Source organism: Triticum dicoccoides, chromosome 4A (genome assembly GCF_002162155.2).
Source record: "Triticum dicoccoides isolate Atlit2015 ecotype Zavitan chromosome 4A, WEW_v2.0, whole genome shotgun sequence".
Lineage (NCBI taxonomy): Eukaryota > Viridiplantae > Streptophyta > Magnoliopsida > Poales > Poaceae > Triticum > Triticum dicoccoides.
Genome location: NC_041386.1, coordinates 199,107,882 through 199,161,811, shown reverse-complemented (window position 1 = coordinate 199,161,811; position 53,930 = coordinate 199,107,882). Strand labels below are relative to the sequence as shown.

The window sequence follows — 53,930 nt, the reverse complement described above, 5'->3', positions numbered from 1 at the left end:
CTCGGCCGCCCCGCGCGTCGCCACTCGGTTGGTCACCTCATCACCATTCGGCCGCCCCGCGCGTCATCATCGGTTGGTCACCTCATCACCATTCGGCTGCCCTGCGCGTCGCCATCGGTTGGTCACCTCATCACCACTCGGCCGCCCCGCGCGTCGCCACTCGGTTGGTCACCTCATCACCACTCGGCATCCCCCAGTGAGTGACTTAGCTGCGAATCTTTTTCGCCTAAGTTCAAGAAATCCTACCGAGTGATGAGTCAGCCTCTCACTCGGGGGCTTAGCTGCGAATCTGTTTCGCCTAAGTTCAAAAAATCCTACCGAGTGGAGAGCAAACCTCCCACTCGGGGGCTTAGCTGCAGTCCAGTACTCGCCTAAGTTTGAAAAAATCCTACCGAGTGGAGAGCAAACCTCCCACTCGGGGGCTTAGCTGCAGTCCAGTACTCGCCAAAGTTTGAAAAAATCCTACTGAGTGGAGAGCAAACCTCCCACTCGGGGGCTTAGCTGTAGTCCAGTACTCGCCTAAGTTTGAAAAAATCCTACTGAGTGGAGAGCAAACCTCCCACTCGGGGGCTTAGCTGCAGTCCAGTACTCGCCTAAGTTTGAAAAAAAATCCTACCGAGTGGAGAGCAAACCTCCCACTCGGGGGCTTAGCTGCAGTCCAGTACTCGCCTAAGTTTCAAAAAAAATCCTACCGAGTGGAGAGCAAACCTCCCACTCGGGGGTTTAGCTGCAGTCCAGTACTCGCCAAAGTGTTTGAAATCCTACCGAGTGCAGAGCAAGCCTCCCACTCGGAGGCTTAGCTGCAGTCCAAGGGCTCGCTTAAGTAGCCAAAATCCGACTGAGACAAGAGCAAACCTCTAACTCAAGGAGCTGCATCACAAGTATAATGTGTGCTCCATCCCTATCCGCAAGGACACCGAGACGAAGGTCGACTGTCACCATCGCCTCGTCACCACTCGGCCACTCGCGCGCCTTCAGACAGCTAAGTCATTTTACATTCTGTTATTTCCGTCTTCCCGAGTGTCCCGTAATTCACACATCACATTCACTCGGAGGCTACGCCACCAAGTGTACCTCTATGCTCGGCTGCTTATTTTCACCCGAGTCCAACTTCCATTCTTTCGCATACATCATTCATGAACACCATGTGTTCTTCATTTCGAGTTAGCATCGGTCCTCCGGGGCTACAACTCAGTCGAAACACTACACTTCCGTTTTATTTGAGCCAGCACTTTGACAAGTTTGAACGGATCCTTCGCTCTTTCAGACTCTTGCTGGTTAACCAGCAAGTCCCTTGCACTCCCAGCGGGTGTCTATGGGTGTTATTCACACAAATCATTTCAACACATCAAATTTCCTCGAGAAATTATTTCGTTGGCTTGTTCCATTTTTTACACAAGTTATGCGATCACTCGACGGCCCTATGCGCCAACTTCATCGCTGCCCGGACTCGGTCACCGTACCGGTTCTAGCACACCACAACACTGACATTGTCACTCTATTGACTTCAAACACATCCGATCAACCCCTCTGTGGAATCCTCTTCATCATATCAATGATATAGACCTCATCAGGCATGAGACGGATAAGTCCCTTTTATGATTAAACTTCATACTTTACTCTTTTGCGAGTTTGCCTCTTTCGAGCATCACTCGGAAGCTTCTCCTCATCTTTACCCGAGTCCGACTCGATGAATTGCAAATCATCCATTCAAAACTATATTCCTCCTATTCCGACATGTCCATTGTCGAAGCCTGTAGTACGCTCGGGGGCTACGCCGCACTCGGGGGCTGCATCTCATTTGGAATAACACTCTCCTGAGTGGTCGAGTACTTCATCACCAGTCAGATCCTTCACTTCAACAAGTGCATTCGATCCGCCACTTTGACAAGTTTTATAATCACCCAGACGCTCTGCGCGCCATCTTCATTCCTACTCAAACTCAGTTGTCATGCCGGTCTTGTTGCGTCACTCTCCTGAGTGGTCGAGTACTTCATCACCAGTCAGATCCTTCACTTCAACAAGTGCATTCGATCCGCCACTTTGACAAGTTTTATAATCACCCAGACACTCTGTGCGCCATCTTCATTCCTACTCAAACTCAGTTGTCACGCCGGTCTTGTTGCGTCGCAACCACACTACATCAACCTCATCACTACATTAGCTTCGAAACCATCTGGCTAACTCCTTCGAAGACAATTTCAGCCACTTGGCTGGATACGCAATCTTTCACTCGGCTGCCCCGCGCGTCGTCACTTGGCCACGCCGCGCGTCGTCACTCGGTCACCCCGCGCATCACCACTTGGCTGGATACGTAATCCTTCACTCGGTCACCTCGCTCATCCTCACTCGGCCATCCCGCACGTCGCTACTCGGTTGTGCACGTCTTCACCACTTGGCCGCTCCGCGCGTCGCCTCTCGGTTGTGCATGCCTTCACCACACGTCCGTCCCCGCGCATCACCACTTGGCTACACACGTAGTCCTTCACTCGGCCACCTCGCGAATCCTCACTCGACTGTCGCGCACGTCTCCATTCGGTTGTGCACGTCTTCACCACTCGACCGCTCCGCGCGTCGCCTCTCGGTTGTGCACATCTTCACCACTCAGCTGCCCCACGCGTTGCCACTCAGTTGCGCACGTCTTCATCATTCGACCACCTCGCACATCATGACTCGGCCGTCCCGCGCATCGCCACTTGGTTGGGCACGTCTTCACCACTCGGACGCTCCACACGTCATCACTCGGTTGTACATATCATCGCCCCTCGGGCGCCTCGCGCGTCACCATCAGTTGGACATGTCTTTACCTCTACACCCTCAGTACGGGAACGACTAAGTTACTCATATGATCAAACCTTATATCACACTCTGTAGCAAGCTTACCTCTTTCTAGCATCACTCGGGGGCTACACACATCCATTGGCCATGTTGCCCTCAGGGGTTACGCACATTCGATCAACCCATTGATCACATCAGGAATATCTTTCTAACCATACATGCTCGTTCCGCCGAAAATATATATGGGTAGTACTGTCCACTCGGACGATCGCCCAAATCATTTCTTTAAGTCATCTTCAGGATTTTAAAAGGGTGAAAATGACGCTCCTCTACGGATACACTTGGCCCTTATCCTAGGCTTTAAGGCGTTAGTTTCACAAACTTGGACTCAGAGATGGCATGTGCTGGTGTTCCCCCGGGATAATGAGTGGCATCTCTATGGAGAGTCAGCCCACACACTAGCCTCGCCATTCAGGTTTCATGGCACGTCCATGTCAGACCACTAGTCTATCTCCTTCGGGAGACATACGAGTGCCACCAAGTTTTTCCTCGCAGACAACATACTCTGATCAGTCGGGAAGCACGTCCACTCGGGCAAATACCCCTTTCATGCAAAGGGCTGAAAACAAAACTCCTCTTCGGATACAATGTACTCTTACAAATACCCCCTTCATGCAAAAGATGACGGTCAATGTAAGAAGTACTACTAGAATGATTACTCCCTAGAGTGTCCAGCATTTTTCTACACTCGGTAGTTTCAAGGCCGAATTCATTCCTCGTGCCGAGAGCACGAAGACTCACCTGCTTGACCAAGTTCCAGGTTAAATTTATTTACAGTGCCAAGTGCACGAAGATCAGTTCGACTGACTCAGCTCCAGGCTGAGCTTATTTACCATGCCAAGTGCTTGAAGATCCATCCGATTGACTCAATTTCAGACAAAGATATTTACCATGCCGACTGCATGGAGGTTTACCAGGAGACTTAAACCCTCTGCCGGACTCATCTAGTCCGATAGAGGCTCGGGGACTACACCCAGTGGGTGCACTCAGCGTGCCCCCACTGAAAGAGAACTCAGAAAGAAACATTTTGCTCGATGCAAAACCAGCTCCAGAATTACCCGACCTCTGAGTCAGAGAAGAACAAGTTCGATCAGTACTAGCTAAGAAGATTTTTAGTTCTCAGACCCTCGCCGACTGCCCACAGTCGACGGCAGTCTCGGGGACTACACCCAATGGGTGCACTCAGCGTGCCCCCACTGGAATGGTATCCACTCGGAACGGTCCGCCCGGTCTGAGTGATGGCCAAACAACAAAAAAAGACACGTTCCAGGCGTGAAGAAATTCCGAGTAATCAGTTACTTGATGCAGGACCAGCTCCAAATCACTCCAAAAAAATTGCTATAAAGTGAGTTTAACGCTCCTCCGTGGACCCATTTGAACTCATTTCACTCGGACACCATGCAGTCTTGAATCCGTCAAGGCAACACGTGGAGATAAGATCGCCGGGTGACCAGAGGGAGTTCATAAGTGCCTCCGTAGCACTGGACTCATCTGGGAATTCACCTCGACTCGACCCGCTCAACCTCGACCGATTTAGGGGCTAATGACGAGGACATGTATTGGGGGTAGGGTAACAGGCCTGACCTAAAGGACCTACCCATGGACACCGTATACTTTGTACTGGGCCCCTGGGCCAGATCGCCATCCAGATGTACCGCAACTTGAAAGTCACTTGGACAGCAACAACCACTCGGAGCACGACACTTCACTCGACGAGCTCATTCCACTCGGCCGTGTGACTCACTCGGATATGCAAAGACCAATAGTCAGCATGACGGTTTTGTAGTGGGCAGGCATTATGGCATTGATGCTCCACCGTGTAACATAAGGGGTGAGGGGGTGGCGCACTCTATATAAGCCACCCCCCACCACTAGACTAGGGGGCTCTTTTCTTCCACCTCTCTCTCTTTCTAACCATTAGTCTCCGGACATAGCTTAGGCATGGAGATCCGCTCTCCCCTCTCTCTCTCAAACACACATTGTAATATCCGGATACATACTCAGATAAAACAAAGCCTCTCCGGAGCATGAGACGTAGGGTTGTTATCTCCGCTGTGAGAGGCCCGAACTTGCTAAAACCACTGTGTCACCCATTTGCATCTCGATAGACCATGCTCCTTTATCCTACCCCTCTCTTATTGTCGGAATCGTTACCACGACAGCCTCCGCTGTTTTTCTCGTTGACACTTGCATGATGCATGACCCTACCTTTCTATGAGGGTTATGCGAGTGGGTGTAGTTAGGATGCTAAGTAGCTACTATGCAAATGGGTTGGGTATATGCATGGTGATGGAAGCAAGATTGTTTTCAAAAACTTTTCAAAAACCCCGTCGGGTGCCACTTATGCCCGAGGGAGATAATGAGTTGGGTAACCACTTGATGACGAAGTGGTGTACCGAGGCAAGTGTGTGTGTTGTTTTGAAAACGGATTGGTTTAAGTTGTGATCGTTATTCCAACCTTACATGCGCAACCACTCTACCCTTATATGGGAAAGGGCATTATTGATTACCTAGGTCGATACTAGCTTGGATCCCGCATTACTAGTGACGAGAGAGTTGTTGTTGCGCTCTCTCGGGACGGGGTCACGCCAGGTAGGGCGGCCATGACTATTTTTACAGGGCACCGGACACACCGTTGGTACCCTGTGCTTGTGGTATGAGATGAATATGGGAGCGTGGCTCCAAATTCTTAAAATGAGAAATGTTGGGCACGGGGGTTGCTACCAATCGAGTGGACTCTATGTTAGTGTCGTCTAGGGAAAGGTAATGATTGGGTGCTTACCCCGGGTACTTGAGGTACCGCGGGTCGTGGATGACACGGAAGTTCCCCAGATCTTGTGGGTAAAGTGTGCAACCTCTACAGAGTGTAAAACTATTCGAATAGCCATGTCCACGGTCAAGGACAGTTGGGTAACCGCTCTTGGGCTAGGTCCACATGTTTACAAACGAGAGTGTGTGGGAAGAACTACTTGGGTCAAGTCAAAGGACTTGACATGGATGAGTTGGGTTGGAGCCCACTCCCTTTATGTTGATATCTGTAACCAATTCCTAAGGTTACTTGAATTCATATGATGCATGTTCTACCAGTTGTTGAACATGTCATAACACAACAAAATTAGCTTTCTGCAAAAATTTACCTATGTCATGCATTGTTGTATCTTGAGCCAAAACATGGGTTGCTTGCGAGTACATTCAAAGTACTCATTGGCTTGCCATTGGTTATTTAATTGGCCAGGCATGGAAGAACAGGAGTTCGAAGAAGAGTTCTTTGGAGACGAACATGCAAACTAGGACGTTTCCTAGTCAAAATGCATGTAGGGTTAAGGCAGATGGCATGGGTTCTACTTATCGACGAAGATTTCCGCTGCTAAAGTTTATTTGGTATTCAGCCCTTGTGGCTTTATCTATGTAAGACTTGACCATAATGGTCATAATTTGTGTAAGACGATATGTATGGATGTAAGACTCTTGTTATTCAGCTTCTGTGTGTTCAGTGAGCATTGATCTCTGGATCATTGTACACGCGCATTCGGTGATCACGACTTATGAGTCGGGGTCCCCACAGTCATCCACATAAGCATGAATGTTGCGCCCAATCTGTCCGTGGAAGCAATTCTGAACACAATGTTGGTAAGTCGCGTGAGCACTCTTAAGCCCAAAAGGCATAGACATATAACAAAAAGCTCCAATGGTTGTTCTAAAGGTTGTCTTCTCCTAATCTTTCACCGCCATCTTTATCTGATGATAACCAGAATAAGCGTCCAGAAAACACAAACTCTCACAACCCCACTGTGGCATCAATGATTTGGTCAATTCGAGGGAGAGAAAATGGATTAGCAGGGCACTCCTTGTTAAGATCTATGTAATCAACACACATACGCCAAGTGCCATTTTTCTTAAGCACAAGCACATGGTTAGCCAACCACTGAGGGTGGAACACCTCAATTATGAACCCGACATCTAGTTGCCGATCTACTTCTTCTCCAATAGCATTACGCCTCTCCTCATTAAAAAGACGGAGGAATTGATGAACAAGTTTCATCTTAGGATCAACATTAAGGTGGTGCTCAGCGAATTCTCTTGGTACACCCGACATGTTAGAAGGTTTCCATGCAAAGATGTCATAATTCTCACGGATGAACTCCATGAGCGCGCTTTCCTATTTTGGATCCATCCCTGTCCCAATGGTGAACTGCTAAGAAGAATCACCAAGGACAAAGTCAACTTGTTGTGTATCCTTTGCCGACTTAAACTTGAGTAGTGTGTCTGTCTTTGTGGTGGGCTTCTTTAGAGGGGTCATATCAGCTGGGTCAACATTATCTTTATAATACTTAAGCTCCTCCATAGCACAGGCCGATTCTGCGTAAGCCACATCTCCTTCCTCGCACTCCAGAGCGACTTTGCGGTTTCCCGTGAACGGTGATCGTCCCTTGTGGCCCTGGCATCTTAAGCTGTAAATAGACATAACAAGGGCGAGCATGAACTTAGCATGAGCCGACCATCCAAACAGGGTGTGATATGGACTCTTGATCTTGACCACTTCAAACCACAACGTCTCTGCTCTATAATTGTACTCATCACCAAAAGCCACTTCCGGTGATATCTTCCCGATAGGGTAGGCTGACTTGCCAGGCACCACTCCATGAAACACTGTGGAGGACGGCTTGAGGTCCTTGTTGGTCAAACTCATCCGATGAAAAGTATCATAGTACAAGATGTTCATGCTGCTACCACCATCCATAAGCACCTTTGTAAATTTATAATCGCCCACTTGAGAGGCTACTACCAGGGCCAGATGACCTGGATCATCAACCCGGGGCGGGTGGTCCGCCTGGCTCCATGTGATCATCTGCTCTGACCACCTTAAATACTGAGGCACTGCCAGCTCAACCGTGTTGACTGCTCGCTTATGGACCTTCCGATCACGCCTGCACGTGTTCATAGTGAACACATGATACTGGTCACCATTGAGCTGCTTTGGGTTACTCTGGTATCCTGACTGACTATTCTGCTGCTGATTACCGTGCCCGGACTATTGACTATGACCACCATGGTTACCATGACCCTGATAATCAGAACTTGAGCCGCTGCCACCAAAGCCGGAACCCTAGAAACCGGAGCCTGGCCCGCTAGACGGCCCATTACTGTTACCGTGATGCTGCTGGCGGCTCTGGTTCCTAAACTCCCGCATGATATAACAATCCTTCTAGGTATGAGTAGACTATTTGTTAGGATAACTGTGTTTTGGACAGGGGTCATTGAGCATAGCTTCAAGATTTGTAGGCTTTCCTCCACTAAAAGGCGACTTGCCATTACCATTACGACGTTGATTCTTAAACCCACCATTGGTATTAGCCATAAAATCTAACCCGCTGTCAGAGTACTTACACTTCCCCCCATCACCTTGGTTATTCCAATTACCCTGTTGAGTCAAGACATGTTGCTGCTGGCCCTTGACATCACCGTTTTTCTTGCCCTTACCAAATTTATCATCATCAAAACCTGGATCCTTTGTATTATCAAAGTCACCATACCTGGTCAGGACATCCATAAGCTTGGCCATGTGTGTACACTTGCGCTTAAGCCGCCCTAGCTTATGCTTAAGAGGGTCAAAGTGATAGTTTTCTCGAAGAGCAACACAACTTGAGCCGCCCCAATACTGTCTGAAGAGTGTATGATGGTTGCGACCCGGCGAGCCCAATGATGGGCCAACTCATCGTCCCGCTACACACAATGCTCCAGATCAATAATTGTCATTGGCTGCTTACAAGTTCCTTGAAAGTTCTTGATGAAGCTATCCTTCAATTCCTCCAGGGTATTGATAGAGTTAGGAGGCAGGTTCTTTAACCATGTACGAGCCAGCCCTTCCAACATCATCGTAAAATACATGGCACATGCTACATCACTAACTTCCAACTTGTCCATGGCTAACTCATAGATCCTAATCCAAGTTGCTGGCTCAAGAAAACAGTGTAGTTGGGCACCTTCCGAGGGTCTTTAATATCTTTGGGCATGCACTCGTTGCGTAAAGCCGACACTAGGCACGATACTCCAATGGTCCGAGAATTTGACCCCGACTCCCACAGAAACTGAAGGGGTCACTGGAGGTTGCTGATAAGCCCCTGGTTAGCCGTTGCTGCCTCACGGTGGGCTCTTGCTTCGTCCACAATTGCTTGAGCATCAGTCCTTGGATTAAGGGGCATGTTATCATGGGGCAGGTTACAACATTGCTCACTGCTGGAGACCGTGACGACTTAATATGCCGACTATAACTACGGCTCGGGAGGGGGGTTGAGTGCACACGATCACGGCTGTACGAATACTTTTTCTGCTGTGCAATCGCCATTTAAAGAAGTTCAATGGCGTTTTGTGCATTGACTGTAATGGGCGACTCACCGGTAATAGGGAGAGTGTTGAGCCAGGTGGCTACTGCTACAATATTAACCACCGGGTTAGAAAAGTGACTCGGCGGCATTGCAAAATGCTAAGGTGGGGTACAACCCCGAAGTGGGTTTGACCCTGGTTCACCCCTACGGGCCGGCTCTGGCTGATGAAGCTGATGATGCCGAGCCACCGCCCTATTCCTAGGTGCCTCTGCAGTTGATGGGGGTGTAAATGTTGCTCCTCCAGCACTTGGTCCCGCCCCTGGTGTGTTCAACAAATTCATGGGCTCGTAATTTAAGGGAAAACGGGTTTGATGCCTCCTTTGTAAGACTGCATTGGAGGCATTTTGATCTAGACTTAAACGCCAAGCCATGGCCTTCAGGCGCTCCGATTCAACATCAATCTGAACCTACAACATGGCCATCCAGGCGTTTTCAGCATTAATATCCTCCTGGGCTTTGGTCATCTGCTCCCTGAGCTTTGCGATTTCTGCGTTACGCTCCGCTTGGTTTTCCGCTGTGACCTTAGTCCCCATTAAAGTTGCTAAAGCATCCATCAGCTCAGATAACACTTGAGCTGGATGCCTGATTAAGCTGGACCCTGAGGGGCCAGTTGTTGCCATTGCTCTAGCCGTCGTGCTATGGAGAGCCGGCGCCGTGCCCGCCATGAAGATGGTGGCTCAGCACGACGGCTCGTAGGGGTCCGGAATACTGTCACCATCGGAACAGCCCCCAAGCCCGCTGTGTTTGAAGCTGGTAGATTGACTCCATCTCTCCAATCGAGGACCCGTCACCTGAGTAGATGAGAGTCTCTCCTCCAGATGCAGAGTTCTTCGTAAGTTCCACACCTTGCGTGAATCCCAGGAAGACGTGTTTCCGCCCGGCTTAGACCCTGGCGGGTTGCGTGCGCCGAGCCGGCTCGACGAGGTCGGTGCAGATGTCCAGCTCAGGCTTAGATACGTCGATATTGCCGATGAAGACATGGATTCCGTCGTAGGCGACCCGGTACCCGTACTCGATTGAGTCGGCCTCGGGGCCCCAGCCAGCGTCATCGATGTAGAGCTTGCCGCGGCGACTCTTAGTCATCCTGCCAACAACGTATCCCTCGATCCCTGGGAAACAGCCCTTCAAGAACTCGAAACCACCATGCGATGGCCCCACAGTGAGCGCCAACTGTCGTGTTTTTGTCATGGCAGATGTCCTAATGTGAGGACTTAGACATGAGGCCATCGCAAATGGTGACTAGCTTGTCGGGGTTGAGTCGGTCGAAGGACACGAGTTTACCCAGGTTCGGCCCCTCACAGTGGAGGTTAAAGCCTACTCCTGCTTTTCTTTTTATTGCTTGAGTATCAATTACAAGGGAGCAGATTCGCTTGACCTAGCTATCGATCGATTGTAACTTGCCCTATTCTGTGCTGGGGACTCGCCTTTATATACAGGTCGAGGCCTCCGGCTTAAAAGAGTCTGGGTCGGGTCATGATCCGTGACCGAACCTAACTCTAACTCGCCTTGCCTTCTATGACAAGCAACCATATGGAGGCCTAGACCTCCAGGCCGCCTGCCGTCTTCTGGTTTCGGGCCCTAAGCCGGCCCATCTTGTGAGCCTCCCTTCTAGTCTTGCATCTTGATCATCCTGGCCCAGTTGAAGCTTGTCTCCTAAGAGTCGCCAATGACTTGACCCAGCCCTCAAAGGCGGGTTATACCGTGGGGTTATATCCCCAACACCTTGGAGATAGACTGGTCCCACAAACCAATACTAGTCTTTTATGTGCACTTTGTCCTCACCCATGTGAACTAGGGATCAAGTTTTGATCGGACACCCATCCTCAAATTGCCTCAAGCCAAACATGCTTAACTTTGATGTTCCTTTTGGATGGGCTCCTGGAAAAGAAGGTGCACATTGATATGAGTAGTCTACCATTCCTGTTAAGCTGGGATGTCACACCAGGCAGACCTCGTCTATCAGCTGCTTTGTCAACTTCCCAGGAGAGACCCGCGCTCACGATCTCGTGCATTACTGCGAGCACACACATGGCCACAAGCACGAGCACGCGCACACAAACTCCACGATACCATCCACGATAGCTAACGTCGGCCTGTTCTAATTAAATCCCATGAGCCCCCACTCATTTCGCCCCCAACTTGCATTGCATCTCGCCGCCAGGCTGCTGCTAATCGACCCCGCCGCCACTGCTGGCCAAAATTCTGGTGACACACGCCGCCGTTTCCCATGCCACCTCCACCACCGAACGTGCCGGACCCGTGCACACCTCCTAAACAACTCCTGCAAGACTGCCGCGTCCTCTACTTTCGAGTTCAATGATACCCAAGCTACACCGCCACCCCAACCATTGATTTCGGCGAGGTGAACATGTACTCGATATCGTCCCTTTGTCCATCTTGTTCATCACACCCATGTGCGTCCCAAGTAGCGCCCGAAAGCAAGCGGCACGTCCACACCCAGAAGATTCCGCCGACATTAGCAACTCCGAAAGCCGTAGCCGCCAACTCTGTCAACTACGAGAGCAGCCGCCACCACAAGGAGCTCCACTACGTCGAGATGATCACCATCGTGCACTCCGTCATTGCCGAGGACCACTGCATCAGGTTCATCCACTCCCGAACCGTTGTTGCCGTTCCTGAGCTTTTCGGCTACTTCCCGAATGATCTTCTTTTCTAAGTGTGGTGAGCCCATCTTCTTTTCTCAGCCGCCCATCTCTAGATCAATGCTTCAGAGCAGTCCACTTAAATGTGACTAACTAGGGTTGTTGCCCGTGAGCAATGGCGGCATCAGTGTCTTATATAAGAGATAAAACACACACGCACACTCATACAATCTCAAGCAGGCATTTGGAGACCATTTTTTGTTCTGAATTTTTAACATAGTTAATACAATTTTCATCCTCTAGAGAAAGTAATATTTTACTAAAATCAATTCTCAACTCAAAAGGAACGATTTGGGCCAACAATGGCCTGCACTATATAATGGACTAAATGTATGTTTGTTTTCTCCTTTACATTACATATAAACACAACTAGACTCATGAGCGCAGGACCAAACAATTGTTATCAGTGCTAGAGTACAACATTTTCGTTATGCAACGAGTTACCACGCGCCACGTGGAGACTGATCAACGGCGATCCGCTCTTGTACCACCGCGGCGCGGCAGAGCGGACATGTCGATCTCACCCGGAACCACGTCTCGATGCACGCGGTGTGGAACCCGTGGCCGCAGCCCGCCACGAGCCGCCCGATCTCGCCGAGCCCAAACTCCACCAGGCACACCGCACACTCCGCCTTCTCCGCGGCCACGTGCACGAATACCAGGAGCTGCGTCCTCTCGTTCTCGTCGCGTTCTCCGTCGCTCGTTCCGCCAGCCACCTGCGACGGGCAGGAAGGTGGCGACGGTGGAGCGGACGAGGTGGCGGCACCGACGCCGTCGTTCCTCGGCGCGTCTTTCTTGCACCGCCATACGAATCGCCAAAAAATGCAGAGCAGGATGAGGGCGACGCTGGCGGCTGCGAGGGCCGAGGAAGCGCGGCTGTTGATCTGCCCGCCGGTTGCCTGCGACGGCGAGGAGACTGGAGAAACGCCACCGCCCTCCATCTCTCCTGCGCGGTAGTGCACTGGAGGAGACTAAGCTTAGCCGGCACCCAACAGAGAAGCAACCTGGCTAGCTCTCCGAGGACAAGGAACGGTGTCCTATGTATATTTATGGTAAAATGTGGTTCGCCAACTCTTTGGGTAAAACATTAATTTATGCCCAACACCTCATAGTTAACACTTGGTCCACCCGTTCTTTACCTTCGATTGGAGGAGAGAAGTCTTCTCCGGTGAAGGTAGTGTAATTAATATGATTGCGTCCATGAATTTTGGGCTACTACCAGCCACATGCCGTTGGGTTGGAATCCTTCCACTCTCGAAGGTTAGTCATAATGCGAGTAACTTAGATACTCCCTCCTTCCATCTATATAAGGCCTAATTTAGTTTTTGAGGCTAACTTTAACCAAATGTTAGAGCAATAATATATGACATGCAACTTACATAAAGCACATCATCAAATTCGTATGTGTAATGAGCTTTCAATGATATAATTTTCACATTATGCATGTCATGTAGTATTAATTTTATCAATAGTCAAAGGCGGTCTTGAAAAACGCATTAGGCCCTATATAGATGGAAAGAGGAAATAGTAACATAACGTACTTCAAGAAATTTTTGCTTATATGGTATGTAGTTAATAAGGAAAGAGGTATTTGGAGTAACATAATATGTTACTGTAACATAGCGCTTTCCCCCAAAAAATGAGTCTACAACATAATAAATAAAGTTGTCTATGACACTATTACTATGTTACTTCCTCCGTTTTTATTTACTTCGCATATTAGTGTTGACTAAAGTCAAACTTCGTAAAGTTTGATCAAGTTTATAGAAAATAATATAAACATTTACCATAACAAATTTATACTATGTGAAAGTACATTCAATAATAAATCTAATGATGTTGATTTGTTATCGTATATGTTAATATTTTTGTTCATAAAATTGGTCAAAGTTTATAAAGCTTGACTTTGACCAAAGCTAATACGTGAACTAAATAAAAACGGAGGGAGTATTTTCCACTATGGAGGTAGTAACTTAGACTAGTGTCATATGCATGTCACTAGTATAAGTTACTCCCCACTATGACCAGTCTAAACAACTCCTAATAATTTTCATCCTTTTGTTTGCGATTACATATTGTCAAAGATCCGGCGGTCGATAACTTAATAAGTCTTGCGTCCTAATATATTACCATGAAACGCTGATTAGTTAGCACGGTCTGACAAATGACAGCTGCCAAGTAGTGGCACTAGTACAAGTGTGCGATCATGCTGAGTTGTTTAGCTCCAGCTAGCTCTTAAATTTTTTATCCCACCTGGCCTACTGGCTTCGGCAGCTGACCAATATTTTCTAAATTATACAGAGTCTTTCAGAACTTGACATCAAAGATATTGTGACACCCTTGAGATTTCTTTTCTGTACTTATGTAATGGCTCCATTGTCCTTGGAACGATTCTTAATATTAGGGGCTTCTTCTGACCAAAGTTCTTTGTCTCTTCTCTTGTAGTGCATTATGAGATTTTTAATTATATCAATTGCCCAAATTGTCAAAGAAGAACACCCAATTTGACACCATCTTAGATGAACATTTCCACCGCCATAGAGGCGAAGGCGGGTGTGCGACTCCATCCCCTACCCCTCTCTCGCCGCCGTTGGGTGCGCCGGCAGATAAAGCATGCATGTGCGACGCCGACAGCAACGGGGAGGCTGCTGATCGTGGGGACCTGGTATGGAGGGTTCGGTGGACTGTTGAGGGTCGGCAGCAGGGATGTGTAGGCGAGTTGTGGTCTCCAGCGTGTAATGCTTGGCTGTGGCGTTGGTGTTGCAACATGGCGATATTCAACGAAGATCTGGCCTGGTTAGGTCATCGTAGAAGAGGGTGTTAGTGCATGGTCCTAGACATCAGCGAGTTCGACATCAATCGCGGACCTAGCGTGCGGCAACATGGATGATTTTTGTTCTTGTTTTCTTTAGGGACTCTACATGTTCGGTTTAGGGTAGTGAGGCAACAATGTTGCCCCGATGTAGGAATGATGTTCTCCCTGCCACGTTCGTGTGCTTATCGCCAGCGAAGGGCATATGGAGTCGTGTCGCTGGCGGATCTTTTGGGATCTGATCGGTTTAGGTTTCTGGAGGATCCACCTGGATTTGACCAACTTTCGTGGTTGTCGAAGTTTCTACATGCCCTTATAGTTGTTTTCTTCTCTGGGGCAGCAAGTTGCTTTGCAGATCGCAGCCGACAGCGTCTCTTCGTCTACATCAATAACTTCCCGACCGCTGCTTCTTCCGGCTCATGGGCTTTTTAAAACTTTGCTCATTCAAGGAGGAGACCTAGAGGTTGCATCGAGTTATGTTGGCGGTGCGTCGATGGTGGATGCAAAAGAAAGAAGACTTCGAAATGTAATTTTATTTTTCTGTATGGGAGTATTTTTAAAGACATGTGATACTTAATATATGGCTTTGGGACCCTTTCGCGGAAAAAAGAGCAACCAATTCTCAATCTATATCTACTAATAAGGGATTAGTGCTTATGCCCATATGTCACATATTTTTACAGAAACCCCCACTCTCTTTTGTAATAATTAACTGCCCGCACACCTTTAAGTGAGAAAACAAACCGTGTTTTACTGTTTTGTACATATCCCCTCCCTTTTCTAGTAATAACCTGCACTCCACCGTTAAGTCATACTCCCACCATCCTTGAAAGAGTGTACTTCCAACTTTGTTGGAGGGTTGAACTATCTCAAAGTTTGACCGAGTTTGTGCAAAAATATATCAATGCTTGTGAGACCAAATAGGTATATGACGAAAATATATTTTATCATGAATCTAATGCTACTAATTTGGTGGCATAAATTTTGCCTTATTATTGTATAAATACGGTCAAATATAAATTGTTTTGACTTCCCAACAAAGTTGGAAGTACACTCTTTCAAGAACGGAGGGTGTAGAAAATGAATCTTTTTTGCGTTTTCATGGAAAGCCTCCTTCCGTTTCTGTAATTAACCCACAATCCATCTAGAACGAATAGTACTTTTAAAAAATATCCATATCTTTTAAGACAGTACTCTGATTTTAATATGTTATATATGAAATTTGATAAAAATATGTGTAGAATTTGAATATGATAATGTTATTTTACCTATAAAATATTTAAAAATGCTATTTACGGTGCAAGCTTAAACAATAGCGCACGATCCATCTTTCTTTCGTACCGACACCGGCCTGGATTGCAAATGGGCACCTCAGCAAAGCCAAATTGGAGACGAAAGAAAACGTCGATACCCGTGCATGCACGCCTCGGCAAAACCTTGCATGAAAAAAATAGATTTCTCATCCTATGCCTTGAAGAGAGATGCCTTTGCAAGACTTATTGAGGTCTTGAGTCATGGTTAATGGGTATAGACGTGTGTTATTTTCTTCTCTCGTTACAACACACATGCTTTTTTGATAGTTTGTATAAGTTTAAATCACTTTCCTTGCTATGTTCTATGACGAACGATTCAGGTTGTTTATTGGTTTCATCTGACATTTCCGCTAATTACATGGTCGCTCTTTCTAAGTTAATGACCCAAAGGAACATGCGATTTGAAACACTCTTACTAAAGTTCGTGCAAGTAATGAGAGGTGAGAAAACTTTCATTGGATGGCTATGAAGGTGAGAAAAACATGGTCGTTGATCTTTCGGTCTCCCCATCGCGACGATGACCTCTCGATCTTTGCATCGAGCCGATGCACCAATGCTTCTGAAGACATTGGAATTGGGTAAGGCAAAAGAAGAAGAAAAAAGGTTCCAACCTAGCAAATATTCAATTCGGCTCCCGATCTCATTACACTCTATGAACAGTAAATTCAAAAAAATACTAAAAAGTAAAAAATATGATGAGAGATGCTTGAGTGCGTGATGTCGGTGAGAAGTTTCAACTTATTCCGACATCTGAGTAGCTCTCGGCAAAAAAATAGGTCCAAAGAGTGCAAAAGAGTAAACCTTTTTACATACCCAAATTTGTCTTTTTTTGCTTTCAGATGTTCAAATATGCTGAATTTTTGCACGGACATCACGTACTCAAGCATTTTTTACCACAAAAAGTTTGAATATTTTTACTGTTTGTGACGAATTTAGTGTTCACTCCCAGAGGCCGGGAGCCAAAACGCCCCGCCCCGGCCTGGGTACTATTTTTTTAAGTAATGATATGGGTACTAGAGTAGTATATGATGAGACTACATGCAGAGCGTGAGCTAAATATGTCTTTGGGACAGAATATATACTAGAAGCAAATGCGCGCCTTGCTGCGCCCTTTTTTTATTGCCATGCAACATTGTTTTTGTTATTTTATTTGCTCTTATTCCACTATGATTCTCACATTGTTTTTGCCGTGTAGCTTCGAAGAAAAACATTACATGGAACCTTAGTTTGTAGTAGCACTTAAGAAAGATCCTTAATTTTGTAGCACTGAGAGATAATGTAATATGCAGATAACATTAAGGCAACTTCTTTGGATTACTGTAGTTATACCTGGAGAATATGATCCTAATCAAAATACATAGATTTGATTCAGACATTATTAGAAATATCAGACAATCGCAATATTCTCCATCTACTTTGAACCTCTTCACTCAAAGCAAGTTTGTCTTTTTTTCACAACTAATGTAGAGCCCACACTACATATTACTCATTTTGCTTGTCATTCTACTTCTTATGTACAAATATAGAAAATGAATACAATATGAAATATGCATATGTGGCAAATATAGAAATAGCTTTTTCATCACAAAAAATATAGGAATAGCGAATAAACAATTCAGCATTTTCTCTGGGATAAAACAGAAACTTCATAAGCACATACAACTCTAACCATTTTTCCACCACTCCTGACAGCTACTCCTTGACAACTGAACATATAGGAGTGTCAACAACAAAAAAGATATAAACTTCCACCTTATACAAGCATGTATTAATAGTTATATTGTTGCATAAACGGTGCTAATCGGGCATAATTTTCATTCTAAGCACATCTACATCTACATCGTGTAGCCATTCTGCCATTTTGATATATCAGTGCCATTGTAGAGAGAATTCCTTATTTGGCCCTTTCTTAAAATTTGCTTCCCTTTTTGGCCCAAAAAACTTGTTTCTTCCTTTTTTTACACTTAAACTTCATTTTGTTCCTTGCGTGACACTTTTATCCATTTTTTCATCCAGCGGTGTTAAGGGCCAGTTCTTTTGGTGGCTTCCAGAATAAGCTGCAATAAGCTTCCCCCTACCTAGCTTATTCTAGAAGCTGAACCAAACTTATTTTTTTAAAAGCCTAGTAGTTAAGACTTGACTAGTAGGCTTTTAAAAAGAAAATTTTGGTTGGGCTTCTAGAATAAGCTGGATAAGGGGCAGTTTATTCTGGAAGCCCAAAAATGCTAGCAAAAGAACTGGCCCTAACTGGCACATACAAAGAAAGTTTTGCCCCTTGCAAGCACGAGCGCATCCAAACGGCAGCAAGCACACACAGGCATCACAGACGCAGCACGGCACCAGCAAGGCAGCAAGTACTAGGCTTCCCGTGTCCCCGACGTGTCACCGTGTCGGCGCCGTCCCGGTGGCCATATCGCCATTTTTTCTTTATCTTTAGATCAAAAAACATGACTACACGTATATTGCATCGGACGTGTCCGACGTATTATATATGCAGACGTGCTAATCACACAAGTACGTGCAAAGCTAGCACAAGAAGCAAGGAAGCTAGCAACTTGATTGGATCAATTCAATCTCGGCAGGTAGTGATTCATTGGTTCGTGTGTGTGTGCGTAGTTTAGATGATTATTTAGATTTGATGGAGACATTTTTCGAAACGACTCGCTGGAGATACAAGTTATCAGAAGCTTGTGCTCTTGGCTTCTTGCAAATTGTAGCCAGTCAATCTGTAACAAAATGGCATGAGCGTGTGCCACAATCGAGGCGCGAACACAGCTAAGGGATATCACTTGTTGACATGCCGCAGTCTAATTTATCACCTGTAACATTAATCTATACAAATTTATACGCTACAGTAGAGATTGAATGGGCCGTCATTATTCTGCTCCTAATGTAATAATTATGATTAGTCCCGTGCAACATTTTTTTTGTATTTAGACATATGGTACTATTTTTTGTTTGTTTATTCAACCATGACAAAATATATATCACATTACCTTTGTGTTTGCATGTAAATAATCTGGTGACATACTACACAAGGGGTAAAATGGTCTTTTTAGGTCAGACTGAACAACGTTACTAGTCAAAACTAACAGAAATGTCATATAAGGAACAAAATAAAGTTTAAGTGTCAAAAAGGAAAGAAACAAGTTTTTTGGACCAAAAAGGGAAACAAATTTTAAGAAAGGGCCAAATAAGGAATCCTCTCGCCATTGTACTATGAAAAAGTCACTTTAAACTATAAGTACATAGAATGGGTTACAATTTATTAGTATGTCATAAGCACAGAGAATGGGGTTAGAATTAATTTCAATCTCATAAGCACTTAAAAGTTACAGCTACATACAAAAATAACGATGTTTCATATTTTAATAGTGCCACATGGAAGGAATAGCCACGTGTTCCGAGCCCTTTTGTCTTGAGAGAAAAATAAAATAGAAGTGAGAAAACTATTAAGGTACAAACATATAAGAAAACATGAACGTCTCTTGCATATATAGAACTATAAAATATTGTACTTACAAAGTCATCACTTTAAAGTAACTACTCAATGTGTTGCTCTTTTGTCTATATATCTTCAACACGAAAGCAGATGAGGTTGAAAGTTCACCAGCATGCTCTCCATTGCCACCTGGTGACTACCAGGAAGGAACAATAAATATACTTCCTAAAAATTGCAGTGCAACTATAAAAAAGAAGTGATTCATAAATCGTAAATACCAAGATATAACCAAACTATATTATATCCAGGGCAACACAATGCGTGTGACAAATAAAGATACTATCACAGTATCACTATTTCATAAATGTTGTATTGGTGGACAATACCACAGATGCAGAAGTAAATTCAATCACCATATGTTTTTTTTCTTTTTATCTCTCTCTGCCAACAAACATGCAAAGCAATACATAGATTAAGACTGAGCTTATTATCAGTTTCAGGCTCCAACCTGTATAACCACGAACATACATAGATTGCACAAAGCATTCAAAAATACATCGTTCAGTTCTGCTTAATTAGCCTGAAAGAAATGTAAAATCGAACTCATATTTCTGAAAAAGAGAGAAGGGAATGGCCTCATCACATAACCAAAACTGAAGCCATGTGAACTAAACCATCTGTTGCAAGAGTGTGATCCAGGGCTGTTCCATGTCAAACCAGGGTCACCAGTGGTGTGGATACGGCCACTGTGCGGATACAACTACCTTTTTGTTTTGTGATTCACATACATGATAACTAAAAAATAGAAAGAGAAAATAATTATGGAGCCACAATGAAGCCAATTTCCATGAAGGGGCAAAAACTATTTCTTATATGAGTAGATGTATATGCTATATGCACCTATTTATACACAGATAAATTTGCCCAAGAAATACATATGCATCTACTTTATTCATGAAGCTACTCATATATGCACCTACAAATATTATAACTGTCAAAGTCCTGTCCTCACTTTTCACCCTGAAGCTCATGTCGCATATAGAGAGAAGAGGTTAGTGCAAAAATTAAGGTAAAAGGGGATGTCATCTTCCACTGTACACCCTCAAGCAGCCGCCGCTGACCCAAGTATGAAAGGGGAACCAAATTACCAGCAGGCCTGGCTTGGCCATGATGCCGGCGTGCAAGAGTAATGCCTAGATAAGATGACGATCTCCCATTAACGACCCCATCGTCTAGACGTGGTTCTTGGTGCTTAGACGACGCGACGAGGAGCAGTAGAGCATCATCTCCGGCCAGAAGTCCGACAGAATAACCACTCAGGTCGGCATCACGCTACATCACTTGTTGCAGGAGCTTGCGCTGAGATCCTTCAGCAGCCGCCTGCCTCGCCCTGAAACAATCGCGGGCCGTCTGCTTCTCCTGAGTCCTGACCGCGACACGCCCCAGCATGCGAGAGAGAGAGACACCAGAGTAGAGAGAAGAGAGTGGATATGGACTCACCTAGACCGGGGCTTCTTTCTCTCCCTTTAATCTGCTGCCCTCACAGTCCTGATCCAGCCGCCGCCCCCATCTGCCGCCGCCAGTACCGCAAACCCACGAGGTTAAAGACGGCGCACGGAAGCAGGAAAGCCAGAGGAGCGGTGGCTATGCAAGAGGGCGTGCTGGAGAAGTCGAGGAGGTTGTCGTCTTGTGGGAAAATTTTCCGGGGGGGGGGAGGAGGAGAGAGAGAGATAGAAGGGGAATCCGCACACATGCCTACAAGTCCACAAACCCATCAGGCCATTACGCACACCTCGCAAGTGGGACCGTTCGGCTGGAAAAGGAGAACACAAACCGACTTAAACTAGCCATAATGGAGAGTAACATACATTAGTGACATACATATATCCCTAGACTATGTTACTACCTTCATAGTGGGTAGTGACATAGGTATGGTGTCATGCAAAGCTCCATTTATTAGGTTATAGACTTATACTGCATTGGGACATGTGATGTTACAGTAACTAGCTAAGTTACTAGAACTATTTCTTTCTTCATTAACTCATTGCCACGTAGACAAATTTGCTGAGTTGAACTTGAAGTTACTGTTGAAATTACTCTCACTGTGGCTAGTCTTACAGGCTGATCCGAGCGGTCTAACACGGCCCCGATTAACCACATAGCTCCATTTCTGGGGAGCTTAGTAACTCTAAGGACGACATTTTCTTTTATTAATTGAACAAAACGAACAGTTCCATGAACAGCACAGATAATCATAAAACGAGAGAAAAAAGAGATTGAGAACACAAGCACGCGCTCAACCTTGCAACACAACCGCGGGCACAGACAAGGAGGCACCCTTGTGCGCCTCCAGCGTGCTCGGCTCGCCGAAGACCGCGACGCGGCAGAGCGGGCATGAGGAGTTGGACCGGAACCACCGGTCGATGCACTCGACGTGGAACCGGTGTCCGCACCGTGGCAAGAGCCGGCCCCTCTCGCCATCCGTCATCTCCGCGAGGCACACCGCGCACTCCACGCCCACAGGGGCGCCGTCGCCATTGCCGCCGTACACGAACACGGGGAGCGCCGAGATGTCCCTCAGCCTCAGCGCCGCCACATTACCGCAGGAGGAAGAGACGGGCAGCATGTCCTGCGGCCGCGCGGACACGGTGAGTTTGTACAGCTGCCAGAAGCACACCACGAGGACCGCCGCCACGCCGAACGACGCGAGAACCGCGTACGCGTAGAACCTGATGTCGCTGCTCAGCGAGGAGTCCTCCATCTCAGAGCTCGACATGTGGGCCTATCTATACGTACACTGCGTGGAGCAACGAGCAATGGGAAGTAGTATGCGTTTGTGTCTGCTCGACGATGTGCGATTGTGCATGATATATAAGATGACATTTTGCCCCTAACTGCCCGTGCTCTCATTGTCCTAGAATATGTTTTTTGTTCTTTGAGAATTTGTCCTAGAATATGTTATCTTAGGTTGGGCCTACGCGACTATGTGTACACCGCTCTACGCATATTCGGCACATGCTGCGGTTATGCGACGCGAAGCAAATGTATGCAAGCATGAAAAGAACAAGTCTATGCTCGATCATGTAGGTAGGCGGCTTGTCGTCCATGTTCTGGTTTGCCACAAAAGAAGGAGCAAGTGGGACCTCGACTTCTTCTATGACATAGGAGTACACATCCCTGAACTTCTCGGAGAGGATTTGTTGCGCAGGTGCGGCCCCTTGCGCGTGCTTTCTTTTTTGACTTTTGATTTTCAATCTTTCATAACTTTTGAAGAAAAAGAGCTTGAATTAAGTCTTATTTTCATATTCGTGTTTCTTGTGATGAGAGCTTTCAAATAAGATCCATTTGTAATACGTTCTGATGAGTTTAAAAAAAAAGTTTCAACTTTTCAAACTTAGTACGAGCGTATGACAAAATCACAAGTTTCAGTACCCGTGAACAACAAAAATCTATGTGTAAAGTTTGAGCACCGAAACTTGATATCAACGGCCGACATTCAGATGCAAAATCGTAAGTTTCAAAAATTAAAACTAAAAAGTTATTGTGCCCTCATGCGAGATCCAACCACTTTACAGATTGCAAGGCAATCGGTCGGCCGGGTAGGGCTGGTAGGTGCGTGCTACCGAACCTGCGTGCCCCTGCAAATTTTCGTGAACTTCTCATTTATTATGCTGGCCGGGTACTTGATCATTCTTCTCTTGGTGAAGTTTTTCCCCTTGGTTTGAACCAGCGGTCTAGAATAACTGATTGCAAATTTATTGCATGCCTAACCATTAGCAAGATCAAGTCATGTTGCCACAGTGGCCCTCGCATTTGCAGGTCTAGAGCATAAAAGACTTGAATTGAGCCATCAAGGTCGTTTACGTAATAGGTTATTGTTGATCGGTTTACATTTACACTAAATCTTGAGGAACAACATTATTAGGTCCTTTCCTGTGCTTCATGGTGTATTTTGCTAAGAATGTCACATAAGCAAAAAATTGGTGTAAGCAATCGAGGAGAGAGCACTTGATGACCCATAAAGAAATGATGTCAAACGTGTGGACCTGTACAAAATACCTATGTATGGAGGAGCTTAATTGCTAAATAATTAATGAAGAAAGCTTAATTAAACATATCTAATCATCTATGCATTAAAGACTTTAGTTGATGGGTCTTTTCATTCACTACATCTCATAAAGCACCTGTGTTCCGGAAAAGGCCATAATTGATAATGTGTTTAGTTAATGCTGTATTTAAGGATCTAATCATGAGGAGTTAGCTATGCGGCTCTACCAATTGTAGTACAGTAGATATACTTTTTAATTTCAATAATGTTGGTTAGTCCACTAAAGCCAGCAATTGCATACATAGATTCCATTCACTAGTGGACTCGCATAGTATATATCATATGGCCCGTTTGAAGTCTCAAACAAATACCTTGTACAACATTAGTTAATTACTTTTGATATTTAAAATAAATGCCACGTTTGAAGTCTCGGCAAAAATAGCTTGTGTTGACCAAATGATCTATGGATCTGATCGTCTGCTTACAACCACTAGATGGCGCGTAAGATATCAGTCTATTCTTCGTTGCGTTAGAGATAGCGCCCAACTGTTTGCAACATGGTTGGTGTTGTGCTCGGTGGTTGATACATTAGTCGTGTTCCTCTCTTCCAAAAAGTGCTCTGTCGTTTGCAACTTGGCTGTTATGCGGCAGCAACATGCGCCGAGTGCAGCGCCGTAGTCCACCAAGTGCTACGTTTGCTATAGTACCACCACTATCGATGCAACACAACAGATGTTGCAACCACAACATTGCCACACAACATCGTCGCCATTGCGGTCACAACATCCTCGACAATGCAAGTTCCCTCGGACTTGCACTAGGCCTGCCGGTTTGCAGCAACGAGATCCGACCATGTCAAAACTTTGCCTCCCCAGGTGCGTAGTAGGCCGGCGTCCATGGTCGCAACTTCACCCTCTCCCTGAGGTCACAACAAACAACAGTCTTTGCAACAACTACAGTCAACCATGGATGATCTTTCTTCTTATGCGCAACACACAATTTGGATATGTGCTTGAGGGAGGCACGTGTAACGCCCCAAGACCGGAGCTTCAAATGCCTTCCATGTTTTCCGAGTTTCGTCGGGTGTTTTATTTCGTCTGTTGCATGCATCTTTATATTATGTGCATTGCATCATGTCATCTTGCAACCTTTTTAATAACTCAACTAAATAAATCGTATGGATCTTCGTTCCATTTAAATCGAGGGATATTCACAATGGTGATTTCTCTTTAGAACATATACTCCCAATATTATTAGGGAGCTATATAAAATATTCCATTAGTTTGGAATTAACCGCAACAAACTTGCATTATAAATCCCTCTCGTTTCTAAACTATTTTTTACATCCATGATCTTTCCTCCAAGGCCCTTCTCCAAGTGCAAACCATTTCACTTTTTCCTTCTTTCAAATTTCACCCATTTATTGCAAGTGGCTTTCTCCTCTTTCTTTAAAATGTTCAACTTTTCCCTATAAATACTAGACCGTGCCAAGACCACCTTCGCCAATTTTCAGGTCTTTTGGAAGTGTTTTAGTTGGGCTACAGATTTATTCGAGTTTGAGTTATTTTCAAACTTGCATAAAAATTGCAGCCTCTAAAATTGCCAAGGCAATTTATTCAAATACTAGATAAATCCAGGAGCACAAGGGTACCTTTTCCTTTTCAAATTTGCTGGCCTTTTTCCTTCTCTGAGCCTGGGTTCCTTATTTTATTTTTTAGACAAGAGAGGAGAGAGGAGCTAGCCCAGTCGCCTTATAGGCCATCCGCAGCCAGGCCTTTAGGCCTGACCGACCCTCCCTAGGCCCATCCTTCCCCTGCAGGGCCACCTAGTCCTAAACCTAACTCTCACCCTCTCCCTCACATCCTCCCACACTGCTGCCAGCACCCGCACGCACAGATCCCACAACCGCTCGATCCCCATGCTCCTTCCCCTCTTCTCGATCGATCTCTCTCTCTCCTTCTCCTCGCAACGCTCCAGGGAGAAGCCCCGCACCCATTTCCCCATCTCTCGATCTTTCCCTCCTCATCCCGTCGCCGGGTCCCTCCAACCTCCTACCGTGGCCTCCTCTCGCCCCTCGTCGAATCCTGCGGGCCGCCGCCCAGCTCCCTCGCGCCCCCGCCGGATCTCCTTCCCCACGCGAGCCTCCTCGCGCCCGACCAGCAGGCCACCAGCGGGGCCCCGCATCCGCGCGCCTCCTTCCTCCTATGTTGGCTTCTCCTTCCTCGCTCCAGCCATCGTGGAACCAGGCCGCCACTCCGGTCAAGCCTCGTCGCCAGCCGACCCTACTAGCAGGAGCAGGCCAAGCTTCCGGCGCGTGGAACCGACCTGAACCGGAGAGCCGTGGCCGGATCCGGTCTCCCTGACACCCGCAGGACCTCTGCCTCACCCTACTCATCGTCGAAGTCCCAGCTCCGGCGCCGTGGTTATTTAGCGCCGCTGCTTCCCTCTGCATCTACCGGCACGCATGCATGCCTCGCTGCTGGTTTCGTGCAAAGCCCCTCCTCCTCACGGCCATGGTGCCCGTCGGTGCCTGCACGTTGCTGCTGCTTCGATGCCCGCCTCCCATCATCGACCGCGAAGGGCTTGGAGTCACCTTTTACCTCTCCGAATGAACGTGAACGACTACCGTCGTCGTGGATCCGACAAGTACCCCTACAACAAGTGTACCTCTATCGCCGTCAGTGTCCCTCCGAGTTTGATGTTGGAACGTGCACGACTATGCAGATTCACCAAGTACCACGACGCCCCCCGAAGAGTTCGAGTTTGACAAGTCCGATGTCGTGCTTGTACAACTACGCTGCCGAGACCGAGACCGGCGAGACCGACCTTGTAACGCTATGCCAAGTACCTCTATCGGTAACTCGAACATGTACGAACCGTGTACAACTACCGCCGCTGTAATTTTGACAAGAAACGTGTACCACTACCGTCGCGAGTATCTCTACCGTCGTCATGTACCCCTACTTCCACTACCGTCACGAGAACAACTACTTCCTCTACGAACTCGAACCGCTCGAGAATGCTCCCTTGGAAGGTATAACCACCGAGACGACGCCCGTGAACGAATGATGTGTGATGTTTGAGATGCTCGTGGTTGCACCGTGTCCGAGTTGTTCTTTGCGAGTTCCTCGTTGCCTTGCTGTCGACATGTGGGAACCCGGTATCCAGGAGCACCCCATCTTCTTGCATGACACACTCACACCGACTTCTTTTTGCACCGGTATCCCCATGAGCTACCGGATCATCGGAATGTTGCCGCGGCATCATTTCCGTTTCGTCGCCGTGGCACCCCTTTCTTTCTACCACGGTGACAAATGCTCTCATCATGCTCATGTCAACTTTGAATGAAAATTGCATAAAACTTGAAAATGTCATCCGCATCATGATAACAACATCAAGAATGTTTAAATTGTTGTTTGCATTAATTTGCTAAATAAATATGGGGATTTACCGGATTTGTTTTTTGTTATATCCCTCTCATTTCTAAACTATTTTTTGCATCCATGATCTTTCCTCCAAGGCCCTTCTCCAAGTGCAAACCATTTCACTTTTTCCTTCTTTCAAATTTCACCCATTTATTGCAAGTGGCTTTCTCCTCTTTCTTTAAAATGTTCAACTTTTCCCTACAAATACTAGACCGTGGCAAGACCACCTCCTCCAATTTTCAGGTCTTTTGGAAGTGTTTTGGTTGGGCTACAGATTTATTCGAGTTTGAGTTATTTTCAAACTTGCATAAAAATTGCAGCCTCTAAAATTGCCAAGGCATTTTATTCAAATACTAGATAAATCCAGGAGCACAAGGGTACTTTTTCCTTTTCAAATTTGCTGGCCTTTTTCCTTCTCTGAGCCTGGGTTTTCCTTATTTTCTTTTTTAGACAATAGAGGAGAGAGGAGCCAACCCACCCGGCCTATAGGCCATCCGCAGCCAGGCCTTTAGGCCCAGCCGACCCCCCTAGGCCCATCCTTCCCCTGCAGGCCCACCTAGTCCTAAATCTAACTCTCACCCTCTCCCTCGCATCCTCCAACACCGCCGCCAGCACCCACACGCACAGATCCCACAACCGCTCGATCCCCACGCTCCTTCCCCTCTGCTCGATCGATCTCTCTCTCCCTCTCCTCGCAACGCTCCAGGGAGAAGCCCTGCACCTGTTTCCCCATCTTTCGATCTCTCCCTCCTCATCCTGTCGCCAGATCCCTCCGACCTCCTGCCGTGGCCTCCTCTTGCCCCTCGCCGGATCCAGCGGACCGCCGCCCGGCTCCCTTGCGCCCCCGCCAGATCTCCTTCCCCACGCGAGCCTCCTCGCGCCTGACCAGTAGGCCACCAGCGAGGCCCCGCATCCGCGCGCCTCCTTCCTCCTACGTTGGCTTCTCCTTCCTCGCTCCAGCCATCGTGGAACCAGGACGCCGCTCCGGTCAAGCCTCGTCGCCGGCCAACCCTACCAGCAGGAGCAGGCCAAGCTTCCGGTGCCTGGAACCGTCCTGAACCGGAGAGCCGTGGCTGGATCCGGTGTCCCTGACGCCCGCAGGACCTCTGCCTCACCCTGCTCGTCGTCGAAGTCCCAGCTCCGCCGCGGTAGTTCTTCAACATTGTTGCTTTCCTTTGCATCTACCGGCACGCCTGCATGCCTCGCTGCTGGTTTCCTGCAGAGCCCCTCCTCCTCACGGGCATGGTGCCCGTCGGTGCCCGCACGTTGCTGCTGCTTCACTGCCCGCCTCCCACCGTCGACCGCGAAGGGCTTGGAGTCACCTTTTACCTCTCCGAACGAACGCGAACGACTACTGTCGCCGTGGATCTGACAAGTACCCCTATAACAAGTGTACCTCTACTGCCGTCAGTGTCCCTCCAAGTTTGATGTTAGAACGTGCATGACTATGTGGATTCGCCAAGTACCATGACGCCCCCCCGAAGAGTTCAGGTTCGACAAGTCCGATGTCGCGCTTGTACAACGACGCTGCTGAGACCGAGACCGGCGAGACCGACCTTGTAACGCTATGCCAAGTACCTCTACCGGTGATTCGAACATCTATAAACCGTGTACAACTACCGCCGCTGTAATTTTGTCAAGAAACGTGTACCACTACCGTCGCGAGTACCTCTACCGTCGTCATGTACCCCTACTTCTACTACCATCACGAGAAAAACTACTTCCTCTATGAACTCGAACCCCTCGAGAATGCTCCCTTGGAAGGTATAACCACCGAGACGACGCCCGTGAACGAATGATGTGTGATGTTTGAGATGCTCGTGGTTGCACCGTGTCCGAGTTGTTCTTTGCGAGTTCCTCGTTGCCTTGCCGTCGACATGTGGGAACCCGGTACCGAGAGTACCCCATCTTCTTGCATGACACACTCACACCCACTTCCTTTTGCACCAATATCCCCGTGAGCTACTGGATCATCGGAATGTTGCAGCGGCATCATTTCTGTTTCGTCGCCGTGGCACCCCTTTCTTTCTACCATGGTGACAAATGCTCTCATCACGCTCATGTCAACTTTTAATAAAAAATGCATAAAACTTGCAACTGTCATCTGCATCATGATAACAACATCAAGAATATTTAAATTGTTGTTTGCATTAATTTGCGAAATATTGTTGAATGGTGGAGTGTTGTAACGCCCCAATACCGGAGCTTCAAATGCCTTCCATGTTTTCTGAGTTTCGTCGAGTGTTTTGTTTTGTCTGTTGCATGCATCTTTGCATCATGTGCATTGCATCATGTCATCTTGCAACCTTTTTAATAACTCAAATAAATAAATCATATGGATCTTCGTTCCATTTAAATCAAGGGATATTCACAATGGCGATTTCTCTTTAGAACATATACTCCCAATATTATTAGGGAGCTATATAAAATATTCCATTAGTTTGGAATTGACCGCAACAAACTTGCATTATAAATCCCTCTCGTTTCTAAACTATTTTTGCATCCATGATCTTTCCTCCAAGGCCCTTCTCCAAGTGCAAACCATTTCACTTTTTCCTTCTTTCAAATTTCACCCATTTATTGCAAGTGGCTTTCTCCTCTTTCTTTAAAATGTTCAACTTTTACCTATAAATACTAGACCGTGCCAAGACCACCTCCTCCAATTTTCAGGTCTTTTGGAAGTGTTTTGGTTTGGCTACAGATTTATTCGGGTTTGAGTTATTTTCAAATTTCATAAAAATTGCAGCCTCTAAAATTGCCAAGGCATTTTATTCAAATACTAGATAAATCCAGGAGCACAAGGGTACTTTTTCCTTTTCAAATTTGCTGGCCTTTTTTCTTCTCTGAGCCTTGGTTTTCCTTATTTTATTTTTTGGACAATGGAGGAGAGAGGAGCCAGCCCACCCGGCCTATAGGCCATCCGCAGCCAAGCCTTTAGGCCCAGCCGACCCCCCTAGGCCCATCCTTCCCCTGCAGGCCCACCTAGTCCTAAACCTAACTCTCACCCTCTCCCTCGCATCCTCCAACACCGCTGCCAGCACCCGCACGCACAGATCCCACAACTGCTCGATCCCCATGCTCCTTCCCTTCTGCTTGATCGATCTCTCTCTCCCTCTCCTCGCAACGCTCCAGGGAGAAGCCCCGCACCTGTTTCCCCATCTTTCGGTCTCTCCCTCCTCATCCCGTCGCCAGATCCCTCCAACCTCCTGCCGTGGCCTCCTCTCGCCCCTCGTCGGATCCAGTGGACCGCCGCCCGGCTCCCTCGCGCCCCCGTCAGATCTCCTTCCCCACGCGAGCCTCCTCGCGCCCGACCAGTAGGCCACCAGCGAGGCCCCGCATCCGCGCGCCTCCTTCCTCCTGCGTTGGCTTCTCCTTCCTCGCTCCAGCCACCGTGGAACCAGGCCGCCGCTCTGGTCAAACCTCGTCGCCGGCTGACCCTACCAGTTGGAGCAGGCCAAGCTTCCGGCGCTTGGAACCGAACTGAACCAGAGAGCTGTGGCCGGATCCGGTCTCCCTGACGCCCGCAGGACCTCCGCCTCACCCTGCTCGTCGTCGAAGTCCCATCTCGGCCGCCATGGTTCTTCAGCGTTGTTGCTTTCCTCTGCATCTACCGGCACGCCTGCATGCCTCCCTGCTGGTTTCCTGTAGAGCCCCTCCTCCTCACGGGCATGGTGCCCGTCGGTGCCCGCATGTTGCTGCTGCTTCGCTGCCCGCCTCCCACCGTCGACCGCGAAGGGCTTGGAGTCACCTTTTACCTCTTCGAACGAACGTGAACGACTACTGTCGCCGTGGATCTGACAAGTACCCCTACAACAAGTGTACCTCTACTGCCGTCAGTGTCCCTCCAAGTTTGATGTTGGAACATGCACGACTACGCGGATTAGCCAAGTACCACGACGCCCCCCCGAAGAGTTCGGGTTCGACAAGTCCGATATCGCGCTTGTACAACTACGCTGCCGAGACCGAGACCGGCGAGACCGACCTTGTAACGCTATGCCAAGTACCTCTACCGGTGATTCGAACATCTACGAACCGTGTACAACTACCGCCGCTGTAATTTTGACAAGAAACATGTACCACTACCGTCGCGAGTACCTCTACCGTCGTCATGTACCCCTACTTCCACTACCGTCACAAGAAAAACTACTTCCTCTATGAACTCGAACCCCTCGAGAATGCTCCCTTGGAAGGTATAACCACCGAGACAACGCCCGTCAACGAATGATGTGTGATGTTTGAGATGCTCGTGGTTGCACCATGTCCGAGTTGTTCTTTGCGAGTTCCTCGTTGCCTTGCCGTCGACATGTGGGAAGCCGGTACCGGGAGTACCCCATCTTCTTGCATGACACACTCAAACCCACTTCCTTTTGCACCAGTATCCCCGTGAGCTACCGGATCATCGGAATGTTGCCGCGGCATCATTTCTGTTTCGTCGCCGTGGCACCCCTTTCTTTCTACCATGGTGACAAATGCTCTCATCACGCTCATGTCAACTTTTAATAAAAAATGCATAAAACTTGCAAATGTCATCTGCATCATGATAACAACATCAAGAATGTTTAAATTGTTGTTTGCATTAATTTGCTAAATATTGTTGAGTGGTGGAGTGTTGTAACGCCCCAAGACCGGAGCTTCAAATGCCTTCCATGTTTTCCGAGTTTCGTCGAGTGTTTTGTTTTGTCTGTTGCATGCATCTTTGCATCATGTGCATTGCATCATGTCATCTTGCAACCTTTTTAATAACTCAACTAAATAAATCGTATGGATCTTTGTTCCATTTAAATCGAGGGATATTCACAATGGTGATTTCTCTTTAGAAGATATACTCCCAATATTATTAGGGAGCTATATAAAATATTCCATTAGTTTGGAATTAACCGCAACAAACTTGCATTATAAATCCCTCTCGTTTCTAAACTATTTTTGCATCCATGATCTTTCCTCCAAGGCCCTTCTCCAAGTGCAAACCATTTCACTTTTTCCTTCTTTCAAATTTCACCCATTTATTGCAAGCGGCTTTCTCCTCTTTCTTTAAAATGTTCAACTTTTCCCTATAAATACTAGACCGTGCCAAGATCACCTCCTCCAATTTTCAGGTCTATTAGAAGTGTTTTGGTTGGGCTACAGATTTATTCCAGTTTGAGTTATTTTCAAACTTGCATAAAAATTGCAGCCTCTAAAATTGCCAAGGCATTTTATTCAAATACTAGATAAATCCAGGAGCACAAGGGTACTTTTTCCTTTTCAAATTTGCTGGCCTTTTTCCTTCTCTGAGCCTGGGTTTTCCTTATTTTATTTTTTAGACAAGAGAGGAGAGAGGAGCCAGCCCACCCGGCCTATAGGCCATCCGCAGCCAGGCCTTTAGGCCCAGCCGACCCCCCTAGGACCATCCTTCCCCTACAGAACCACCTAGTCCTAAACCTAACTCTCACCCTCTCCCTCGCATCCTCCAACACCGCCGCCAGCACCCGCACGCACAGATCCCACAACCGCTCGATCCCCACGCTCCTTCCCCTCTGCTCGATCGATCTCTCTCTCCCTCTCCTCGCAACGCTCCAGGGAGAAGCCCTGCACCTGTTTCCCCATCTTTCGATCTCTCCCTCCTCATCCCGTCGCCAGATCCCTCCAACCTCCTGCCGTGGCCTCCTCTCGCCCCTCGCCGGATCCAGCGGACCGCCGCCCAGCACCCTCGCGCCCCCGCCGGATCTCCTTCCCCACGCGAGCCTCCTCGCGGCCGACCAGCAGGCCACCAGCGAGGCCCCGCATCCGTGCGCCTCCTTCCTCCTGCGTTGGCTTCTCCTTTGTCGCTCCAGCCACCGTGGAACCAGGCCGCCGCTCCGGTCAAGCCTCGTCGCCGGCCGACCCTACCAGTAGGAGCAGGCCAAGCTTCCGGCGCCTGGAACCGACCTGAACCAGAGAGCCGTGGCCGGATCCGGTCTCCCTGACGCCCGTAGGACCTCTGCCTCACCCTGCTCGTCGTGAAAGTCCCAGCTCCGCCACCGTGGTTCTTTAGCGTTGTTGCTTTCCTCTGCATCTACCGGCACGCCTTCATGCCTTGCTGTTGGTTTCCTGCAGAGCCCCTCCTCCTCACGGGCATGGTGCCCGTCGGTGCCCGCACGTTGCTGCTGCTTCGCTGCCCGCCTCCCACCATCGACCGTGAAGGGCTTGGAGTCACCTTTTACCTCTCCGAACGAATGTGAACGACTACTGTCGCCTCGGATCTGACAAGTACCCCTACAACAAGTGTACCTCTACCGCCGTTAGTGTTCCTCCAAGTTTGATGTTGGAACGTGCACGACTACGCGGATTCGCCAAGTACCACGACGCCCCCCGAAGAGTTCGGGTTCGAGAAGTCCGATGTCGCGCTTGTACAACTACGCTGCCGAGACCGAGACCGGCGAGACCGACCTTGTAACGCTATGCCAAGTACCTCTACCGGTGATTCGAACATCAACGAACCATGTACAACTACCGCCGCTGTAATTTCGACAGGAAACGTGTACCACTACCGTCGCGAGTACCTCTATCGTCATCATGTACCCCTACTTCCACTACCGTCACAAGAAAAACTACTTCCTCTATGAACTCAAACCCCTCGAGAATGCTCCCTTGGAAGGTATAACCACCGAGACGACGCCCGTGAACGAATGATGTGTGATGTTTGAGATGCTCGTGGTTGCACCGTGTCCGAGTTGTTCCTTGCGAGTTCCTCGTTGCCTTGCCATCGACATGTGGGAACCCGGTACCGGGAGTACCCCATCTTCTTGCATGACACACTCACACCCACTTCCCTTTGCGCCAGTATCCCCGTGAGCTACCGGATCATCGGAATGTTGCCGCAGCATCATTTCCGTTTCGTCGCCGTGGCACCCTTTCTTTCTACCATGGTGACAAATGCTCTCATCACGCTCATGTCAACTTTTAAGAAAAAATGGATAAAAGTTGCAAATGTCATCCGCATCATGATAACAACATCAAGAATGTTTAAATTGTTGTTTGCATTAATTTGCTAAATAAATATGGGGATTTACCGGATTCGTTGTTTGTTATATCCGGCCGCATTTAAATTGTTTAGATGGTATAGTTTTGTTATGCTTGACCTCTTGCCATGTTAACCAACATTTAATATTGTTGAGTACCTAACCGGAGTGAACTAAATAATTGATGTGGTGTTCCGTCAATATGCAACTCATTGCATATTGGGCTCCAATTAACTTGTAGTTTTGTTTGTGCACTTTGCCATGCCATGCATATTTAAACCGGACATGCATCATACTTGGTTGTGCATCATGCCATATTTATGTGAGGGTTGTTCACCATGTTGTTTGCTCCTTTCTGGTGTTTCTTATTCTTGTTAGTTTCGATAACGTCGCGTGTGTGAGGATCCGTTTGACCATGTCCGTTTGTCTTCCTCATGGACTCGTTCTTCTTCCTTGCGGGATCTCAGGCAAGATGACCATACCCTCGAAATCACTTCTATCTTTGCTTGCTGGTTGTTCGCTCTATTGCTATGCCGCGCTACCTACCACTTGATATATCATGCCTCCCATATTGCCTCGTCAAGCCTCTGACCCACCTTCCTAGCAAACCGTTGTTTGGCTATGTTACCGCTTTTGCTCAGCCCCTCTTATAGTGTTGCTAGTTGCAGGTGAAGTTGAAGTTTGTTCCATGTTGGGACATGGATATGATGGGATATCACAATATCTCTTATTTTATTTAATGCATCTATATACTTGGTAAAGGGTGGAAGGCTTGGCCTTATGCCTGGTGTTTTCTTCCACTCTTGACGCCCTAGTTTCCGTCATACTGGTGTTATGTTCCTTCATTTTGCGTTCCTTAGGCGGTTGGGTGTTATGGGAACCCCTTGACAGTTCGCTTTGAATAAAACTCCTCCAGCAAGGGCCAACCTTGGTTTTACATTTGCCTAACAATCTATCACCTTCCCTTGGGTTCTGCAGACTCAAGGGTCATCTTTATTTTAACCCCCCCGGGCCAGTGCTTCTCTAAGTGTTGGTCCGAAACAGAGCCACTTGCGGCGCCACCTCGGGGAAACTTGAGGGCTAGTTTTAGCTGTACGTAGTGTTCATCCGGTGTTGCCCTGAGAACGAGATATGTGCAGCTCCTATCGGGATGTCGGCGCATCGGGCGGTCTTGCTGGTCTTGTTTTACCATTGTCGAAATGTCTTGCAACCGGGATTCCGAGACTGATCGGGTCTTCCCGCGAGAAGGAATATCCTTCGTTGACCGTGAGAGCTTGTGATGGGCTAAGTTGGGACACCCCTGCAGGGTTTTGAACTTTTGAAAGCCGTGCCCGCGGTTATGGGTAGATGGGAATTTGTTAATATCCGGTTGTAGAGAACTTGACACTTAACTTAATTAAAATGAATCAACCGCGTGTGTAGCCGTGATGGTCTCTTCTCGACGGAGTCTGGGAAGTGAACACGGTCTCATGTTGTGCTTGAATGTAAGTAGTTTCAGGATCACTTCTTGATCACTTTTAGCTTCTCCATCGTGTTTTGCTTCTCTTCTCGCTCTCTTTTGCGTAAGTTAGCCACCATATATGCTAGTTCTTGCTGCAGCTCCACCTCACTGCCCTTTCCTACCCTTAAGCTTAAATAGTCTTGATCTCGGGAGTGTGAGATTGCTAAGTCCCCGTGACTCACAGATACTCCCAAACAAATGCAGGTGCCGATGATGCCAGTGCAAGGGACGCTACCGAACTCAAGTGAGAGTTCGACGAGGATTCGGGCCGTTACTATTTTCTTTTCCGGATGATCAGTAGAGGAGCCCAGTTGGGTCGATCGGGGATCTAGCATTTGGGGTTGTCTTTCTTTATTTTGGTTCCATAGTCGGACCATTGATTGGACCTTGGATGATGTATGATCTATTTATGTATTGTGTGAACTGGCGATTATAAGCTGACTCTTTATCCCTTTCTTATTCAGTACATGGGATGTGTAAAGATTACCCCTCTTGTGACATGCCTACCATGCGGCTATGCCTCTAAGTCGTGCCTCGACAGGTGGGAGATATAGCCGCATTGTGGGTGTTAAAACACGTGGATGGGAGGGACCTAGAGGTCGGAGATGAGGCTCAGGGGGGAAGGTGTGGTTGCGCTCTCTTTGTTCAAGATAAGAACAGGAGAGTGGTGGTGCGGGTCCAACATGGGCACATGGCGCACAGTTGAAGGAGAGGATTTGCAACATAGAAAAGCAGTCGAGCACAACATGGGCCACGTTGAAAACTATTGCATGTAATAGTAGTCGATGTGTGTTGCACGATAAAAAAATCATCTGGCGGTAGAGGAGGTGGCGGACGTTCCCACCGTTATTTGCCGGGTGAATGCCGACGAATAAAAGCACTCAAAATCCACTAACGGTTCCAACCGATGCATTGTCTTGGTACACAGCCGTTGGATCATACATGTATTGAAAATTATTGTGCTCTTATGGTCCCACCTTTCTCTGGAAATATCTTGCTCCAACCAACACATCCATATCCTTCTATGAGTCAACGCTCACCACTTTGTTGTCCATCCACAATTATCGGTTGCTTCTCTCTTGAGCTCCGAGTCATGGCGCTGCAACTCCACAACCTGGATATCTCATATCCATGAAAACAAAGGTCCAACCCAATTTCGCAAGGTAGTTATAGCACCTGAGTTGGAATCTATTCGAATCACTTATACTTTCCGGGCGCACATGAGTGTCATGCTAAAGGAGATAATTCTGAGCCAAGAACAGTCTTCGACTGGACTGAGCTCCGGGATGCCAGTGGGAAGCTTCCCATTAATCGAGGGGGCATTGCCTTCGTCGCAACTCACAACCTGCAAATTGTGTACTTCCTCAACTTCAAGGTTTTGTTGGAAATATGCCCTAGAGACAATAATATTGTATTATAATAATTCTATTATTCATAATTAAGAGTTTATCCTTCATGCTATAACTGCTATGATCCTGGAATATGCGATTCAGTGGAAAACTCATATGCACGTGTGAGATGATAAACGGTAAATAATACGTTCCCGGTCTCGCCTCTAAGGCTGGCTCAAGTGTTGTTGGTGATCACGTTTTATGGATCTTAGGATATCGTTAAGGGTAACAATAGTCCTAAAAAACATTGAGGGTATGACGTTAGAAGAACGATCATGCTGAATCGACCCAATACTTGCTTGTTATACTTTATGATTATATCATCTGGAATTATCTGATATAACATGGAGCGTTAACATGTGTTTTAGTTCCTGATACATCCATTTTGCATCATGTTTACCTACTGTTATTTATATTATTTATCTATACTAATGCTTTTTGGAGTAATTGTCATGCCTTTTCTCTCATAATATGCAAGGTACACACAAAGAGGGAGAATATCAGCAGCTGGAATTCTCGACCTGAAAAAGCTATGTCAGGCTACCTATTCTGCACAACTCCAAATGAACTGAAACTTTACGGGGAATTTTTGTGGAATATATAAGAAATATTGGAGCCAATAAGTACCAGAGGGGGCCACCAGGTGGGCACAACCCACCTGGGCGTGCCAGGGAGCCCAGGCGCGCCCTGGTGGGTTGTGCCCTACTCGGCCCACCTATGGTGCCCCACTTCTGGTACATAAGTCATTTTGACCTAGAAAAAAAATAAGGAGATGACTTTCGGGAGGAAGCACCGCTGTCTCAAGGCGGAACTTGGGCAGGAGCACTTTTGCCCTCCGGCGGAGCGATTCCGCCGGGGGAACTTCCCTGCCAGAGGGGGAATTCATCATTATCATCATCACCAACAAATCTCCCATCTTGGGGAGGGCAATCTCCATCAACATCTTCAACTTTACTCTCAAACCCTAGTTCATCTCTTGTGTTCAATCTTTGTACCAAAACTATAGATTGGTACTTATGGGTGACTAGTAGTGTTGATTACATCTTGAAGTTGATTACTATATGGTTTATTTGGTGGAAGATTATATGTTCAGATCCATTATGTTATTTAATACCCCTCTGATCTTGAGCATGATTATTATTTGTGATTCGTTACTTTTGTTCTTTAGGTCACAGGAGAAATCTTGTTGCAAGTAATCATGTGAACTTGATATGTGTTCGATATTTTGATGGTACGTATATTGTGATTCTAAGTGCGTTATATCGACTAGAGGGGGGGTGAATAGGCGATTTTTATGAATTCTTCACTGTGGAATTTGCAGGTGAGGAAATTCCTTAGCAAAGAACTACTAGAAGCGGAATAAGTACTCAAAAGTAAACATAACAGAGCACAAGCATAGTCATCATGATGAAATGAAGACAAGCACAGAGAATAGTAAGCGTAAGCACAGGATAACACAGGATGAAGACAAACAGACTGAAGAAATTGAACTGTGGAATTTGAGAAAGTCTTCAGTCAAAGTCTTCAAACACAGATATGAACAAGCACTCGACACAGTTATGAGGAAATGAAAGAGTTGACGAAATAGAACCAATGAGCTTGGTGAAGACAATGATTTGGTAGACTAGTTCCAACTGCTGTCTCAGTTGTACATCTGGTTAGGGCAGCTAGGTATTTAAACCTGAGGACACACAGTCCCGGACACCTAGTTCTGAACACACAGTCCAGAACACTCAATCCTCACCGTATTCCCCTTGAGCTAAGATCACATGGACCTCGCCCAATCACTCATGGTAAGTCTTGAGGTGACTTCCAAACCTTCACAAACTTGGTCACTCGGCAATCCACAATTCCTCTTGGATGCTCTAGGCCTTGACGCCTAACCATCTGGAAGAAGCACAATCTTCAAAGGTAACAAGCATCGGATCCATGCAGGATCAATCTCTTCAGTGATGCTCAATCACTTGGGGTTTGTAGGTGTTTGGGTTTGGGTTTTCCTCACTTGATGATTTTCGCTCAAAGTCCTCGGAGGATGGGATGCTCTCAAATGACAAGTGCCAGTTTCTCTTGGAGCAGCCAACCAGCTAGTGGTTGTAGGGGGCGGCTATTTATAGCCCAGGGAGCAGCCCGACATGATAAAACATAAATGCCCATCAATGATATGACCGTTAGGTGGGTAGATATTCTGGGACAGCTGGCGCATAGCACAACAACGGTCAGAAATTTGAGTATCAAATTCCTCAGGGCTATCATGCTCCTCACTGTGTAGGTAATCTGCATTGGTGAATTCCTAACTCCTCAGTCAGAACAAATTCCTCAGAGACCAGAAGAACTTCGTCTCTGTCACTGAAGAATATGACTGAACTGTATGAGATTTCCAATGGCTTCACTCGAAGGGATTGGTAGGTGTAGGATTTGAGTTGAGCATCACATGGAATTTTTTCCTTAGTATTTCCTTGAACCCCTTTAATAGTACGGTGTTTCCTAAGACTCAAGAAAGAGAAAATGAAACTACAAAAACAAAAGTCTTCATGCTTCATGTTCCTCAAGTGAATACCAAGTCTTCAGGATTGCACCAATTTCTTCACTTTCAAAGTCTTCAGAAAGTCTTCAGAAATCCAAAGTCTTCAGTCGAAGAACTTCATTTTTAGGGGTCGACTTTCTCTGTAAATATCAAACTCCTCATAGACTTATAGACCTGTGTACACCTAAAAACACATTAGTCCCTTAACCTATAAGTCTTCAATACACCAAAATCACTAAGGGGCACTAGATGCACTTACAGTGATTCCCTTAGTGGTGTCATGTGAACGTCGACTACATGGCACTTCACCATATTTGGGCCTAAGGGAATGCATTGTGGAGTAGTTATTAGATGATGGGTTGCGAGGGCAATAGAATCTTAAACCCTAGTTTATGCGCTATTTCGTAAGGGACTAATTTGGATCCAAAAGTTTAATGCTATGGTTAAATTTATTGTTATTACTTATCTCATAGTTGAGGATGCTTGCGAGGAGGTTAATCATAAGTAGGAGTTTTGTTCAAGTAAGAACATCACCTAAGCACCGGTTCACCCACATATCAAATTATCAAAGTAGCGAACACAAATCAAACCAACATGATGAAAGTGACCAGATGAAATTCCCGTGTACCCTCAAGAACGCTTTGCTTGTCATAAGAGACTATTTTGTCCTGTACTTTGCCTCAAAAGGATTGGGCTACCTTGCTGCACCTTTTGTTACTAATATCGTTACTTTCTCGTTACAAATTATCTTGCTATCAAACTACTTGTTACTTATAATTCCAGTGCTTGCATAGAATACCTTGCTGAAAACCACTTGTCATTTCCTTCTGCTCCTCCTTGGGTTCGACACTCTTACTTATCGAGGACTATGATTGATCCCATATACTTGTGGGTCATCAAGGTTATTTTCTAGCGCCGTTGCCGGGGAGTGAACCGCTCTTGGTAAGGAAAAATTATTACTATGTGCTGAAATTTACTGTCACTTGTTAGTATGGAAAACAATCCTTTGAGGGGTTTGTTCGGGGTATCTTCACCTGTACCGGAACCACAATTAGTCACCCATCAACCTACTGCACCCACTGAAAATATTGGCTATGAAATTCCTTTGGGTATGATAGAACAACTGCTAGCTAATCCTTATGCAGGAGATGGAACCGAACATCCTGATATGCACTTGATATATGTGGAGGAAATTTGTGGATTATTTAAGCTTGCAGGTTTACCTAGAGATGAAGCTAAGAAGAAGGTATTCCCTTTATCTTTAAAGGGAAAAGCATTTGCATGGTATAGGCTATGCGATGATATTGGATCTTGGAATTGGAATCGATTGAAATTGGAGTTCCACCAAAAAGTTTATCCTATGCATCTAGTTCATCGTGATCGGAATTATATATAAAATTTTTGGCCTCCTGAAGGAGAAAGTATCGCTCTAGCTTGGGGGAGGCTTAAGTCAATGTTATATTCATGCCCAATCATGAGCTCTCAAGAGAAATTATTATTCAGAATTTTTATGCTCGACTTTCTCATGATGATCGATCCATGCTCGATACTTCTTGTATTGGTTCATTTATGAAGAAGACTATTGAATTCAGGTGGGATCTTCTAGAAATAATTAAACGCAACTCCGAAGATTGGGAACTCGACGAAGGTAACGAGTCAGGTATTAAGCTTAAGTTTGATTGTGTTAAATCTTTTATGAACACCGATGCTTTTCAAAAGTTTAGCACTAAATATGGACTTGACTCTGAGATAGTAGCCTCCTTTTGTGAATCTTTTGCTACTCTTGTTGATCTCCCTAAGGATAAGTGGTTTAAATATCACCCACCTATTAAAGAAGAAAATAAAGAACCGGTAATAGCTAAAGATGAAACTATTATTGATAATGTTGATCCAGTTGTTTCTACTGCTTATATTGAAAAACCACATTTCCTTGTTAGGATGAAGGAACATGCTAAAGTTTCAACTGTGGTCAACAAAAGTTATATTAGACCTTCCAAACCAGATGAACAAATCAAAGTAGAACCTAGTGTTGCTATGGTTAAGGATCTCCTGGTTGAAAATATAGATGGGCATGTTAATTACTTCTATGATGAAGCTGCTAGAATTACCAAACCCGATGAAAAGGATAAACATAGACCCGTTGTTGGCATGCCTGTTGTCTCGGTCAAGATAGGAGATCACTGTTATCATGGCTTATGTGACATAGGTGCTAGCGTGAGTGCTATTCCTTTTACCTTATATCAAGAAATTATGAATGATGTAGCACCCGCTCGATAGAAGACATAGATGTTACTATTAAACTTGCTAATAGAGACACAATCACACCACTTGGGATTGTTAGAGATGTTGAAGTCTTGTGTGGGAAAATAAAATATCCTACTGATTTTCTTATTCTTAGTTTCCCACAAGATGACTTTTGTCCCATTATCATTGGTAGACCTTTCTTGAACACCGTTAATGCTAAAATAGATTGTGAGAAACAAACGGTCGGTGTTAGTTTTGGTGATGAGTCTCATGAATTTAATTTTTCTAAGTTTAGTAGGAAGCATCATAAGAAAGAATTGCCTAGTAAGGATGAAATAATTGGTCTTGCTTCTATTGATGTACCTCATACTGATCCGCTAGAACAATATTTGCTAGACCATGAGAATGATATACATATGCATGAAAGAAATGAAATAGATAGATTTTCTTTGAACAACGTCCTCTGCTTAAATACAATTTGCCTATTGAGACTCTAGGAGGTCCTCCACCTAAAGGTGATCCTGTATTTGAATTAAAACAATTGCCGGACACTCTAAAATATGCTTATCTTGATGAGAAGAAGATATATCCTGTTATCATTAGTGCTAACCTTTCAGAACATGAAGAGGAAAGATTATTAAAGGTTCCGAGGAAGCACCGAGCTGCTATTGGGTATACTCTTGATGATTTAAAGGGCATTAGTACCACTCTCTATCAACACAAAATTAATATGGAACATGGTGCTAAACCCGTTGTTCATCACCAATGACACTTAAATCCTAAGATGAAAGAAGTGGTAAGAACTGAAATACTGAAGCTTCTGGAAGCAGGTATAATCTATCCTATAGCTGATAGTAGATGGTTAAGTCCTGTTCATTGTGTCCCTAAGAAGGGAGGTATTACTATTGTTCGTAATGACAAGAATGAACTTACTCCACAAAGAATTGTCACTGGCTATAGAATGGTAATTGATTTTAGAAAATTAAATAAAGCTACTAGAAAAGATCATTACCCTCTGCCTTTTATTGGTCAAATGCTAGAAAGATTGCCAAAGCACACACATTTTTGTTTCCTTGATGGATATTCTGTTTTTTCTCATATACCTATATCCCAACCTGATCAAGAGAAAACAACCTTTACTTGTCCTTTTGGAACTTATGCTTATAGATGTATGCCTTTTGGTTTATGTAATGCACCTGCTACCTTTCAAAGATGTATGACTGCTATATTCTCTGATTTTTGTGAAAACATTGTTGAGGTTTTCATGGATGATTTTTCCGTTTACGGAACTTCTTTTGATGATTGCTTAAGCAACCTCGATCGAGTTTTGCAGAGATGCGAGCAAACTAATCTTGTCTTGAATTGGGAGAAGTGCAACTTTATGGTTAATGAAGGTATTGTCTTGGGACATAAAATTTCTAAATGGGGTATTGAGGTGGATAAAGCTAAAGTTGATGCAATTGAGAAAATGCCATGTCCTAAAGATATCAAAGGTATTCGTAGTTTCCTTGGTCATGTTGGTTTCTTTAGGAGGTTTATTAAATGCTTCTCTAAAGTTTCTAGGCCTCTTACAAATCTTTTACAAAAGGAAGTTCCATTTGTTTTTGATGATGATTGTGTAGAAGCCTCTGAAACACTTAAGAAAGACATGATTTCTGCACCTATTGTTCAGCCACCTGATTGGAATTTTTCCTTTTGAAATTATCCGTGATGCTAGTGACTATGTTGTTGGTGTTGTTCTAGGAAAAATAGTTGATAAGAAATTAAATGTTATTCATTATGCTAGTAAAACTCTAGACAATGCTCGACGAAATTATGCTACTGAAAAAGAATTCTTAGTAGTGGTGTTTGCTTGTGATAAATTCATATCTTACATTGTTGATTCTAAAGTTATTGTTCATACCAACCATGCTGCTATAAAATATCTTATGGAAAATAAAGATGCTAAACCTAGACTCATTAGGTGGGTTCTCTTGCTACAAGAATTTGACTTACATATCATTGATAGAAAGGGAGTTGAAAATCCCGTGGCTGATAAATTGTCTAGGCTAGAAAGTATTCTTGATGACCCACAACCTATTAATGATAGTTTTCCTGATGAACAATTAGCTGCAATAAATGTTTCTCATAACACTCCTTGGTATGCTTACTATGCTAATTACATTGTTGCCAAATATATACCACCTAGCTTCACATACCAACAAAAGAAAAAATTCTTCTATGATTTAAGAGACTACTTTTGGGATGACCCGCATCTTTATAAAGAAGGAGTAGATGGTATTATTAGACATTGTGTACATGAGCATGAACAAGAACAAATCTTACGAAAATGTCACTGCGAAGCTTATGGAGGACATCATGTGGGAGATAAAACTGCTTACAAGGTATTGAAATTTGGTTTTTATTGGCCTACTCTCTTCAAGGATGCCCGTAAGTTTGTTTTATCTTGTGATGATTGTCAAAGGATTGGTAATGTTGGTAAGCGTCAGGAAATACCTATGTATTATTCTGTTACTTATGAACCATTTGATGTTTGGGGATTTGATTACATGGGACCTTTTCCTTCCTCTAATGGGTACACACATATTTTGGTTGCTGTTGATTATGTTACTAAGTGGGTAGAAGCTATTCCAACTAGTAGTGCTGATCACAACACCTCTATTAAAATGCTTAAGGAAGTTATTTTCCCAAGATTTGGAGTCCCTAGATGCTTAATGACTGATGGTGGTTCACATTTTATTCATGGTGATTTCCGTAAAATGCTTGCTAAGTATGATGTTAATCATAGAATATCATCACCTTATCATCCTCAGTCTAGTGGTCAAGTTGAACTTAGCAATAGAGAAATAAAATTTATCTTACAAAAGACTGTCAATAGGTCCCGGAAGAATTGGTCTAAGAAATTAGATGATGCACTTTGGGCTTATAGAACAGCATATAAAAATCCTATGGGCATGTCTCCTTATAAAATGGTTTATGGAAAAGCTTGTCATTTGCCTCTTGAATTAGAACATAAAGCATATTGGGCAATTAAATAACTCAACTATGATTTTAAACTTGCTGGTGAAAAGATGTTATTTGATATCAGCTCATTAGATGAATGGAGAACCCAAGCTTATGAAAATGCCAAGTTATTTAAAGAAAAAGTCAAAAGATGGCATGATAAAAGAATCCAAAAGCGGGAGTTCAAAGTTGGAGAATATGTTCTTTTGTACAACTCTCGTTTCAGGTTCTTTGTAGGAAAACTCCTCTCCAAATGGGAAGGACCCTATGTTATCGAGGAAGTTTATCGATCGGGTGCCATCAAAATAAATAATGCCGAAGGTACCAACCCGAAGGTTGTTAATGGACAAAGAATAAAACATTATATCTCAGGTACGCCCATTAATGTTGAAAGTAATATTATCCAGACTATGACATCGGAAGAATGCATAAAGGAAACTTTCCGGAACACTCCAGAATTGTGAAAAAGAGGATGTACGTGATACGGTAAGTAAATGGACTCCGAAAATCCACAAAATTATTTTTTGTCAGTTTTGGAATATTTAAAAAAATAGGAAAATAAGAAACTACCAGGAAGGTGACTCTGGTGGGCACAAGACACCAGGGGGCACCTGGCTTGCTAGGCGCGTCCAGGTGAGTTGTGCCCACCTTGGGTACCTTTCGGACTTTGTTTTTCTTCCGTTTGCTTGTTTCCCAAGATAAAGAGTCTTTATATACCCCCCGAATATATTGACCACCGTATCACAGAGAAATCTCATGTTTTCTTTTCCTTGCTATTTTCTGACAGATCCCATCTACCATGGCCGCTTCAAGCTCCTCCAAGGACAAGTTCTCCGAGAACGTCATCAACCCATATTTGTGGGAAGTGATGCAGCACCCTCAGGCTATCCAGATGTATGAGGGGGTGCTTCACATCCGTGAGGTGCAATGTCCCAAAGGGACGGGAACCGTGGAGGCTAGGCTTGAAGCTATGGAGCAGGAGGTCTTCCGGTGCACGGGGATGGTGGAATGTGGACTCAATGCCAATCACCTCATGATCGCGGACTACACCCGTGATCTCAAGGTGGATGGCAAGTCCATAAAGGACATCATCTTCACCTTCGACAAGCAAATCAACTTCCTCCAAAGCTAGATCTATGATCTCCAAAACCAAGTATTTGAATATGAGGCGAGGTTTAAAGGTATGAGTTTGGCTGCCAGTTGCAGGACCCGTGAGACTCACTCCTCCTCTTATGATGGTGAGCCTCTGCCATGGAAACCCGAGGATAAGATCGCTACTCCATCACCACCACCTCCTTTTTCATCATCAAAGGAAAATTGAGTATCGGGTATGGGAACTCCCCTTGGCTTTTGCCAAGCTTGGGGAGGTTCCCCGGTATTGTATCACCTCCACAATATTTTGCCTTTATACTTATCTTAGTTTGATCCATAGTTATCTTTTGCTTTAGATGAATAAAAGTTTAGTTCGACTCTTTCATTTTGAGAGTTTGCTTAGTGATATATCCTTGTAATCGTGTGCGAGATATATAATAAAGTTTAGTTTGAGTTTTTTCTTTACTTTCATGTTTGAATAAAAAGAGAGGAAATAAATGAAAATGATCATATGTTAATCCTATGGTAAGTAATGACATCACATAAGGAAGAGTATAAGTAGACAATTTTATTGGAGATGTCGGTGTACTAGAATAGGGGTACCCTAGTACCCCGAACTTGTGCACGGGCAGTTGCAGCACCCCGCGGCAAAGGCTTGCCGGGCGAACGCCAAGATCCCCCAAGGTTCCCTTGGAGCCATCCAAGAACAAAGTATTTAAGCTAAGGAGACAAGACCCCGGCAAGAGGAGCTTGCCGGGAAGGCCAACCAAGGCACTCCAAGGAACTTGCCGTGACGCGCCACACGCTCCGGCAAGGCAGCAAGGCCCCGGCAAGAGGAGCTTGCCGGGAAGACTAAACAAGGTACACCGAGGCTCGGTGAGCGACGAGCTTCTGGGCCCAGCGAAGATAACGACAGCGGCAAGGCGCTTGCCGCGGCAGGCGGCCACTCTGCGACCACGCTCCAGCGCATCCACCAACGTGTCGCTCTGGGGGCCTCTCCGGGCGCGCGTGGCGGGAGGCTGTGCAGCCAGCAGTGCGCAGTGGCATGCGAAGCTGACAAGATCACCATCGTGGCGAACGGTGGCGCCCCTAACGGTCCTTTTCTGCACTGTTCAGGCGACTCAGACGAGCATTTAATGCCCTTGTCCCCTGCCGTCAGGGTTAGGTAGGGTGCACTGTACAAGCAACTGTATCAACTACCTCGCTTTTTACGTTTTTACCCTCCTCTGCGTTGCCACCTGTCGGTGACCCCTTTATCATATAAAAGGAGGCCCATGCGCAACGTAGGGGGGGTTGATTTTCGGAGCCTCGGACAGTCGACTTCGACTCATTCGTAGCCTAGAAAACATCACACTCTGGCTTGGGAAAGCAAGAACACCAGATATACAACCAGACAAGCAGCAGTAGGAGTGTTATCTCTCCGGAGAGCTCCGAAGCTGGGTAAACTTCTCGTGTGCCTCGCCTCGATCTGCTCTTCGTGCGATCTCCGCCCCCCGCCGAACCGAAAGGGGCCCGGTCTGCCGGCCCCATAGGTGTTCGAGGATCAGTTATCCCCAACATCTTTGGTGCGCCAGGTAGGGGCTGTCGAGATTGTGTGAACCAAATCCGGTGTTCACACGAGCTAGATCTTTATTCCCTTCATCAACATGCCACCGAAGAAGAAGACTTCGGCGGCGGCCGCTCCATCCACGTCACTTCCGCCACCATTGGAGCAAACGAGTGGTGGGATGGACGCCGGCGGAAGAAAGGACGTCGACGAGGAAGCTCATGATGCCGCCAGGTCCAAGAACAAGGCTGCACAAACCTCGGCGACTGCATATGTTCCACGCCACTCTCAGGAGGCGCAAGATCAACAACGTCATGGCACTAGCAGTGCCATACGCATGATAGCCCAAGACCAAGGTGGTGGATCTCGGGGCGCTCAAGACTAGCATGCACGCCAGCATGCTGGCACGAGCGGGGCATGGTCGCCTGGACGGGATACTGCTCCTTCTAACATAGTTAGAAGTTCGAGCACGTCCCGCTCCTCGCGCCGTCCGCCACTGCCACCCACCACCCCAGCAGAAGCTTTGGCGCGAGCTCAACTTCTCCTAGATTACCCTCCAACGTCGGACAAGATCGACGAATGGAGGGCTACCATTCAGAGTCTCATCGGCTACGCCAACGGCGACACTCCACGGCAGCCAAGCGCGTCGCCGCCGCGGCAGGACCGCCGGACGCGAGCCGGTGGCGACGAAAAGGGCGGAGGTGCAACTACTATGCAATCACCGCCCCGAAGGCCAAGATCGCCGACTCGCTGGATCCACCTCGACAGCGACTCCACTGCATCATCGGATCCACGAGCTCGTCGCGATCAGCGCCAAGTTCTTCATGATCGACAACAAGAAGACGCTCGAACCCGCATCGAGCGCCAAAGAGAAGCGCGACGTCAATCCGACAAGCGTGCTGGGCCCTCTGTTGACATGCATGCGCCAGGGGAACCAGGCGATCTGCCTTACGCGGTAGGTTGTCCTGCGTTCACTCGTGAGCTGCGGCAAGTCCAGTGGCCCAGTACAAAGAACTTCAAGCCAGACGTATCGGAAAAGTACGACGGCAAGACGCATCCGTCAGAGTTCCTCAGCATCTACACCATTGCGGTGCAAGCTGCTGGGGGATGAGATGATAAGATCCTTGCCAACTACTTCCCGCTGGTGCTCAAGCCCAACGTCAGATCCTGGCTCATGCACTTGCCGGACAACTCCATATCCTCTTGGGCTGATCTGTGCCATCAGTTTGTCGGCGCCTTTACAGGCGGACACAAGCCTCATTGCCAGGAGAGTGATCTTCATCTGCTCGCCCAGAAGGAAGGAGAGCCCCTGCGCAAGTACATTCAGAGATTCAGTAGTGTGCAGCACAACATCCCAGACGTCCACCCTGCCGTGGTGATCAGCGCGTTCCATCAGAACATGCGGAACCGCAGGATGCGGGAGGAAATGGCGATGTGCAAGATCAGGGACGTCAGTGAGTTATATGCACTGGCCGACAAGTGTGCACGTGCTGAGGAAGGGAGGAGACTCCCCGGAGAAAATATAGGAGCAGGAGGATCTGACAGCGAAGATGCTGCCCCGACGAGGAAAAACCGGCGGCGGAACAACAGGAGAAGAAAAGGCAAAGAAGTGCTAGTTGTTGAGCAGTCCGGCAACGATGGCAGCGTCAAGGAAGCCAAAGCTGGTGACTCCGGCAAGGAGGTTGCCGCGGAGGTGGCGGTCGCCGACAAGCAGGACGGCGCCAACAAGCAGTATTGCAAGATTCACCGCACCAAGGGCCATGATCTTCAGAACTGTAAGAGAGTCGAGCAGCTTGTTGAGCAACAGAAAGCTGAATACGAGCGGCGCGACAAGGAGAAGGCCCAGGAAGGAGCTAGTGGATCCGGCAAGAAATGTCCCGGTCGAGGAGGACGCCGCGGCAAGGCCAAGCAGCGGAAAGGAGACAGACCTCCTCGTGGCCGCGACAAGGATGAAGATGACGGCGACGATGAAGATATGGATGACGAGGAGACTGATGAGCAGGAGTTCCAGAAAGCTACAGAGGTCCTGTGCATTGACGGTGGTGCTTCTCTGCATGCCTCGCACCGCCAGCTCAAGCAATGGATGCGGGAAGTTAATGCAGCAGAACCACCCGTCGAGTCACGCAAGCCTCTGAAATGGTCCAGCACGCCTATCGTCTTTGATATTGAGGACCACCCGGATCGCATAACTGCGGTCGGGTGCTTGCCGATGTTGGTTTCACCAACAATCCGCAACCTCAAGGTCACTAAGATGCTAGTTGACGGCGGGGCCGGCTTGAACCTGATCTCCTCCGCGGTGCTACAGAAGCTCCAGATCCCTGACAGCGAGCTCGAAGAGACCGGCACATTTCAAGGAATCAACCCGGGAAGGAGCAAGCCAAAGGGAAAGATCACGTTGCCGGTAACATTTGGCAGTGAGCTGAACTTCAGGACTGAGAGGGTCACGTTTGACGTTGCTGACTTTCCATTACCTTACAATGGAATCCTTGGCCGTCCGGCACTCGCCAAATTCATGGCAACCTCTCACTATGCCTACAACGTACTGAAATGCCGGGCCCAATAAGTGTCATCTCTGTCCCTAGCGACAAGAAAGATGCTCTTATCTGTGCCGACAAGATCTACCGGGAAGCAGCAGCTGCAGCAGAACGAAGGACACTTGCCGCTGAAGCTCCCGGGGGGAAGAAGAAGACCAAGTCCGGCAAGAGCTCTGATGCCCACTCCGGCAAGCGCACCTCTTCGGAGTGCTGCGCTACCGTCGAGGACGCACCATCGAGCTCCACCGGCAAGTGTAAGAAGGCAATGGCAGCTCCACCTGAGACTAAGAAGGTGTCCGCCAAGGAGGATGGCACTGGTGGTACCTTCACCATCAGCGCCACTCTTGACCCCAAATAGGAAAGCGCGCTCGTTGCTTTCCTGCGGGCGAATGTCGACATGTTTGCGAGGCAACCGTCTGATATCCCCGGTGTTCCCAGGAAAGTGATTGAGCACCACCTTGCCGTCTGTCCTCATGCGCGGCCCGTCAAGCAGAAAGTCAGGAGGCAGGCAGTAGAGCGCCAAGAATTCATCGCAGAAGAAATCAAGAAGCTGGAAGCAGCAGGCCTTGTCAGAGGAGTGCTCCATCCCACGTGGTTGGCCAATCCTGTTGTTGTGCGCAAAGCTAACGGGAAATGGAGACTTTGTATTGACTTCACTGATGTTAATAAAGCTTGTCCCAAAGACCCATTTCCCTTGCCGCGTATTGACCAGATTGTTGACTCCACAGCCGGATGTGATTTGCTTTCATTTCTTGATGCATACTCAGGATACCATCAAATCTTCATGGCAGAAGAAGATGAAGAGAAAACCGCATTTATCACCCCGTGTGGCACGTACTGCTTCGTACGGATGCCTTTCGGTTTGAAGAATGCTGGATCAACATTCACAAGGGTAGTCCACCATGCTTTTGAGCCACAAATACACAGAAATGTGGAAGCTTACATGGATGACATAGTGGTCAAGAGCAAGAACAAGACGACCCTGATTCAAGATTTAGACAAAACATTTGCAAACCTGCGCAAGATCAACCTCAAGCTTAACCCCGAGAAGTGAGTGTTTGGAGTCCCTTCCGGCAAGCTTCTCGGGTTCTTCGTGTCTCAGCGGGGAATTGAAGCCAATCCCGACAAGATCAAAGCCATCGAGCAGATCGAAGCACCAAAGCGCGTCAAGGATGTACGAAGGCTTGCCGGTTGCGTGGCTGCTCTCAGCAGGTTTATCTCTAGATCTGCTGAGCGCGCCCTACCATTTTTCAAAATTTTGAAAAAGGCAGGTCCAATGAAATGGACTCCGGAAGCGGAGGCTGCGCTGCAGGACTTGAAAAGATACCTGTCCTCCACTCCAACACTTGTCGCACCTAAGCCGCAGGAGAAGTTGCTGCTGTATATAGCAGCAACCAATCAAGTGGTTAGTGCTGCGTTAGTGGCGGAGAGGGAGGCGGATGATGAGCCAGCAACCACGGCAGATCCATCCAGCGACAAGCAGGGGGCTTCGCCGACAAGCTCTGGTCCCGAAAAACATGAGTTTGCGCAGGAACATGATAAGATGCCAAGGAGAATGGTGCAGCGCCCAGTTTACTTTGTCAGTTCTCTTCTGCAGGGGGCTAGATCAAGGTACTCTGGTGTGCAGAAGTTGCTTTTCGGCCTCCTCATGGCCTCAAGAAAGCTGCGCCATTACTTCCAAGCACATGAGATCACAGTCGTCACTCGCTTTCCGCTGAAGAGGATACTGCAAAATCCAGAAGCAACAGGCAGGATTGTTGAGTGGGCGTTGGAACTGTCAAGCTTTGGCCTCAAGTTTGAGAGCACCTCAACTATCCAAAGCAGAGCATTGGCAGAGTTCATAGCAGAGTGGACGCCAACCCCAGATGAAGAAATTCCAGAAACGAGCATCCCCGTCAAAGAGGCAAGCAAAGAGTGGCTGATGTACTTTGACGGTGCCTTCTCGCTGCAAGGCGCCGGTGCAGGCGTGCTGCTTGTCGCACCCACCGGAGAGCACCTCAAGTATGTAGTCCAGATGCACTTTCCCAAAGAGCAAGCAACCAACAATACTGCAGAGTATGAAGGATTGCTTGCCGGTCTCAGAATCGCAGCAGACCTTGGGATCAAGAAGCTCATTGTCAGGGGTGACTCACAGCTTGTCGTCCGACAAGTGAACAAGAACTACCAGAGTCCGTTGATGGAAGCGTATGTCGATGAAGTGAGGAAGCTAGAAGAGCACTTTGATGGCCTACAAATGGAGCATATCCCAAGAGCTCAGAATGATATTGCTGACGGCCTGTCAAAGTGCGCCGCACTAAAGTTACCTGTGGAACCAGGGATCTTTGTGCTTAAGTTGACTCAACCATCCGTAACACCATCAACTGGACAAAGCAAGAAGAGGAAGTTGGTTTCCGGCGACTACTTTCCGGCAGAGCTCCTCGAAGCCGCCGCCAAGAAAGTTCCCAAGATCAACACCAAGAAGGCTGAGGAGCAGTCTGCTCCGGCAAGCCTAATGGTTTGTTCCGTTGAAGCAGACGCTCCCGAAAAGTTTTGCTCCGGCAAGCTTGCCGGGGAACATCAAGCTCCGGCAGGGCCGCAAGTCCTTGCCGTAGAAGCAGATGTTCCCGCAGCAGCAGATGTGCCTTTAGTCCTTGTTGTCGGGCCACAAGCTCCAGCATGGGCACAGCAGATTGTCCATTTCCTTCAGACAGGAGAACTTCCCGAAGAACAAGAAGAAGCGGAAAGTGTAGCCCGGCAGTCAAGTATGTACCAGTTTGTCGATAGCATACTGTACAGAAGAAGACTCAACGGTGTGAAATTGAAGTGTATTCGCCGGGAAGATGGACAAAAGCTGTTGGCAGAGATACATGGAGGCATATGTGGCCATCACATAGGCGCAAGAGCACTTGCCGGCAAAGCTTTCCGGCAAGGTTTCTTTTGGCCGACAGCCCTCCAGGATGCAACTGCACAAGTAACCAAGTGTGAAGCATGCCAGTTCCACTCCAAACAGATACACCAGCCAGCTCAAGCTCTCCAGACGATCCCTTTATCCTGGCCATTTTCGATCTGGGGGCTCGATATCATCGGCCCCTTCCCCCGAGCTGTCGGGGGCTTTGAGTACTTGTACGTCGCAATCGACAAGTTCACAAAGTGGCCGGAAGTGCAGCCAGTGAGGAAGGTGACATCACAGTCAGCAGTCAAGTTCTTCAGGTCGATTGTTTGCCGTTTCGGGATCCCTAACAGGATCATCACCGACAACGGCACGCAATTCACGAGTCGCACCTTCATGCAGTATGTCCAAGACCTTGGCGCCAAGGTCTGCTTCACTTCTGTTGCTCATCCAAGAAGCAACGGTCAAGCAGAGAGGGCAAATGCTGAAGTGCTGCGCGGGCTCAAGACCAGAACTTTCGACAGGCTGCACAGGTGCGGAAGGAACTAGATCGAGGAGCTGCCGGTGGTTCTTTGGTCGATCAGAACGACGCCAAATCGAGCCACTGGCCAGACACCTTTTGCTCTTGTCTATGGAGCAGAGGCAGTTCTCCCCACGGAACTCGTATACGGATCACCTCGAGTGCTCGCTTATGATGAGCTTGAGCAAGAACAGCTGCGGCAAGACGACGCGCTGCTCCTTGAGGAAGATCGTCTTCAGGCTGCTGTACGAGCTGCTCGATACCAGCAAGCTTTGCGCCGCTATCATAGCCGCAAAGTTAAAGCCAGAAGCTTCGAGGAACGCGATCTTGTTCTTCGGCGCATTCAGTCCGCCAAGAATTCCAACAAGTTGACGCCGAAGTGGGAAGGCCCTTATCGGGTGAGACGAGTCACAAGGCCTGGCGCTGTCCGCGCTGAGACCGAAGATGGCATTCCAGTGAGCAACTCCTGGAACATAGAACATCTTCATAAGTTTTTCCCATAAGGCGCGGTTGCCGGAACCCGTTCCGGCAACCACCTTTTGTACAAGTCTTGCCACTGTTGCATATAATCCTTTGTACAAAGCCGGGCGCAGATCCCGTGCATAAGTAAAACCCCATGTGCTCCGCACAGCTTGTCCATTTCATGCGTTAGTTCCTTTCTTGCATGCGATTATCTGACACTTTGTGCAACACTTACATCCGGTAAGCAGTAACGAGCCGAAGAGCTCCATATTATTATTTTCTCTTCTTTCTTTTTATTTTAAAGGAAAAGAAGGTTCTCTCGCACACAAGTTTGCCG

At 47.0% G+C, this 53,930-nt stretch overlaps 2 protein-coding genes and 1 long non-coding RNA gene across 3 annotated transcripts; all 3 read right to left on the bottom strand.

Moving 5' to 3' along the window:
- Positions 1-10,106: 10,106 nt before the first annotated feature.
- On the bottom strand, positions 10,107-12,828 carry LOC119288844 (RING-H2 finger protein ATL80-like). Its single transcript, XM_037568370.1, has 2 exons — positions 12,332-12,828; positions 10,107-10,308 (listed from the first exon to the last, which is right to left on the bottom strand). Exons 1-2 carry the CDS (start codon positions 12,826-12,828, stop codon positions 10,107-10,109), a joined length of 699 nt encoding a protein of 232 aa, XP_037424267.1.
- A 6,527-nt stretch (positions 12,829-19,355) lies between these two features.
- LOC119288842 lies at positions 19,356-21,171 on the bottom strand. Its single transcript, XR_005141301.1, has 2 exons — positions 20,955-21,171; positions 19,356-19,650 (listed from the first exon to the last, which is right to left on the bottom strand). It is a non-coding gene; the product is annotated as an uncharacterized LOC119288842 (long non-coding RNA).
- Positions 21,172-21,744: 573 nt separating this feature from the next.
- LOC119288841 (RING-H2 finger protein ATL64-like) lies at positions 21,745-22,230 on the bottom strand. The gene has a single exon (XM_037568369.1). The coding sequence runs from the start codon at positions 22,228-22,230 to the stop codon at positions 21,751-21,753; it is 480 nt and encodes a 159-aa protein (XP_037424266.1). The 3' UTR covers positions 21,745-21,750.
- Positions 22,231-53,930: the final 31,700 nt, after the last annotated feature.

Excerpts from the sequence above, each read along its gene's own strand:
- LOC119288844 (XM_037568370.1), bottom strand. The coding sequence starts at position 12,828 with ATGGAGGGCGGTGGCGTTTCTCCAGTCTCCTCGCCGTCGCAGGCAACC. Across the intron at positions 10,309-12,331 it reads CAGTCTCCACGTGGCGCGTG|GATGACTAAGAGTCGCCGCG; the intron begins GTAACTCGTTGC and ends CGTTGTTGGCAG.
- LOC119288841 (XM_037568369.1), bottom strand. The coding sequence starts at position 22,230 with ATGTCGAGCTCTGAGATGGAGGACTCCTCGCTGAGCAGCGACATCAGG.